A 72,089-nucleotide genomic window follows, 5' to 3' on the forward strand; every position below is an offset into this window, starting at 1 on the left:
AGATGGATATTTGGGGAGGGTAAATCTGCAGGGCTATGGGGGGAGAACAGGGGGGATGGGGGATTGATTTGGATAGCTCTTTCAAAGAGCTGGCATGGGCACGATGGGCCGAATGGTCTCCTTCTGTGCTGTATAAATCCATGATTCTATGATAAGTGTTTGGGTGGGTGGAAATAGGAGCTGGACTGAAACGGTGAGAGTTTGTAGACTAACTCATGCTATATGGATGTCTCTTATACAGGAGAAGGGTCTGGAGAGTTCTCTGCATGCTACCCAGCAGCGTTACAAGCTACAACTCCATGGCCTGGAGTCGGTGATTACAGAACTAGAGACCGAGCTCCAGGAAGTGAGGAGAGACATCGAGCACCAGGTGCAGGAGCACCAGATACTGCTGAATACCAAGATGAAACTGGAGTGGGAAATAGCAACATATCGCAGCCTGCTGGACAGAGAGGAGAGACGGTGAGTGTTCGACACAAACACTGCTCCACTTCATCCTCGGCAACATGAAGAGTTTGAGTGTGACTCGCGCGGTTCATTGATAGATTGGAGTCCTGTAGCGAGAGGACCTGGGTTCGATTCCTGGGCGGGACGAAATGTTGGGCAAGTTTCCTTACTCCGCACCCTCTGTCGACCTAGGAGTAAGTAGGAACCTGGTTGTTAGTTGATTGACCGATCGCTTTTCCGGGGGTATTAATCCCTTCAAAAAAAATAATAATTTAGTCGTTCAATCCACGACTGTCTGCCGCATTTCTTCCACAAAATACACAGTCACTACACTTCACAGTGTACCCTGTGAAGCGCTTTGAGACGTCTCGAAGACGTGATAAGGCGCTGTATCAAATGCAAGGATTGTCATTCCTCTTACCATCCTCGTGGATGATTACACGCGTAGCTTATTTACTGCCCTCATTACAAGCCAACTTCGATTATTCTCTTAAGCGCACCTCATTAATAAATTTATTAGGAAACAAAATATTCTGACCGTAGCCATCGCTGTAGGATACTCCTTTCAAGAAGTAAAAGGCAATTAAGAAAGAGGCAACAAAATGGAAGCAGGAAGTATTAAAGGATATTGCGAAGAAAACCAGGCTCGTGGAGCGTTGGAAACTGAGAATAAAGGCTACGTAGGTCTCTAGCGATGTGGATTGAGAATCATTACCATTGCAGCGAAGGCCATTTGACCAATCAAACCTATTCCGATGCTGTCTTATCCACTGAACTTAACTGCTTCACTGAATCACTGAAGGCCTTGTAATAATGGCATCGCTGTAACCTGCGCTCTCCAGCAGAATAGCACAGTGAGAGGAGAATGCTTTCACACCTGATATTCAAGCGTGAATTGCATCAAAAATACTCACTAATATTCACTAAATTGTCTCGTCTTGACCCTATGCTGCTCTTCGCAAAGAGGAGGGAGTTTCTCCTGGCGCCTTGGCCAACGGTTCCCCCAAATAAAATTGGTTGTTTGTTTCGTGGCTGTTTGTGTGACGTTGCTGTGCATCAAGTGACGGCTGCGTTCCTCCTCAAAATACACAGTCACTCCACTTTACGGTGTATCCCGTGAAGCGCTTTAAGACGTCCTCCACCATGTGAAAGACACCAAAATTTAAGTTATTATTGTTATTATAATGTAATCATTTTCGGTGTGACTGGTGACCCCCTCAACTCCTCCGCCGGAAAGTATACAATCACGAAGGTACTTCTAAGTAGGGATAGGACAGCACGTGCACACGTGAGTGATATTCCAGTGTCTCAGTACTTTTCTGTGTTTCAGACTCTGTGGCAATGGCCCTGAATCATCACTAACCGGTTTTGCTCAGAGAGAAATCGCTGTGTCTTCAGGTGAGGGTTGGTGTGTTTTCTCAACAGGCTTCACACGCCAGTCACCGCGTACAGTAGGAGGGGATTAGCTGGAAAAGTGATCTAATCTCTTATGACTTTGTCATTCTTAATCCACTACCCACCCCACCATTAACAGCTCAGCATCTCTGCCCTCACACTCTGGAACTCTATCCCGCAAATCCCTCCACCTCACCCCCCCCTCCCTCCCTTGGCTCCTTCAAGCCTCGTCCAAACACCTTGCTCTTCGACCATACCTGACCCCCAACTCCCAACCCTCGGTGTTGCAGGTCCTTACCACATCACCACAACGCCAACAAATTACATTTCTACAGCGCCATTTGCGTCAGGAGGATGTCCCAAAGTGCTGGACGATCAAGGGTTTGTACCCAAGCTGGAGGTTGGATACAATAGGCACACGTTCGTGCCCTTCCCGTTACATAGAACCAACCGTTTATTCTTCTGGGGAAATGGGCCAGAAAGTAGCATTGTTCATAAAGTGTAGGTCTAACTATTCCATTCTTGCCATTGTGAGTACAACTTCCAAACATGTACCTTTTCATTAATCTGCTGTGTCCGTTCTGCCTGACTTGTTCCAGAATTCTGCCGCCCGGATTCTTACCTGCACCAAACTCTGCTCCCCGATCGCCCCAGTCCTCCCCAGACTGCACTGCCTGTCCCAGAGAGGATCGACTTCAAGATCCTCACTCTTGTCTTCAAATCCCTACACTCTTCTGCACCCCCCAACCTCTCTGACCCCCTCTCCCCTCACAACAGTGCCCGTTGCCTTCGTTCCACCGGGTCTGACCTTCTCTTTGTCCCCCGAGTCCTCCGCTCCACCCTCGGCGGCCGTGCCTTCAGCCACTACGCCCCAAGGCTCTGGAACTCCCTTCCTCACTCCCTTCGCCTCGCCCTCTCTCTTCCTAAAGACCTTTCTTTTCGACCGCGCCTTTGGTCACCTGCCTCTCCCTCCCCCCCGGCTCGGGCCCAGGATCCGTTACTGTGAAGCGCTCTGAGTTTCGTGATTCATTGCGTAAACGTAAAATGTCATTTTGCATTGTATTGCTTCGTACTGGTATTGCGTCTGCACTAGTTGACCCAATGGCTTGTCCAGCAGCTGCCGTCCTCGAGAATCACCTGGAGCAGAAGATCGAGACGTTGACAACGAGGGAGATTTTAGGTGGGAACGTGGTGAGGCAGAGTGCAGAGGCTCGTGGTAAAATTCAGTAAGTGTCCCCTCTTCTAACTACCGGACGGCACCATCATTCAGCATTCCAAGAACATTCATTGCAAATGGCATCTTGTGGGGATGGGAGGCAACAACAACAACAACAACAAAATTACACTTGCGTGGCACCTTTCACGTCAGGGGGAATGTCCCAAAACGCCGGACAGTCACGGATTCCCCCACCCGAGCTGGTGGCTGGAATCAGGAGGGGTGGAGGGCAGGGGCAGGGCAGGGGTAGGAGGGTGACCGATGGCACGGTCAAAGAGGAGGGTCTTGAGATGGGTTTTGAAGGAGGCAAGGAAAGGGGTCTTTATTGAGTGAGGTAGCACACCATAGAGTGCGCTTACAGCACAGAGGAGCGCACTGGTGTGTGTTAGAGTGGGGTAGACGGTAACAGCGTGGTAGTTTATGGCAGAGGGGAGTGCAGAGAATCACTTCCAAATTCAAGGTAAATTCCTATGAAACGGGGGCGTCAGTGCAGCAGAAATCACCAAAGGTCACGGATGGTTAACGCAAAAGAGGAACAAGGTCACAGGGGATGTTGTTTCCAATCAGCCCATTTATTTAAACCCTCTCGCCCTCCTCTCCCGAAGATTCCATAGCTCAAGCCACGTCAAGAGGAAAAAAATGTAAAGCATTGAGGTGCCGCTTGCGGTAAATGACAACCGTGGAGCCTTGTAGCTCAGTGGTTAGAGCGAGCGAGAGGCTCCCGGGTTCGATTCCCGGGCAGGGCGAAAAGTTGGGCAAGTTTCCTTACTCCCGCACGCCTCTGTTTACCTCACAGTAAGTAGGAACCTGGTCATTAAGTCGATCGCTTTTCCGGGGATAATAATCCCTTCAAAACAAAAATGAATTTCGAGAAATATTAATGATTTGGTATCACTCAATCCACGGCCGTCTGCCGGACGCCGCTGTGCGCCATTAGCTGCCGCGTTTCGCCCGCAAAACATACAGTCAAACTCACTTTACCGTATATCCTGCGAAGCGCTTTGGGGCGTCGCGAAGACGCGATGAGGCGCTGTGTCAAATGCCAGGACCGTTATTACGACTTAATCCGGTTGTTTCAGGACGGAGAAAGTGGACGAGGTGATAAAGGAATGGGAAGGCTCGTTCTTCAAGGATAACCCTCACCTCAGGAAGAAATCTGTGTCCCTGCGATTCGATCTGCACCTAGCGGCAACAGACGAAGGGTGCTCCCAGACCAAACAGGACAGCCTCCCCAACATCGAAGTCCGGCTGGTGATGAGGAAATCCAGCAGCATTCCCTCCCTCAAAGCGTAAACTCACCAAAGCAGAAGACCCGGGAGTCACTTGCCATGTAATATGCAATATACTGTACCATACTCAGTATATGCCTGATGCTCTTGCCTAATACTCGTGTGTGTGCAAGTAAATAGGCTGGAGATGTCGTTTCCATATTTGCAAACATTGACTGCATGAAACACTGTGCAGGGTTGCAGATGCAGAGTTTAGTTTTCTCTCTCGCTCTCGCTGTCGCTCTCTGACTCTCTCTCTTGCTCTCTCTCTCTCTCTCTCTCTTTTTCTCTCTCTCTCTCAAAGCTCCTGCTTCAAATGGGCTTCAAACTCTCTTTTTTTTGGAGGCTGCTGTTTGTTTTGTAGGAAGGAGGGACGAGTGTTATTTTATCGCAAGATCCCGAGTGTCAAGAAGGTGAGACTTTAGTTTTCTTGATCTGAAAACTGAGGGTAATATTTTTAAATAATAATTTGATGCATTTTTGAAGGCGGAGAGGATGTCATTGTGTAAGGTGTGGGAGGGTGTGGGTGTAAGGTGTCTGTGGTGTGCGTATGTGTGGGGGAGGCTGTGTGTGGCGTGTGTGTGTATGTGTGAGGGGGTGGGGGAAGGCTGTGCGTGTGCGTGCGAGCGTGTGCGCGTGTGTGTGTGTGTGTGTGGTGCAAGGTGTGGAAGTCTATGTGTGTGGTCTGGGTTTGGTGTAAGGTGTAGGTCGGAGATTGGGGATTGTGACCAGAACAGAAAGCCTTAGCGATGCCGGGTTTAGCTCAGGAGGTCAGAGTGCAAAGAGTACCGTGCATGCTACAGGGTGCTCGATCCCAGCATCATCATCAGTTTCATTCCTCTTGATTGTTGATTATGAGCAGATTTCAATTTGAGTTGAAATAACTTTCATTTTGTTTCGCGAGTTGTAACGATTAGGTGTAGCCGGCGCATCCGGCACCTTAATCACTGAGGTGCTTTTATTTTCAATGTATCGCAACCGACTGCACATAATCTTCAGACAACCGGCGATCAAATGGATCGACTGTCTTGCTCGTGGGGGGAAATGTCAGCCTTGCTCATTGGCAGGACTTGAAAGACCAGACCAGTCACTTTGGGGAATTGCTCCCATCTAGTTCCTGTTAACCCTGCAAGCCAAAGCCCTAACGGGTAGGGTAGTCCTCGCTGGACAAGCAAAGGGAAAGTTTGCCAGACCGTGGCAAGCTACGTGGTTTTAGCTGGCTAGACTCCAGCAGTTACCCCAACGCACAGTCTGGGGTCCCCAAGCCTTGGCTCTTGCCAACCGAGTATTACCACCTAATACTTTCCGAAATTAGGTAAACAGGATGCGTCCCTCCAGGGAGAGAGTGCACAATCCCTTCCAACAATTTCTCACACAAAGGGGAAGGAGCGGAAATCTGGAAACCTCCCGCCCAAAAAGCTGTGGACTCTGGGCCAATTGGAATCTTCAAGACTGAGGTTGATAGATTTTTGTTCGGTCAGAGTGTCAAAGGGATATGGGGCAAAGGTGGGCAAATGGAGTTGGAAGTACAGATCAGCCACAATCAGCAGAGAGTAGGGCTGAATGGCCTACTCATGTTCCTATGATGTGAGCTGCACTGTCCTCTTGTGCTGGTTCTGACGCTCAGTGCCTGGCATTTGAGAAGGAGAGTGTGCCTGACAGTTACGACCACAAACACAAGAGGCAACCCATAGACAAAACCCATCTGCAGAGAAGACAAACTGGAGGGACGAGTAATGGTAAGTATTAAAGGAAAAAGTGAAAGATTAGAAGGGAGGGATTGAGGAGAGTATGGGGGCAGGGGCGGGGGGAATATTGCGAGGAGGTAGATAGTCAGGCGGACGTTAAAGATCTCATGGTCACTATTCGGAAAGAGAAGGGAGTTTATATGATGTGAACGGTTTTAATAAAACTCAGTTGCAGATGTCACTCAGGTGATTAGGGATAGCTCCCACCACTCACACAATCTCCTCTTTGTTTAGGACGCGAAGACACAGTTTTCAAAGGTGATCACACGTATACGGGGAGAATCTTATGTGCCTAAATTCCCAGTACTGAGTGGGTGGAGGGAGCGTTGGGGTTAACAGAGGCACTGGCATTCAGACCAGACTGGTTAAACCCACGCTCCCCTCTGCTTGTACATGTGGATGTTAAAGATCACCCACTAAGTTAATTGAGGAAGGCACCAGTGTCCTGGCAACATTCCCCGTCATCCAAATTGATGAATAAGATGACATTTTATGATTAATCTCACTGCTGTGTGTGTGGCACGTCGCTGGCATGGATTCGTGGAATTCTCAGCTTGGTTTGGAGCCTCTTAAGCACAGCGATCGGTTTCCTCAGACACTCGGCTGAGAAAAGAAATTGTACGAAAATTGTGAACGGGGCCTCCAAAACCCCACGTGGCAATAATAATAATCAGAATTATCCTTATTTTGATGTAGCGCCGTCTGTGAGACGTCTCAAAGCGCTTCGCAGAATACACTGTCAAGTGAATTGACTGTATATTTTGTGGGCCAAACCTGGCAACCAATCGCACACAGCATTGTCCCATAAATAGTCGTGGATTGAGTGACCCCATTATTGTTTTTTTTGAAGGGATTGCTACCCCCGGAAAGCAATGCACCAATCGACTAACGACCGAGTTCCTACTCACTGCTGGGTAAACAGAGGCGCGTGGAGTAAGGGAACTTACCTAACGTTTTGTCTCTGCCCGGGAATCAAACCCAGGTCCTCCGGCTTGCGAGGCGAGTTCTCTAACCACTGAGCTACAGGACTTCACAGTGTCCTGTGCTGAGGAGGAAAGCAAGTGAGGACTGGAGCACAAGAGATGAATAGGCTACCGAACAAGCTATTGTGAGTTAGGTATAAAACCAAATAGTATAGCGGGCTACTAAATACTGTAGTGGGCCACCAAATGCTATAGTGGCCATCAAATGTTTTTAGTGCGCTATCAAATGGGACAGTGAGCCACCAAATGTTACAGTGTGCTATTACAGATTTTTTACACAAAATCTTATACTGGACTACAAAATGCCAGACTGGCTACCAAAGGCTAGCGAGGGCTACCGAATGCTACATTAGGTGACCAAATGTTCTGATATGCTGTTATTTGCTGTAATGAGTCACTGAATACTTCAAGGGGCTAAAAGTGCTAAAGAGGGCTTCTGAATGTTAGAGTGGGCTACCACTTGCTATAGTGGGCTAAAGAATGTTACAGTAGGGTTACTAAAATGATACAGTGGGCCAACATATGTTACAGTGGGTTATTAAATGCTATTGTGGCCACCAAATATTTTTAGTGGGCCACCAAATGCTATAGTGGGTCAGCATATGTTTTTGTGGCTGTTAAATGCTACAGTCGGGTGGGGGAGACACCAAATATAACAGTGCTCTACCAAATACTATAATGGGCAACGAAAGTCATAATGAATGTTACAGTGGGTAATCGAAATGATATAGTGGGGTATCGGATTGGCAGTTGGGCAACCAAATATTCCAGTGAGCTGCAGAATGTTACAGTGGATCACTGAATGTTATCGTATGCGCTAAAAACAGAAGCCGCTGGGAACATGCAGCAGGTCAGGCAGCATCTATGGAGAGAGGAGAATGAGCTAATGTTTCAGGTCAATGACCTTTCGTCAGAACTGTTTGCCCTCAAAATATACAGTCAATTCACTTTACAGTATATTCTGTGGAGCGCTTTGAGATGTCTCAAAGATGTAATAAGGTGCTCTATCAAATGCAAGGATTATTGTTGTTATTATCTGCAGTATTTTGCCGTTTGGTTACAGTATGGGTTACCTGGTGTTCTAGCAGGACAATCATTGTTAAGGTGGGCTACCAAATGCCACGGTGGGCTACCAAATATTACTGTAGGTGGCTGAGTTGACTATTTCAGGAATAACGTGGGGAGCCTGTCTCCCAGTGCTGTGCTCTGTGTCTTGAGATCAGGCTACTGGTGTCTAGGATTTGTTTCAGGGGGAAATGGAGAAGCTGTAGGTTTCCGGATTCCTTTGGCAGATGACAGAAAAAGCAAATGTCTGATACGGAGGGGAATTGGCTGTTTCTGAGGCACAGGAGCGGTCTTGGGGACAGCACTGACTGTGGTTGGAGGTGTAAGGATCAGTAACTGTAGGTATACCTGAAGCTGTAGGTATGACTGTTGTTGTAACTCTATCTTTGGTGCGGTTAAACCTATACCTGTAGTTGAGGATGGAGGTGTTCCAGACTACGTGCAAAGCTGTTGAAAAAATTAAATTGAGACGTTTTTTCACAATAAAGTCCGCTGCAGATTCTCCTGTGAAGAAATTATTATTTTTTTTCTTATTTGATAAAAGTAGAGGGTATGAGGAAAGGCAGGAAAATTGGGAATGGATAGCTCTTTCAAACGGCGAGAACAGAACACGATGGGCTGAATGGCCTGTGTTGTAAAGTTCCACGGTTGTTTCTTAAACGCAAGTACTGATGTGGACAGTGGCAACGTCACATTGCTGCAGCAAAGGGGTCAGATTGTTTTTGCGATGCAGGAGGAGTTTTACATCGAACGACACAGCACCGAAACAGGCCATTCGGCCCGTCTAGGATCACACTATGATATAAAGTGTCGTGACTGTGTGATTTGTGGGCAAACGTAGTATATTTTCCTGCTGTAGGGTGACCAGAAATTACACAGTACTCCGCATGTGATTTAACCAAACATTTATATCAATTTAATATAATTTCCTTTGTACTTTATTCTTCCGGGCATAAAGCCAATGACAGTTTTTACTCCATGTCCAACCTGGGTTTGCTGGATGGACAGTGTAGAGGGAGCTTTACTTTGTATATAAACCATCTTCACCTTGAAGGATTAACCCCCCATTAAAAATATCAATCAGTATTTATTTGAGTCATTACTGCCTGTCTATCGATCCACAGTGTCAAAAGTCTCCCTTCCTCCCATATTGTGGCCACAGTTCCTTCTGAGTAACTCTTGAACCGAATTGTAAACTGATGTGAAAATACCCGTTGAGTCAGGGCTGAGTTCCAGTATTGCAGCAGTGCAATGCTGTCCGTATATAGGGTAATGTTTCAAACCCATTCTCATCTTTGTCCACCTACTTGCAACAGGAAATCTAATGCAACCCTCACTTATACTCCTGTATATTGCTATCCTGTCTTGTCTGTTACTTCTGCACTGCAATTAATTACAGCTGTTGAGATGTTGAGCCTATATTTACTAATGTAAGAATTATTAAATAAAACTATATTGTTTGTATTGTTTCTTGTTATCGGTTAATACGTGCCAGAGAAAATTAATGCTTTTCTTTGCCTTTAACATTTTGTTTCTTCCACTGAACTTGTTGACTCGTGTCAGTGTACACAGCGACTACAGGGCTGCCTTCTGGCTCCTCACCCAAGTGGTATTATTCCTGTGGCCTTCCGACAGTGATTTCAGCCGCTACGCCCTGAAGCTGTGGAACTCCCTCCCTCAATCCCTCTGCGCTCCGAGACTCAAGTCTGGTGCGAAAGGCGCTTTATAAATACAAGTTGTTTTCTGATGTTGATAGTGGACAGAACTTGTAAAATACAACCCAGAAAAATCACATGGTTATCAGAGGCTGATATGTCTCAGGCAGCAGCCACAACTTGCATTTACTCTGCTCGGACAGAGTCTCGGATCCAAAAGACAACAACAACAGCAGTTTAGCATTTGTACAGTGCCTTTCAGGGGTCTCCAACCGCTATACAGAACCAGCTGGGAGCCTGAGCTGGGGGTGGTGGGAGTTGAGGAAGGTGGAGAAGAAAGGTGACCAAAAGCGCAGTTGATTTAAAAAAAAAAGGTTTTAAGATGGGTATTAAAGGTGGGGTGGGAGGGAGGCAGGTAAGGCGAGGGCAGAGGACAATGGCGTTATAATAACCCTTGCATTCGATATAGGGCCTTATCACACCTTCGAGACCTCTCAAAGCGCTTCACAGAATACACTGTAAAGTGAATTGACTGTATATCTTGTGGACGAAACGCGGCAGCCGATTGCACACAGCAGCGTCCACAAACAGTCGTGGATTGAACGACCCAATTATTATTTTTTTCATAAGGGTTTATTACCCCCAGGAAAGCGATCCGCCAATTGACGAACAACCGGGTTCCTACTTACTGCTGGGTAAACAGAGGTGTGGAGTAAATGAACTCAGGCATCTGAAATCCGTATGTACAGATGCGCTCCAGGTTGGTTCACTGGATGACAACCTGGACTCATTGTTCCTCTCTCTGTTACTCATTGAGTGGCAATGGCAGCAGCAGCTCCTCGGAACCCACAAAAACAGAATCATCCTCGAGACTGAAACATCCCCTAAGTTATATCTGCAACATTCCTCATTTGCAAAACCCACACAATTTCAATTAGCTCAGGATTTAGTGTTTGATGTACTGCAAGCTCCGACGTGCTTGGTTCAGTCTGCGATCCATTGAAAACTTGCGGTGGGTGGAACCCACTCAAATGTCAGCAGCAATTACATTATTGATCCCCACACCCACATAAAAAGTACAGTGCGGGATTCGCTTGACGTTTGACATCTGGAGCAATGCTTCATGTGGACCAAATCCTGTGTTTCTTTCATGTAACTGAGCCTTTCAACCTCATGCAAAGTCCTACAGTTTCTTCTCATTCGATCCGTGCATTTGATACAACGCCTGATCACGTCTTCGAGACGTCTCAAAGCGATTCACAGGATACACTGTAAAGTGAATTGACTGTATATTTTGTGGGCGAAACGCGGCAGCAGATTGCGCACAGCAGCGTCCCACAAACAGTCGTGGATTGAAGCGAACAATTTATTATTTTTTTCTGAAGGAATTATTACTCCCGGAGAAGCAATTCGCCAATCGCCTAATAACCGGGTTTCTGCTTACTGGTAGGTAAACAGAGGCGTGTGGAGTAAGGAAACTTGCCCAGCGTTTAGCCCTGCTGGGAATCAAACCCAGGTCTCTCACTTACGAGGCGAGTGCTCGAACCATTGAGCGACAGGACTCCACGCGGGGGCATACTGACTGATTCCTGGCCACCGATGGTGATGATAGAGGATGCGCAGCTGGACCGGGTTTACCAAGCAGAAAGGTCATGAAGTTAGTCTGCTGGGAGACAGTGGAGAATGGCAAGGATGGGCTTGATGGTCGTGCAAAAGTTTGTGCAACAAGGAGGAACAGAGGGAACAGAACGGTGAAACAGGAGTCAGCAAGTGCTGCAAGAATCAAACCACCATTACCTCTGCCCCTCTATTTCAGTGGGGTTTTATAATAAACTAGGAGTTTTGTGGCCGTTTTACAGATGTTTGTGGCAGCTAGTGGATACCGAGAAAGCAGAGGAGGCAACTAAGATGTTACAAGGAAGCTCAAACGTATGACTAATATCTGAAGTCACTAATTGCTACCATGGTTTGATTCCTGCAGTGTTTGCTGTCTCCTGTTTCGCTCTTCCGTCCCCTCTATTTCTCCCTGTAGCGCAAAGTTTTGCACGTCCATCAACCCCCACCCTTGCCATTCTCCACTGTGTCCCAACCGACCAACGACATGACCCTTCTACTTGGTAAACTAGGGCCGGCTGTGCATCCCCTGTGCCATCATTGGTGGCTGGCCTTCAGTCACTACACCCACACCCAATGGAACTATCTCCCTCAATCCCTCCAGCTCTATTTTCAGAAGCTGACTAAAAAACGATCTCTTCAACGGGGCTCAAACTCATCCATCAGCTCATGGCCTGGATCTGTCTACGTAAAACACTTACGAGACGTGACCCTTCGTGAAGGGCACTGTACAAATGCAAGTTGTTGCTGTTAATGCTACTGCCAGGTCAGGTAAAACACAGGTCAGATACCCAGTGAAGTGCTGAGGCAACCAACCAGGCCAACTATGAATGATTGCTGAACTGCAGGTAAGTCTGGATTGACGACGCTCCTAATTACTGCCTCATTTTATTGCGAGTTTCCTTGAAAGATTAACAACCCAACGTCATGTGGCTTCATTCATTGTTGAATGGGATTCACAAATAGGATGGAAAAATATAGTTCCTGAAAGCAGGAGTGACTCATTGGCAATTAAGTCTTGAATGCTCCTGGAGACAGTACACATAACTTGCCCATGAAAGGCCTCTGACCAAGACATGTCTGCATTGCTGTCTGCCTCTTCCCTTCTACCCTCCCTGCTTCCTGAACCCAACCCCCAGCTCACATCCAAGCCCAACTGTCCAGGGCTTTGGGACATCGTCCAGACATGAAAGGCGCTGAATAAATGTAATTCGTCATTGTTGCTGTTGTTACAAAAACAACAACTTGCATTTACACAGTGCCCTCCACGCCGGGCGGAGTCCCAGAGCGCTTAACAATGGCGGAACCCGATGCCAAGCCAGGGGAAGTGGGAAGGTGACCATAGCCACGGTCGAAGAGTAAGGTCTTCAGGCGCAACTTGAAAATGGGGAAAGATTGGGTGAGGCAAAGGCATTGAGGGAGTTCCACAGCTTCGTAGTAGCTGAAGGCTCAGCTGCCGATGTGGAGCGAAGGATTCGAGGGACAAGGAGGAGGCCGGAGCCAGTAAGAGCGGAGGCAGCGGGTACTGCTGTTAGGAAAGAGGAGGTTGGAGAGATAGGGGGATGCCAAGGCGTGAAGGGATTTAAACACTAGTGAGGATCTTGAAGTTGATCTGCTCTGTGACAGGGAGCCAGTGGAGTTTGGCAAGGACTGGGGTGATCGGGGTATGGAGTTCAGTGCGGGTGAGAATGCGGGCGGTGGAGTTTTGGATGAGTTGAATTTTGTGAATACTGGAGGAGGGGAGACCGACGAGGAGGGCATTAGAGTAGTCCAGCCGAGAGGTGACGAAGGTATGGGCAAGGCTTTCAGCAGCTTGTGGAATGAAGTATTGTCGGAGACGGGCAATATGGTGGAGGTGGAGGAAAGCAGTCCTGGCCAGCGACTGGATGTGGAGGAGTTCTGAACTGCAAGATAGGAGATGTTACCTGATTTGGAGTTTAAAAAAATAGTTAATTCAGCAGAAACCTGAGACTTTCCCCATCTGTATTACTCAGCCCCACATTGAGCAGTGTTGTTGCCAAGTTTGTGTTGAATTAACTAATTACTGTCTCAGCATTAGAGGTGCTACAATTGGCCTCAGAGCTGTGAGCTAAGGTGTGGGTACAAATTAGCCAAGATTTTGCTCTTAATTATTGTCTTGTTATCCTTGCTGGAAAATGTAAGATTAAAATAATCCATGTCTATATGTTAACACTTTCCCAGGCTGCCAAGAAAGGGCAGAACAGGACCAGTCCTGACTGTTACTTTCCTCTTCCCTCCACATGAAAACAGCCTGAAGACACTCACTGTTCTGATTCACATTCACAGAAAGGTCACTTGAAATGAGGTATTAAAGAAATGAGGTATTAAAGGTTAATGTCTGTGGGGCTGAACTACGCCCAAATGAGTTATAAAACTATTTGCTGGGCAACCTGGGGGGGGGGGAGCTGGAGAGATTGGGGAGGAGAAAGATGATGGAAAGCACAGTCAAAGAGATAAGTCTTGAAAGCAGGGAGGGGAAGTTCCAGAGAACGAAAGCTCGCCCACCAACGGTGGGAATGGGCAGAGGATGGGACATGAAGCAGGCCAGTGTTTGCTGAGTTAGCATTTTCAGGAGAAAATCAGCCGGAGAAGCGCTGGAGCTTTAATAAACATTGTCTCTGAACTCGGACTGACTGCCTGCGATGACTCGACCAGGCAGCGTATGGTTAAAAGGCATGATTACCGTAACTGAATCCAGCAGTGCAATGCAAAGGCACAGTTACACTTTAATTACAAAATGCTTTGATTATATTTTAAGAATTCCCATCTTTTCTTCTTATTACTTCAGACTTATAATTTAATAATGATCTTTGCATTTGGTATAGCGCTTTATCACATCTTTGAGACGTCTCAAAGCGCTTCACAGAACATATTGCAAAGTATGTTCCTGCTGTTGCCCCTTATCTACCCCCAACTGGGCTGCAACTCTATCCTTGTGATACATTTTCGTAGGTGAAAGGTGCAAGTTATTGTTTTATTTCCAATCTGTCTGGCACAAGTGAGTTGGGAGATTCACAGACTCCCCCAGATACGTGAGGAACCCAGATCAATAGCATTCCACAATCCCCTGACATTTTAGAGGTATAACCGGATATACCAAGGCAGCAGGCTAAGAGAGCACAGGTTCAGGGCTGTGAAGGGCAATGTTAGAATACAGGAACTTTTTTTTTACACACAAGCGCCTTCCACATCAGGAGGACATCCCAAGATGCTGAACAGTCAGGGTCTTTAGGAAGCATGTCTTCAGATGCAACCTGAAAATGGGGAAAGAGGGAGCAAAGCGAAGGGAATGTGAGATGGAGATCCAGAGGGTGGGAGCAAAGAGGCTGAAGCCCCGACCACCAATGGTCTGGTGGGCTGGGCGGGGGACATGGAGCAGGCTGGAGCCTGCTGAGTGGAGGGAGCGGACAGGTTGATAAGGGGTTAGCAGGTCGGAGAGGTAGAAGGGGGCCGTGGAGGGCCTTGAAGGTGACGACGAGGATTTTTAACTCGCTCCTCTGAAGGATGGGGAGTCAGTGGAGCCGAGCGAGGGTGGGTGTGATGGGGTCTGATGCGGGAGAGGACATGAGCTGTAGACTTCTGGATGATCTGCAGCTTGGAGGGAAGAGTTGGGAAGGCTGACAAGAAGGGAGTTGGCTTAGTCGAGTCTAAATGTAATGAAGGTATGTATGAGGATTTCAGCGGCCTGAGGGGTGAGACAGAGGCAGAGTTGGGCAATATTGCGGAGGTGGGGGAAGGCAGAGCGGATCACAGCACTGATGTGGGGAAGAAAGGACAGTTTACACAGAGGGTAATTCATAGCTGGAATGGGTTTTCAGGACACTGGACTCATTTTGCCCACAAAATGTACAGTCAATTCACTTTACAGTGTATCCTGTGCAATGCTTTGAGGCGTCTGGAAGATGTGATAAGGCGCTATATCAAATGCAAGGATTATTATTATTTTTTACGAAACAGCTTGGTTGTGTAATGGGAACTTGGGTTGGTATTTCTGAAAGGAAACATTGAAATGGCATGACCCTTCTTCATTTTAATATACAATTTAAATATCATTTTACTTTTAAATCTAACTTAAAGTGCGGGGCCGAGGGGGATTGAGAGTGAGTAAAGAGGCACGAGCTCAAGGCAAGCCTGATAATTTGGCCACGACTGTTTGTGGGACACTGCTGCGCGCAATTGGCTGCCCGATTCACTCACCCAACATAGTCAATTCACTTTGCAGTGTATCTCGTGAAGCGCTTTGAGACGTTTCGAAGAGCCGACAAGGCACTATATCCAAAGCAAGCATTATAATTACGCTTTTAAGCGTCTTGCAAAAAGTGTTCAAGTTCTTGTATGTGGATCCGATCTCATTCTCCTTTGTTGGCACAGCATCTGAAGGTTTTGGCACACAGCGAAATAAAAAAAAAATAACAACAAAAGAATTACAACCCGTGAAGCGTAAAGTTTGGGGCAACCGAATCCAGGGAACTTTTTCTGCGATTGCGATAGCTAACACTGACTGAATCGAAACCACGGGGTAGGTCCATCTGGAGAAACGACGGTGGATGACCCCAGAGAGAGGGGGACGAGGAGCTTATCTTGTGATTTGCAGCGCGAGCGAGAGGGAACCGGGGTCCGATTCCCGGGCGGGGGCCACGCAGCGGGCGAGCCTCCTCGCTCCACCCGCGCGCCTCCGTTTGCCGGGCGGCCGGAACCCGGTGGTCGGTCCCCGGGGCCCGATGGCTTTTCTGGGGGTCAAAATCCCTGCGGAGAAAAAAGTAACGACAGCCACGACGGCGGCGACGACGACCACCACGACAATAAATGGGTCATTTTCAACCCACGGCTGTTCGTGGGGTACGTCGCCGGGAGCGATCGGCTGCCGGGATTCGCCCCCTCTCCCCCCCCCCCCCCCAAAAAAACCCCGCACAGTCACTACACTTCGCAGCGTGTCCCGCGGAGCGCTTGGGAGACGTCGGGAGGCACCGGGTCAGAGTCAGGGCTTATTATTACTGTAGTTATGATTATTATCATAAGAATTATTATTATTATTATTATTATTATTATTATTATTATTATTATGTCACCATCAGGAGAGGCTCAAAGCCTCGACCCCCCCCCACCAGCCAATAGTTTACTGTCCTCAGCAACACATTCCCTATAGCCCCCCAAAAAAAATCCCATTTGTCAGATAACCTCTCGATCATCGATTCGGGTCCGTAAATATCGATCGCGAGGGTTGGTGATATTTTTTTCTCTCCCCCCCACCACCCCCCCCCCCCCACAAACCCCCCACTCCCACTCCCCCCCTTTGCTGGAATCCCGTCGAATCTCGCGCTCCGAATCGCAAAACCGCGTTGGCCTCGGCGCGGGCGCGCGGGTTTCCGATCAGCGGCGGCGGATTCGCGGCGACCGTTCCGCGCCGCGCGACAGAAAAAAATACAACGATAGGCGGACCGAGCCGAGTGGGAGGCTGTGCACCGGCGGAGGGTTTTGTTTGGGGAGGGGGTGGGGGGGGAGAGATTTTTATTTTTATTGTTTGGGTGGGGGGGTGGGATTCGATTGAGGGCCGGTGTCGAATGTGCGGAGCGGAGCGGAGCGCGGGTTCGGGGTAGAACAATAGACGGCGCCCGGAGGCCGCGAGGGCCGCTCGAACCGTGAGTCCGACTGACCGTTAGTTCACCTCAGCCCCGACCCCCCCCCCCCCCCCAGGACCCCCCCCCCCGGGACCTCCCGAGCCACCGGCACCGTCACCGCGGGCCCAGCCTCGACAGTCACCGGGAGTCACTTGCAGCCCGAGGCCGGAGGCAACGGTGGGGGAAGACCCCCCCCCTCCCCCCACCCCCCCCCCCCCCCCACACCGCCCCCCCCCCCCCCCCCCCCCCCCCACACACACACCGCCCCCCCCCCCCACACACACACAGCCCCCCCCCCACACACACACCGCCCCCCCCCCACACACACACCGCAACCCCCCCACACACACAGCCCCCCCCCCACACACACACCGCCCCCTCCCCCACACACACACACCGCAACCCCCCCCACACACAGCCCCCCCCCCACACACACACACACCGCAACCCCCCCCACACACCCCCCCCACACACACACCCGCAACCCCCCCCCCCCCCACACACACACAGCTTCCACACACACACACACACCGCCCCCCCCACACACACACACACCGCAACCCCCCCCCCACCCCCCCCACGCACAGCCCCCCCCACACACACACACAGACCCCCCCCACACACACACACACAGCCCCCCCCCACACACACACAGCCCCCCCCCACACACACACACACCGCCCCCCCCACACACACCGCCCCCCCACACACACACCGCCCCCCACACACACACACCGCCCCCCACACACACACACCGCCCCCCCCCCCCCACACACACACTGCCCCCCCACACACACACCGCTCCCCCCCCCCCCCCCCCCTCACCACATTGGGGAGTTTGTGGGGATAATTTCCCTCTCCCCCCCCTCACCCCAACCCCCCCCACCACCACCACCGCAAAATACACAGTTACTACACTTTACAGTATATTCCGTGAAGCGCTCTGAGACGTTCTCACGATGACGTGAGAAGGCGCTGCGTCAAATGCAAGTGTTATTATTTGGGGACCGCGGGTGGGGCACAGACCACGACGACACCAACAAGTTGCACCATCTATCGCGCCCTCCACGCGGGGTAGCGGCTCGGAGCGCCTAACAGTGGCGGAGCCGGACTCCGAGCCGGTGGGGTGTGCGTGAGACCGTAAACGCGGTCGGAAAGGAGGTGTTAAGGCGTGACTTGAAAAGGGGGAACGAGGGGGCAAGGCGGAGGGATTGAGGGGGAGTCCATCCACATTGAGGAGAGTGTCTGTGGAGAGAGGATTCTCTGTTCCTTCCCTCTTCCCCCACATTGGGAATACATCTCTAAATAAATCTACTGTATTTTGACTACTGCCTCTTATCATACAATCGTAGAAATATACAGCACAGGAGGAGGCCATTCTGCCCATCGTGTCCATGCCGGGTCTTTGAAAGAGCTGCCCAAATCAATCCCACTCCCCCGCCTTGCAAATTTGTCCTCCCCGAATATCCGTCCGCTTCTCTCTTGAAAGTTGTGATCGAATCTGCTTTCATCGCCCATTCAGGAAGTGGATTCCAGATCCGAACAACTCGCTGTGTCAAAAAAATGTCTCCTCGTCTGCTTTGTAACAATAATAATCCTTGCATTTGATGCAGCGCCTTATCACGTCTTTGAGACATTTCAGAGCGCTTCACTCTACTGTAAAGTTAATTCACTGTATATTTTGTGGGCAAAACGCAGCGGCTAATTGCGCACAGCAGCGTCCCACAAACAGTCGTGGATTGAAGTGACCAATTTATTATTTTCGATTTTTTTTGAAGGAATTATTACCCCAGAAAAGGATCCATCAATCGATTAGCAACCGGGTTCCTACTTACTGCTAGTTAAACAGAGACTCGTGGAGTAAGAAAACTTGCCCAACATTTCGCCCTGCTGGGAATCGAACCCAGGTCTCTCACTTGCGAGGCGAGTTTTCTAACCACTGAGCTACAGGACTCCACTAATGTGTAAAATTCAGAAGTGTGAATAATATCAGAAGGCAGTCAGATATACTGCTTTTATAATATTAATAATACAGTATTATTACTCTTACCCATCTACTTGTAAGCAGGCAGTATGATGGTAGCTGGAAACGTTTAGGCTGTTATCAGACCTGTGATCAGGATGCAACTGAAAAATTGTATACATGCGCACAAAAATACATGGTATGCGCACACAAACATACTCAGTTCAGATATGTGTAGCAATAGGTGGATACTTGGGAAGTAAGGCTATTGAGGATTTTTGAGAAAATGTATAGCAATTATCCCGTGTCCTCTCCGGCACCAGGCTCCGTTACCAACCTGCCCGCTCCCACCGCTCTGCGCCATAAAATCAGATTATGACCTACTTTTACTTCCTCTGTATGATCACTGCAAACACTCTTCCATTTGCAGAAACTCTCTAAAGGAACACTGAATTTAAGATTCAGGGCAATGCCATTATAACCCCCTCTCCCAATGACTTGATAGACATGATTAAAATCTTGCCTTCTGAGTTATTAGGTTAACACAGACATTACTTCCTGTGGATGCTTAGCCTGCACTATTTTGACTGCCACCTCTTATGTGTAAAATTCAGATGTGAAGGATAATATTACATTATGCTGGTAATAACAATAATACAATATTATTGCTTCTTAAAGTATACTCTAGGCAACAAACTTTGTTTTAAATGTGTATAAGATGTATTAGAGCTGAAGATTAGATAGTCTATTCTATTTCCTAGAGATCTTGTACTGATGTATTTTCCCTTTTATTTCAGATTGTGTGTAGCAGACAGTTGGCCCCATCATGTCAAGTAAGAGAACGATTGTGATTATGAACTTTAGCTAAACAATGAAGAGGAAAATGTTCACTGGTTTCAAAGTCAGAAAGTTCAAGTGTTATGACAGAATTTTGAAGCTTCACTTGTGCATGTTTTTTAAATAATGGGCCTGATTCTCCTCTGGTGTTCAGCCTGTGCCAATGTTTATATGAAACTAAAGCTTAATCCCGTTCAGTTAAAGGATTATTGCACAAAAATATATTAGGATAGGTGTTGATGTTGGGAAACCTGCCGATATTTGCTATCTGAACCAGAACCACTTGGGAGAGGTAGAGGAGAGGAAATGGTATATAGTGACTTGTGGGAGCGGAACAGACAGCATTTCTTTTTACTGATTTTTTGGAGAAAATGTTTTGGAAATTGGTCTTATAGTCCTGATATTAATGCACTTGCACAAAAATAAAATGGTAACTTTCTTTTGTTTTACTACAGAACGACCTTCTTACGCCCCACCTCCTGCCCCCGCTCCCACCACTGTAAGTCTCCGTATTTCTTTTAGTTTTTTTTACNAAAAAAGTATTTCAAGTCTAAAACAATGATCAGTGATTTGTGGGTGCACATTGGAAAAAAGCACATTAAATCTTCAGAAGGAACCCTTGGGGAATTGGTCAATGTATAAGCGGCAGTATGGGGCTTGGTACATTGAGAGTGAAGGCGAACAAACTGCTTTATGATGAATAGGAAGATTTCAGAGGAGAAATGGACTGAGGGGAGGGAAATGTGAGGGAAGGAAAGGATATTAGGATTCTGTAAAGTGTGTGATTTGAGTGGTTGGGCTGTAAATGCTCAGTTGTTCTGTGACATTGTGTTGGAGAACGTAGATTGAAAGATCCATTGACTAATTAATCAGTTGGTTAATCATTGGGTAAACCAAGACTCTGTAAAACGAGACAAGAAAGATGATTCTTTTGTTTTGCTTAATCTTTTAAATACGATAGAATATTTGTACTTCCTGATGCCATGCCCTGCTTTGTATTTGTTAAGATGTAAATAGGTCATTGAATATCTATACCTAAACATTCATAGCCCCAAGTTAAATAAAGGGACTTTGTTCCAACGTCAGTGCAATTACAATTGAGATGTATTGAGTTTCAAATCTTCAATGGTGGAAACCAATATACTGTTTAGATAGCCCATCAACCTCTGCCTAGATAGCCCATCAACCCCATCCTTGATTGGCTCCATTGACTCCCCATCTTACAGTAGATTGATTTCAAAGTCCTGGTTCTCACCTTGAAATCTCTCCACAGCTTTGCCTCACCCGACTTCTACCACATTCCACTCAACCTGGGTTTTTTTTTACAGTTGGGGACACTCTTAAGGATTCATTTCAAAGGAAAAACAGTCTTTGAATCTGGCTTCTGATAATTCCATGGCGGATTTTGTTTGTTAGATTTTCACAGATCTTATGACACTGATTTGTGCCAGGATTCATTGTGGTCTCTTTCAATGAAACAGAAAAGAAGTCTGTGGAAAAGTAATACTCTGACAAGTGCAATATCATAAGATAACGATGGCAAATATCTGAACCGGCGTCAGTTGATTATTCCCCCTCCCCTCTCAAATTTTATAATTAAACTTTATTTAATTGTATTTATTATTCTCCACATTTTGGATTGTTAATAATAATAATCCTTGCATTTGATATAGTGCCTTATCACATCTTCGAGACGTATGAAAGCGCTTCACAGAATATACTAAAAAGTGACTTGACTGTATATTTTGTGGGAGAAAATGCACAAATCACCTGGCAAGGGAATGGCGATGATCATCTCTCGGGTCTTTGCCAGGATTCTGTAAATGACAGACAGATGTGAACATATGGAGGGCCATTTGTACTCGGACATTAACCTCCCTTTGTACAGAGATCTATCTTAATACTGAAACGTGTTTCGTTTGGTGAGAATTGGCCAGGTAGCCCACCCTATCATTGATACCTATACATCCACCAGCAGGGAGACTGGTAAGCTCTACTCCCATCTGAAACTAAACATTTTGTGTGTGAAATCAGTGTTGTGCACCTACCCTCTATTAGTTTGTAAGGTTCGTTAATGGATGATGTATCTTTTGTGAAGACAAAGAGTCTTGTTTCCTTGCCTGAGGTTACATATCAACTTTAACCTGGTTTATTATGTGGAAACTTAGTAAATTTATCAGACAATTTTGATTGTGTGAAGGACAGAAGCAGTTTGAGAAACTATTGTATGTATTGCCTCTATTAAATATGCTTTTAGGTATAAAAATGGAGCATAATACAACTCTAAAATCAAAAAGAGAGAGAGCTGGGAACACTCAGCAGGTCAGGCAGCATCTATGGAGAAAGGAAAGTGAGTCAACGTTTCGGGTCCACAACCCTTCGTCAGAACTTCGTCAGAACTTCATCAGTCCTTTGTCAGTTCTGACGAAGGGTCGTGGACCCGAAACGTTGACTCACTTTCCTTTCTCCATAGATGCTGCCTGACCTGCTGAGCTTTCCCAGCTCTCTCTGTTTTTGTTTCAGATTTCCAGCATCTGCAGTATTTTGTGTTTTGTACAACTCTACAGTCAATGGTTTGCTTTCTTTTTTATTTGAATTGGCAATTGATCTCGTGGGATTATAATTTCTATCAAATGTTGACCAAAAGCAGGTCAAGGTGGCAGATCCTGAAACTGGTCTTGAACGAGGTGAGGGCAGCTTGTATAGGGAAGCGCTGGGGAGTATGATGTAGGTGTCGTCAGCCTAGATATGATAAACTGATGTGATGAGGATCTCGACAACAACAACAACAACAAGATTCCATTTATAAAGCGCCTTTCACGTCAGGAGGACGTCCCAAGGCGCTGCACAGTTGGGTCATGACCCGAGCAGGGGGGAAATGGTCAGGGTGAGGGGAGGGAAGGGAGGGAGCGAGGAGGGGGGAAATGGTCAGGGTGAGGGGAGGGAAGGGAGGGAGAGAGGAGCGGGGAAATGGTCAGGGTGAGGGGAGGGAAGGGAGGGAGCGAGGAGGGGGAAGAGAGTCGAGAGGGGAGCTGAAGGCACGGTCAAAGAGAACAGCCCAAGGGGAGAGATGGTGTCAGGCGTGGGCGAAGTCTCAGAGTTGGAGAAAAGTAAAGTGTGTCAGAGCACGGTGGGGTTTAAATTTGGGAGTCAAACAAGACACATAGGTTCTGCACTGGTTCCACGAGGAGAGTTGGTTGTCAACCGCATACATGTGGAATTGAACCCCATGTCTGCAGATGACATAACCTGGATGGATAGTGAAGAAGAGAGGACTGAGAATCGAGCCCTGAGGAATGTCAAATGTGACTGCAGAGGCAGGGGAATAAATATGCTTCACAAATTCAGCACGCTTTTAATGCTCCAGCTGCCGAAAGGTGAGGAAACTTTGGATTGTGAGGTGTGATTGCCCTGCTTCATGATCGTGTGTCTATATGCTATTGTATTTGCTATTCTCTTTCATCAGTGCTGCTTCCTGCTTTCTTCTGCACCCCTTCCAGATGAGAGTCCCAGGAATGTAAATCCTGTCAATAGTTCTTGTGACTCTCCTCCGGTTCAGTATTGTTGGTATCAACATCAGGAATGTTCATCCAGGAGCAAAAGGATCCTGCTTGCAGGAATTTTCATCAGTGTCAACGCGAAAGTTGGCCATTTTTTAACTTGGAAAAGCCTGATGGCTTTCCGCATGCGTTCGTTGCGTTGATCGTGCCTCATTATAAAGCTGATTGGAATTTTATGGACCCCAACTACTGCCTTATGGCAACTCTGTATCTGCCGAATCACTGCAGCAACTCAACAACCTTGCTTCAACAGCACCTCCCAGTCTTGCCACCTCCACCATCCAGAAGGAGAAGGACTGTATGTGATAGCAACTCCACCACCGCCATGCAATACAATAATGATAATCCTTGCATTTGATATAGCACCTTTTCACGTCTTTGGGATGCCTTAAAGCTGCTTCACAGAGTAAACTGTAAAGTGAATCGACTCTATATTTTTGTGGGCGAAAAGCGGCAGCCAATTGCGCACAAGCAGTTGTGGATTGAGTGACCAAATTATTATTTTAAAAAAAGTGTTTTTGAAGGGATTATTTCTCCCCAGAAAAGCGATTCTCCAATCGAGTAACAACCGGGTTCCTACTTACTGCTAAGTAAACAGGCGTGTGGAGTAAGGAAATCTGCCCAATGTTCCACTCTGTCTGGGAATCAAACCCAGGTCCTCTCGCTTGCGAATGCTCTAACCACTAAGCTACAGGTCTTCACATGTATCCCTGAACCACTTATCGTTCTGACATAGTTGTATATTACTATTCCTTCATTGCCACTGGGTTAAAATCCGGAAACTCCCACTACACCATTGCCAAAAAGTCTGCCGCGGTTGAAAGAGACGTTCTCGGGAACCGGGCTAGGGCAATATGTAGCTGCAATTACCTACAAACTTCCACAGTTGCATATACATCTATTTAGAACTTGAGGATCCATTATTATTAATATTATTTTAAAACTGTGATTCTTAACACTTGCTTGGAACGAAAGGTCTCAAACTAACCCTAGCTTGAATGTGTGTTTTAGGAGCAGTATTATGTGTGATATTGCAGTGTCAAGCTTCAGTAATCCCCCAAAAAATTACATTGGGATACATACGTTAGTTAATAGGAACATAGGTACAATTCGGCCATTCAGCCCGTCGAGCCTGTTCCGCCATTTAATTAGATCTTGGCTGATCTATATATTTTACTAGATTTTTCAAATCTGTAGGAGAATTAAGACTTGCACTTTTAAGATGAATCTAAAGTTTGAATAGAATATATTTGTACACAATGAGTAGAAAAGGATGGAATTGCAAAGCAGTTCGTTCAAAATTTGAAAGGAAAGTTCTGAGGAATGGTCGCGCTTGAAATATTAATCCGCTTTTCTCCTTCACATTGGTCAGCCTGTGGTGGAGTTCCAGCCTTTCGATGTTCTTTTCAGTTTTCCAGTATTTGCAGGTTTTTCGTTTTACCTCCACATGAGTAACTCGGGTTGCGGTGTGATTCAGCGCTTGCTTTCATATTACATATTGCAGAAATCTGAAAAATGATGTAGCCCTTAATCTGCTCCATTATATGTGCCCGCCATTATGTAACCTGAGAATAACAATGATAATGTTGATAGTGGCACGGCAAGGAGATTGGCAGCTGTTGGTAGAATTGCAGCTTCAGATACGTGTAGGATATTGAAGTGTGTCATCACATGAGGGCACTGCAGCGCTAACTATTCTACTTTTGAAAGCGTTTGGAAAATTAACGCAGCTTTGGGGTGAAAAGATTATTGTCAGCTCAGGTTTCCGTTTTCACATAATACACAAAGCAAAGTGAGTAACTGGGTACACAATCTGATGGTCTTTTGCAGGTTTCCTGCTCTTCAGGCCCCAAATGCCTCATGGTTGTAGCCTTAGTCTTATAATTTTGGAATCCCGCAGAAGTTTGGAAAATTTGTAAATCCATTGTTACTTTGGAAGGTGTTAATTAAAAAGGATCAGTTTTCAAATGAGACTGAACTGGAGAATATTCCAAGTACTGCACAAACATAGTTCTGAAGGACTATTGTTACAAGAGTGGTCTAAGCTTAAGAGCATGGTTCAGAAATTGTAAATGAGAGGGCAGGATTGTTTTTTGATTCCCAGTGCAATGGTTTTAATCACAACTGTGGCTTGCTGTTCAATGTTGAAAAACCTGTCAACGTTCACATGTTTGTGCGTGAAGAGTGACTTTCAAAGGAAACGACGGCTAGCTGCCAACTCCAATGGAACTGCACCCTAACAACACACCTCAATAAAGAAAGGGAAGAGAGAAGGGAAAAATAAAATAGCAGATACTGTTTAGCTGTGGGGATTTGGTCTGACTAAGAACTTAATTTGCTTTAAACGTGTGATTTTGTAATCATTTCATAGAATAGGAGGAGGCAGTTTGGCTCATCAAGCTAAGTATGGCAGAATCTAAAAAATTATAGCATAGGAGGAGTCCATATAAATCTTCTGTTATTGTTACCTCCTCCACTTGACCTAAATACTCTTAAATTTAATTGCTCATTTTTTCTTATATCCTGTTTTGTTTCTTTTGAATTTTTTATCCAGTTCCCTTCTAAATTATGTTGTAACCTGACATGTGAGGTAACCATTACTATCTTACTTAGAGTGCCGATATCCCATTGCACATGGTGTTCGGTTGTATGGTTATTCAAAAAACTGCACTTTATAACGATTCAAAACTGAACACAGTTGAGATTAAAACCATTGCCCTGGGAATCTTGTTTTTAATAATTGTTCTGCCTCAAACATTAAAAACTGCTTTATTAATGCATGTCTGCAAAAATCTCAGAGGCTGCATTGCTTAAAACACAAATGATAGGATTATGGATCATTCTAAATGTCTTCTAAACACTTTTGAATGTTCAAACAAAGCTTTAACTTTAAGGAAGGTAACTTTTTTCTCAGGCTGCCAAAGGTCAAAAGGAGTTGCTTCCAGACCCTGTCTTTATTTTGACGTTACCAGTTATAATAAGGTTTACTTTAGAGAGCGTATTTAAGATTGTACCTCAGACCCTAGGCTATTTGCAGAGCTGATAACTAATTCTGTTCTGCTAATGTTGCTGCTTTCGTACTGAGAACTGACATCTGCAGCCACAGCCTAGCTCCCAGCACGTAAGCCAGCAAAGTAAATCTAATCTTACATGTGTGCCTGGAAGAATTAACATATTTTGATGTGTTTGGTCAGTGTAGAAAATGATTGGTTAGGTACAATGATTTGAGTTGTCGCCTAATGTTTCAACTATAAGCTTTTCAGTGAATGTCTTTTGAATCATGGCTTGGCTGCAACTGCTTTTGAAAATGCAATATGTTTTTTTGGTTTTACTTTGTTCAAGTATTGTATTGTGAAAAACGGAAAGTTGGGGTTATCTGAATCAAAAAAAAGTTTTGAAATTACGTCTTCATAAGAAAATGATTTACTGTTTGTAAATCCTTTGGGTAAAACGTTGCTAGCTGCCTGTCTGCTACATCCTCACCCAGTGTGAGCTGAGTGCTTATAACCAGTAATTCTGCACTTTCTAATGACCAGTTTCAAAGATACATTGGTCTAAGCTCAGAAGTGGAATGTGGGGCAAGAGGTGAAGGATAAGTTATTAACCAAAGCCACTCATTTTTGAGATCTGCCGATTGCCAGGTGCCTTTGAAACCGTGAGAATTTGTTTATTACTGAATTCCTGGCAAAGTTATGGTAGGACATCCAAACCTAGTGCTCCCTGGATGACTAAAGAAATTGGGATTAAAATGAAACAGAAAAAGGAGGCTTATGATCAATAACACAAGGGAATCAACTAGAATGCAGAAAAAAGAGAAATAAGAGAGACAAAGAGAGTGTATGAGAAAAGATTATCGGGTAACATAAAAGGGAACACAAAGATCTTTTATAAACATATCAAGAGAAAAAGGATGGTCAGAGGAAGGGTGGGGCTGATTAGGTACCAAAATGGAAAGCTTCTGAATGAGTACTTTGCATTTGTCTTCACAAAAGAGGATGCTGCTGATGTTGTAGTGAAGGAGGAAAGGATAGAGAAATTGTATAAGATAAGAATAGTTAGAGAAGAAGTACTGAAAAGGTTCGCAATGCACAAAGTAGAAAAGTCACCTGATCCGGATGGGATGCATCCTAGATTGCTGAGGGAAGTTAGGGTGGAAATAGTGGAGGCTCTGGCTACAATCTTTCAGTCCTTGTTGGTTATGGAGTGGAGCCAGAGGACTAGAGAAATGTTAGACCCCTGTTCAAAAAGGGGGAGAAGGATAAACCTGGTAACTACAGACCATTCAGCCTAATGGCGGTGGTAGGGAGACTTCTAGAGACCGTACATAATCCGGGACAAAATCAATTTTCACTTGGAAAAACATGGGTTAATAAAGGACAGCCAACATGGATTTGTTAATAGCGGGGGAGGGTTTGGGATGGTTGGGGGATGACGACGACGACTGGCGAGTGTGAGTGGGGAGAGTTAGGAAGGATGGATGAGAGGCGGGGGAGGCGAGCCTTGCAGAGTAGGTAGGCGATGGGGCAGTCGGAGTGGCTGCTCTGGGACAACCATCACCGAGTGCCGTGGTGAGCCTGGCGCAGGATACCCAGGCTGGAGCAGAGGGAGGCTGTGGAAGGGTCCAGGAGAGGGAGAAGCTGGAGAGGACAGTAGGAGAGAGGGACTGAGTGGGAGCAACGAAAGGTGGGGAGTAGGAGAGAAGGCATTTTTGGAGGAGATGGCTCGGGTCAGGAAGGATGGGAATAGTGGACAGGATGGCAAAGGAGAAGGTCAGGGAGGAGGTGAGCAATCGAAATGAAAAGAGAATACTTATCCTGGAAGGTTTGAAAAACAGCATGCGGAAATGACGTCACTCCTCAACTGGAGTATTGTATCCAATTCTGGGCACCAGACTTTAGAAAGGATGTCAGGGCCTTGGAGAACGTGCAGAGAACATTTACAAGAATTATTCCAGAGATGAGGAACTCCATTATGAAGTGGAGACACTAGAGAGGCTGAGATTATACTCCTTAGAGCAGAGAAGATATTTAACAACAACAACTTGCATTTATACAGCGCCCTTCACACAGGTAGTGTCCCGGAGCGCTTGGGATGCTACCCCTTGGTGAAGGGCGCTATTTGAATACCTTTAAATAGAGGTGTTCAAAATTATGAGCTGTTTTGACAGAGTAGATAGGGAGAAACTGTTTCGTCTGGCGGTTGGGTCAGTAGCCGGAGGACAGAGATTTAAGATAATTGGCAAAGGAACCAGAGGGGAAACAAAGAGAAACTTTTACCCAGAGAGTGATTAGTGTCTGTAACACACTGCCTGAAGGGGTGGTGAAAGCAGTTTCGATAACAAAAGAGAAATAGATAGGTACTTAAAAAGGAAGAATTTGCAGGGCTGTTGGGTAAGAGCAGGTGAGTGGCACTAGTTGGTAGCTCTTTCAGAGAGCTGGCACAGGCACGATGGGCCCAATGGCTTTCTTCCTTCTGTGCTGTAAAGTTCAGTGATTGTATGAATTTTGTGTTTGTTATGGTCATTAATTCCCCCTCAACCTGATACGTAACGTACATTGTAAATGCAGCAGAATCGCGCTAAAGCATCTCCTCGCTCTGGACCCACGGGCAGCTTTCCCATGCTAAACATTGGCCAACTTCCCGGTCGCCAGTTCCCTGTTGGCGCTCCGGGACCCTGCCCCTGTCACGGTCACCCCTTTTGTTTCCTATGCCTGTCTGTTGTTCAGATATATTGAATAGTGTTTTAAATACATTATTTTTGCTACTTATGGCGCCATCAAGTCTGACTCTAGCGTCGATTGCAAGAATTTGGTGGGTAACTTACCATTCCAATGAGCAAATGAAGGATTGGAAGTGTACTTGTCCCCTATAGTGGAGCTTCCGATCGGACCATAAAAACAGCACCAATTACATCAAGTAATTGGTGCAACACAATTACCATTGGTTCTCCTAATTTGGGGATGGGCTGAATGCCCATAAAAAAACGAGGCCATGTGCTCCTGTTCGCTATTTTTCTACCTGATGACAACAAAGGTATGTGCTCTGACTATTAATGAGTAGTAGTCAGAGGTTGGATCTTCGTGCACTTTCACATTAACTTCATTACAAGTGGCTGCCAGCACGTGTAGTTTTAAGTGTGATTAATGTTTGTTACCTCATAGTTGTGTTTGTTGATATTTATCGTTTAATGCCGAGGGTTGTGGACTTTGTTGAAGCTACAATAAAATTCTGTTGAGTTAACTTAACCGTCCACAAACTCGAGTTTTCTGTGTAAATCAAAGAAAGAGGGAATACACAAACAGATTCAGCCTAGGTCACAGAGGTGTAAAATAAACCTCTGATTGACTGAAGCTTCCCAATTAGCTTTAATTCAAATAGCAATTGCTAGTACCTGTCGTCATGGAAGAACTCATTAGTCAATCAAGTTACACCAAATTATAGGGATGTGCGTTCATTAGTGAGGATTGAACACAGGCCACCCAGTACACTGCGAGGGAGAGCGAGCCATATCGTGGGTGTAGATGATACGGGTGATAGAACTGCCTCACGGGCTATGAAGGGCGCTAAATAAATGAAAGTTGCCGAGATAGCTTCATGCACAGAAGGCAGCACTGATACCACTTCACAAAGGAAGGAAAGTCTGGGCAATTTTACTACACAGCACAGGAGATTACATAATTGGTACGTCCTGTGCAGTTTGCAAAAAATGACATCAGTTGCAACCTGAAGGCAGCCTTTTTTTTTGCTCTGACTATACCACGATCTCCGAGCTGTTCGGCCCAGGGGCCAGAGTATTTATGAGGTCCCACTGCATCAGTTGTTTCTTATGTGATTTTAATAATTGCTTTTCTTGAATACACAAAGCACAGGTGTGTTAACCCCGGTGTTGCTTCTAAAAGGAACTGCATGGGCTGAGTGGAAGTGTGACTCTTTCATAGTCTTTTTTTTGCTTGGTTTGTCTACATTCTGGCATCTCAGTGGTGTTCCTGTGCTGCTGTGCAAGAACTAGTAATAATGAAACCCAAACCATATTTTGAGTCACTTTCATTCTACACCTGCACCTCAAATGTGAAACAAGCACCTTCCATCTTATTCAGTATTTAAGATCGCCAGCCAGAGAGAGCATTGTGCACATCAATACCTATAGATGGGTAATTATCACCAAGGGATTTTGACACTGTACTTTATACACGTGGCTACAAATTACAGGAGTTTGCTCGAACTGTGCTTCAGACCGAGAGATCCGAGGTGTCATCCACTGCTGACGCTCTGTTAACCTTCCCTGAGATAATGTAATGATCTGAACTGAGCCATTGAACACAGCACTGTGGCTGGCTATAAGGGTACCCAGCCATAAGCGGGAACATGAAGAGGATCTGAAGCTTGAATTTTTTGTGAACCCTTTTGTTTCAATACAGAGTGGATCTTTCTGGAGTTTTGCGGATATCTGCATTACCCTGTCTACTACTCTCAGCGATGGCGGCATAAGCGTCCTGAGAGAGACTGCAGTTTAACTAGGTTTTGTAGACAGTGCAGTTGACAGCATTTCTCCACAGGGCAACAACCATAGCTTGTTTGAATTTTTGCCACTTTTTTGTATGCTGACCATTTCATTTCTATGTTTCTTGTTTGAACTCATTCTCATTCGTGTTTTGTCTCATTTGTTTCCATCAGCAAATGCCCAGCATCCCAGGGTTTGTGGGATACAATCCATACAGCCATCTGGCCTACAACAACTACAGGCTGGGAGGGAACCCGGGCACCAACAGCCGGGTCACGGTAGGAGTATTAACTATTGCACTGCAACAGAAAGCAAAGGTTAGCCGAGGATTTGCTGTTAGTGCTGGATCTGCTGGTCTGGTGTTCATGTACAGCAAGGAGGCGACTGGCAATGGGATCCAGTCGTCACAATGCATTACGTGTTCGACAATGTTGCCCTCAGCAAATGTCAAATTGTGTGGTCTTAATTATTATTATTTCATGGCATCCTAGTGTTTAAAGGCTGCTAGGATGTTACTTTTTTTTAAAGATGGGGAGAAGGGAGGGTGAGGGTGTTCGTCATGGTAAAGTCATCACCTGTCTTAACTCAGTGAGCATGGAATTTCCCTTTAACTTTCCAAACCTGCTTGTTTCTACCATTTAACCTCTGCAGAGTCACTCTGAGAATCTCAAAGCCTTAGTACTGTAAATTAGAAACTAAATGGTTTAGGCTCAGATAATTGTGCTGTTACGGTTTTTATTTCTTCGTATGCTTTCTATCATCATCGCACGGGGGAGTGGGGATGTGCCAGCTTTGGGGAATAAAACGTTCCCATTTGGTCAGTGCCAACATCAAGCACAATCTGGTGCACTGAGATTAGGTAAAGAGAAAACTGTATGCTTTACCCTGTGTCTTAACTCATTCGAGAAAATCTCCTTACTGTATCAGTGTAACATTTTTATTTCACACTCTGCCTAATACCCTTGTGTGCTCTCTCACTGAGACTGACGATTTATATTAAACTATGGGGTGCTTCCTGCTTCGGCATGTCAGGAATGGGGGTTGAAGCTGCACATTCCTGATGGGGTTGGTGAATATTTTGGGGGCTTAGAATTAACACTACAGCACCAGCATAGCTCCTGACTGAAGTCACCAGTCCATCAACTTAATGGTAAAGTAAAGGTATTCTTGCCTTTTCTTTGAAGTTATCTTCAAAGAGAAAGTTTGCAAAAGAAGCTGCTGTGAGTTTTGGAACAGTCACTGGTGTGAGGCTGAAAGTAATGTTCTTGGGTTAACAAGACCTTGCTAATTTAGCTGTCTTAAGTGACCAGTTGTTCTCTCCCAGACCTTAATTTGTTTATCTTCTCCTCCAGTTTGCCGTTAATCTCTAACTTTGCTGTACACCAATTGCTAGGCAGTGTGTATGGATATAATAATAATATTAATAATCCTTGCATTTGATATAGCGCTTTTCACGTCTTCTGGACGTCTCAAAGCGCTTCACAGAATATGCTGTAAAGTGAATTGACCATATATTTGTGGGCGAAATGCGAAATATCCGCACAATATGATTTCTTTTTTTTGTTTGCCTGGTGTTTTCACCTTGCATCTGTTCTGTCTTTTCCCCTTCACGACTTTCTGGTAAAGAAATCAATAAATTATGTTGTTTCTAAACTTTCCTCTCCATGTTTCTTGTTACATACACAAAGTGTTTTTATATGACCTTTTGCCTTGCTCCAGTTTTCTCTTTGAACCAAACCTATCCTTTCACTTCAGTCTGCTGCACAGTTCCCTGATTTCTCATCCACATTCCATTAGTAATGGAAGTTGGTGCAAGGACCAAGGGTCATGTTTATGGACAATGCTCACACACTAAACCAAAGAAGTACAGCCTAAGGAACTTCTAGATACCATGATAGCAATCTCCCCTAGAATTTCAGCAGTTCGTAGTGTTTAAACTCTGCAACCTTCAGTTTAGTTAGATCAACATTTGGTTTCCTTTGAATTGTGAGTTTTTATTTCTGAATCTTATCTTGATTCAGCCAGATTCTGAATTGACTGAGCACATTTGAGGCTATTAACCACAGATAATATCATTACCTGTTGCCTATATCACTGCAACATTTCAAAATATTTTACAGTGAAAATAATATTAATGATAATAATAGTAATCCTTGCATTTGATATATCGCCTTATCACTTCTTCGAGACATCTCAAAGCGTTTCACCGAATATACTGTATATTTTGCGGTCGAAACACAGCAGCCAATTGCACACAGCCGTGTCCCACAAACAGTTGTGGATTGAGTGACTAAATTATTATTGTTTTGGGGAAGAATTATTACCCCCGGAAAGCAATCCGCTAATTGACAAACAAGTGGGTTCCGACTTGCTGCTAGGTCAACTAAGGCATGTGAAGTAAGGAAATTTGCCTAAGTTTTCGCCTCATCCGGGAATCGGACCCAGGTTTTCTTGTTTACGAGGCGAGTGCTCTAACCACTACACTGCAGGACTCGACAGCTATCTTTATGCAACACACCAAAGCCTTATTCCTCCCTGCACCCAGTGATATTCAGAGAGAATGTGAGGGAGAGGGGAGAGAAAACCACAGAGAGGGAGGGAGAGTGTGTGTCTGGGACAGGGAGAGTGTGTCTAGGAGAGATGGGTAGTGAGAGAGACTAACTGAGTGAGTGTGAGAGAGGAGAAGAAGGGGTTGGGGTGATTGGTGGTGGGATGGGGGAGTGTGAGAGGAGAGAGAGGGTGTGAGTGTGCATGAGAGAGGGTAGAGCGAGTGATTGAGAGAGGTGGGGGCTTGGGGGGAGAGAGTGATTGAGAAAGAAAGCATGAAAGGGGGAGAGAGGAACAAAAAGAGAGCATAGAGAAAGAAAGAAGAATTGAGGGCAGCGTTTTATGGTTCACTGTCAGGACAGACGATTGGAGCTTCCCTAGGCTGTCGCGGGTCAGACTGACGACAGACACCAAATGACACACCATGCAGTTCCCTGATAGAAAGCTCCCTCTTTCCCCAGTGAAAAACTTTTCTATATCCATTATTCCAGCTCCTTGCCCTACCTCTGCGACCTCCCTACCGACTATTCCCTTTGAGAGCAAACCCCCGCTTGCTTCATGTCCTCCTGCCCCATTTGCCCCACCATCGCCATTTTGCACCCGCTCTCTGGAGTTCCATTCCTGGACCCTCCTACTCCGTCTCTTTCAAGCCATGTCAAGACTTGACTCTTTGACCATACTTTCAGTCATCTTTTCCCCCTCGCAATCCCACCTCTTTCGGGTGCCACCCCCAGCTGAGATGTACTTCCAACATGAAAAAGGTGCTGTGCAAATGTTGTTATGGTTCTGGAAGGAAACACAAAATTGTGTGGCAAGCGAACCTTTCTCAAATAGGGAATCCACCCCATGGCAGCCAAAAGGTTGGACCACCTTGACCTAGGCCCACAGGCGATCTGCAGAGACCGGTAGTTAGTTTGCTTTAAACATGGTGGAAGATGCCTTCGCCCACAATATACAGTCAATTCACTACAGTCTATTCTGTGAAACGCTTTGAGACGTCTAGAAGATGTGAAAAGCAGCGTATCAAATGCAAGGATTATTATTAATATGTCCTTGTCAAAGTGCTTTCTAGAAATATTTCTCACTGCCGTATTTAGGGTGTGTTATGCCTTTGAGGGATGTTTAATCCTGTTTGTCAATTGTACTTAACAATTATCTTCAAAGTTCTGTTTCTCGCAAATCCCCAAAAGTTATAATGAAAATGTCAGATATTTGATAGATATTTTACTCCTCCCTTTTATGCAGTTCTTAACAACTTTAGTTTCTCAGATTGCGATTGAGCTCAAATGCTCAGCTGTACTGCATGTTGCTGCAGTCTGAAGTAGTCGTGGAGTCCTGTAGCTCAGTGGTTAGAGCACTTGCTTTGCAAGCAAGACACCTGGGTTCAATTCCAGGCAGAGGGCGAAACCTTGGGCAAGTTTCCTTACTCCACACAGAGCCTAATAATAATCCCTCCAAAAAACCCAAAACAATAATAAATTGGTCATTTTCCATCTACGACTGTTTGTGGGACATTGCTGTGCGCAATTGGCTGCCGCGTTCGCCCACAAATATACAGTCAATTCACTTTACAGTATATTCTGTGAAGCGCTTTGGGACGTCCTCCCGACGTGAAAAGCGCTATATCAAATGCAAGGATTATATAGCTTCCATTTGCATGTTTAATGGTAGCTATACCTTTTATAAATTACTGCATGTAAAATCAATCAGACCACTTAATAACTACTAGCTAGGAACAGAACTTCTGTCATAACAGCACTCAGTTGACAAGTTGCCTCTTGGGCAAAAACAGAATATTAGCTTAACTTCAAAGGAGCTTCTTACACATCTTCAAAAACCACCACTATTTCTAGTGCCCGATTCAATTAAAGGACACATGTTATTTTTTTAAAAAAATTCTAGCTTTAATTAAGTCTAATGTTGCTTGACCCGTCCAGATTGGATGGATGGATTTAATAATAATAATACTTTCATTTGATATAGCGCCTTTTCACATCTTCTAGACGTCTCAAAGCGCTTCACAGAAGATACTGTAAAGTGAGTTGACGGTACGATCTTCCAAAATTCCTTGGATTCTGGAACAGTCCCCATGGATTGGAAGATCGCAAATGTCACACCACTATTTAAAAAAGGTGGAAAGGAAAAGATGGGGAACTATAGGCCAGTTAGTCTCACATCAGTGATAGAAAAAAATTAAGAATCGTTGATTAAGGATGTGGTAGTGCGGTATTTACAGGAGCACAATATAATTAGGCCAAGTCAACATGGCTTTACAAAAGGGAAGTCGTGTTTGACATATCTCATAGAGTTTTTTGAGGATATTTCGAGGAAACTAGATAAGGGTGAATCAGTGGATGTGGTCTATTTGGACTTCCAGAAGGCATTCGATAAGGTGCCGCATAAAAGGTTAGTCCAAAAGATAAGGGCCCATGGAATTGGGGGGAGCATATTAACGTGGATTGGGGAATGGTTAACGGGTAGGAAACAAAGAGTAGGGATAAACGGGTCCTTTTCAGATTGGCGGGATGTGACTAGTGGAGTGCCACAAGGATCAGTCCTTGGGCCTCAGCTATTTACCATCTACATCAACGATCTAGATGAGGACATCAAAGTTAATATATCTAAATTCGCGGATGACACAAAACTAGGAGGAAGTGTCAACACAGAGGGCGACATTAAAAAAATGCAACGAGACATAGATAGGTGATTGGGCAGGTAGGTGGCAGATGAAGTATAATGTAGGGAAGTGCGAAGTCATCCACCTAGGTAGCAAAAACAGTAGAGCGGGTTATTTTTTAGAAGGGGAGAGATTGGAATGTGTTAGCGTCCAGAGGGACTTGGGTGTCCTTGTACACCAATCACAGAAAGTTAGTCTGCAGGTGCAGCAGCAATTAGGAAGGCGAACGGTATGTTAGCATTCATTATGAAAGGATTAGAGTATAAGAGTAGGGAAGTCTTGCTGCAACTGTATAGGGCCCTGGTGAGACCACACCTGGAATACTGTGTCCAGTTTTGGTCTCCTTATTTAAGGAAGGATGTACTTGCCTTGGAGGGGGTGCAGCGTAGATTTACTAGGTTAGTACCAGGGATGAAGGGGATGAGTTACGAGGATAGGCTGACCAATTTGGGCCTATATTCTCTAGAATATAGAAGAATTAGAGGGGATCTTATAGAAACCTATAAGATCATCAAAGGGCATGATAGAGTAGATAGTGGGAGATTGTTTCCCCCGGTTGGAGAAACTAAAACCAGGGGTCACAACCTTAAAATCAGAGGCCCGCCCTTTCGCACTGAGTTGAGGAAGAACTTCTTCACTCAAAGGGCAGTGAATGTATGGAACTCACTACCCCAAAGGGCTGTTGACGCTCAGTCCTTGAACATATTCAAGACTGAGATAGATAGATTTCTTATTGCAAAAGGGATTAAGGAATATGGGGATAAGGCAGAGTCAGGTTATTAGCTGGAGTTAGATTAGAAGATCAGCCATGATTGAATGGCGGGGCAGGCTCGAAGGGCTGAATTGCCTACTCCTGCTCCTACATGTTATCTTATATTTGTGGGCGAAATGGGGCAGCCAATTGCACACAGCAGCATCCCACAAACAGTCGTGGATTAAAGTGACCAATTTTATTGCTTTTTTTCTTAAGGGATTATTATTAGGCTCTGTGTGGAGTAAGGAAATTTGCCCAAGGTTTCGCCCTGCCGAGAATTGAACCCAGGTCTCTCACTTGCAAGGCGAGTGCTCTAACCACTGAGCTACAGGACTCCTGTGATGATGCAGCTAAGAGTTTTCCATTTTTTAAAAATATAAACTTAAACAAAGGGAAGCAAAAGAAATAGAGGTCCAGGTGTCTCAACACAACAACAACAACATTCCATTTATACAGCGCCTTTCACGTCGGGAGGACGTCCCAAGGCGCTGGACAGTTGGGTCAGGACCCGAGCAGGGGGGAAATGGTCAGGGTGAGGGGAGGGAAGGGAGGGAAGAGAGGGAGCGAGCAGGTAGAGAGTCGAGAGGGGAGCTGAAGGCTCGGTCAAAGAGAAAGGTCTTGAGACCGGCCTTGAAGGAGGAAAGGGAGGAAGCGGCGAAGGCACTGGGGATGGAGTTCCAGAGCCTCGGGGCTGAGAGGCTGAAGGCCCGGCCACCGATGGTAGGGCGGTTGTGGCGGGGGATGTGGAGCAGACCGGAGCCAGAGGAACGGAGGGTACGGGCAGGTAGGTAGGGGGATAGTAGATCGGAGAGGTAGGAGGGAGCGAGGCCGTGAATGGCCTTGTAGGTGAGGGTGAGGATCTTGAATCCGATCCTCTGGGGGATGGGGAGCCGGTGGAGGCGAGCGAGGGCGAGGGTGGGAGTGAGGGTGAGGGCGAGGGCGAGGGTGGGAGTGATGTGGTCACGAAGTCTGGTGCGGGACAGTACACGAGCTGCAGAGTTCTGAATGACCTGCAGTGTGGAGGGAGGGCCGAGAAGGCCAACGAGGAGAGAGTTCCCATAGTCCAGCCTTGAGGTGACAAAGGCGTGGACCAGAGTTTCAGCAGCGTGAGGGGTGAGGTAGTGCCGTAGTCTGGCGATGTTCCGGAGGTGGTGGAAGGCGGTGCCAGTTGTGGTGCGGATGTGAGGGAGAAAGGACAGCTCAGGGTCGAACAAAACGCCGAGGTTCCTGACTGGCTTTGAGAGGTGGAGAGTGCGGCCTTGGATGCTGATGCTGTCAGCGCCTGAGGTGCGGAGGCGCTGATGTGAGCCAATCAGGAGGGCCTCGGTTTTGCGCACGTTGAGCTGAAGAAAGTTGTCTCTCGTCCAGGACTCGATGTCGGACAGACAGCTGTCAGGACATCGGTGGTCGTGGAGTTGAGAGTAGAGGAGGAAAGGTAGAGTTGGGTGTCATCCGCATACATGTGGAAGTTAACCCCATGTTTGCGGATGATGTCACCACAGGGGGAGCATATAGAGGGTGAAGAGGAGGGGACCGAGGACAGAGCCCTGAGGGACACCGCACGAGACAGGGCGGGGGGTGGAGGAAAAGCCGTTTGTGGAAACAAAGTGAAGATTTTTAGCAATGGGAAGTTTCTCATGACTCCTATGATTGCAAACATGAACTGGACTGTGCAATAATTACTACACATTCAACAACACGAATATCTGGGCTTTGTGGGCAGTAGAGTCATTAAATACAATTAGTCCAGTAATTTAGTTGTCAGCCTATAAATTGACATAGACACGTTCATGCCTGCACTCTGGTGCAGGTGCTAGTTAACTCTATATATATATATATATATATATATTAAGATTCAGTAAAACTCCCAAGCTTCAATTAAAAAGGACTCTATTGTTGGCAAGAAGTGACTTACACGATCAGTGAGAGTCATGTGCAGAAATAATGGGCTTTTTCCAGTTTTATTTGAACTCATGACACTTGATTCCTTCAGTAGTCTCTTGCTGTTGCTGCTCCAAACAGACTGTATTCAATGACAACAACTTGCATTTGTATAGCGACCTTCACGCAGGATAGCACCGCAGAATGTTGCACATTGGTGGGGTTGGACACTGACCAAGTAAGGGGTAGAGAGGGGGGAAGGTGACCATAGGTCAGGTCAAAGTAATAAGTGACATTTAAAGATAGATAAAATGGGGCAGATGATTTGAGGCGGGAGTTCCAGAGTTTGGAGGCTTTGTGGCTGAAGGCAGGTCACCAATGTTGTGTGGAAGGTTTGTAGGACCCTGAGTGAAGGGCGCTATATAAATACAATTTGTTATTGCATATTCCTCCCTAGATGTTGTATTTCTATGCTTGATAATAATTACAATTGCTGACATTCAGACACATCAGTTAGGGTGAGCTTGACTGATTGACTTGCGTTTTGAACTAATTCAGAATTAAAAATTGATAGCTTCTATTTTGTCACAACTGTGGGTTGGAATCCCTAAATAGATAGTCACAATAATAGATCTATGCTTTTAATATTTAACATGCAACAGATGCTCCTTCTACAGTTTGTCTCTAGGGGGTAAGTGATAAAAGATTAAAATGTAAATATTTACATGAAAGATGCAATAAATATTTATAACTATAGGAAGGAAGACTTAATTCCATATGACCTATCTTTTCCCTCCCCCTCAAAAATAACCCCTAGAAATACCAATGAGGAAATAGTGAAGATCTTAACAAAAAATCATGCTTGGCAATCAAAATGACTGTCAGTGTTCAGACCCATATTTCAACTCTCCAGGCATTGGCTTTGTGTTTGATGTATCACCATTGCACACGCACATACACCTCTCTTTCTCGTGTGCAAGTGCACACACAAATCCATTGTTCCTGTTGCTCAAAATCTCAATTCCAAATGCCATCTGTGCACTTCTCCCGATTTGTTACGGGTTGGGACTAGATGTTGTGGGCCAAAACTTCATTTCTGTTTACTAATTCACAAGCCATTCCAAGACGTTTCTTTTAACACTTGCCTTATCAAATCAAGCTTTCTTGTCCTGCTCTCAGAATTTCTGTCTTTTTTAATATAGAAAAGGGCTGCACTCTTCTCCCTTCCCTCTCTACCCTCTTCAGGCTGTTTGTGTCTTGCCCTTAGACTTTGTGTTAAAGGGAAATGAACAGCATCGAGTTTGTGAGAAAAGGTTTACTGGAAAAATGAATCCTCGCAGTTGTAGGAGCACCACACCCCAAGCGTTGGGAAAGGAATGGGAGGAATGAGCTCTACCATTAATGGGATAATAAAACAAAGTACTTATCTTGTATAACATCTTACCTTGCCACACCAAAATACGACCAAACCCTTTACATGTTTACTGTCAAGTGGCTGCTTTGGAGGCAAACAAACAGCAGCAAAGTTAAACAAATAGCAACCATGTAAATGAACAGTTAATCTTTAGATTTCGCCCACAAAATATACAATCAATTCGCTTCACGGTATATTTCTGTGAAGCGTTTTGAGATGTCCTGAAGACGTGATAAGGTGCTATACCAAATGCAAGGATTATTATAATCTGAGACATTGTTGTCCAGGACAGCAGTCAAAACTCCTTTCTTCTGTTCAGTGTTGTCATGTCAACGTCCCCTGTAGCTTGAGTTAAATAAACCCGAGGCTTAAATTTTAAAACTGTAACTACACACCCAAGAAGTAGAAGGAATTCTGGAAATAAACTGCTAACGAACACAACCGTAAATGTGCAGAAATATAGGTTTCCTTTGTGGGTTGGATTCCAGAATTCTCTTAAATTGAATCATCTCCAGGTTACTTATTGTTGTGGAAGAATATTACAATCAAGCTTTCAAATTCACCTTTCAGATGCTCTTCTTTTCTCATTCTTTTAAACCTGAAGATCGAGGTGAGCTCAGAACAATTCTCCTGGAAAATGTCTTGCCTCTCATTCAAATTCACCGAATGGATTTAAATTTGGTCACTTGCTGTATTGCTGAGTTTAGGACATTACTAACACAGATCATTTGCTGGAATTGGACAACATAAAGGTCACTACACTACATATTTGTTGTACGGTGTTTGGCTTGGAAATTTACATTGATCTCTGTTCCAAAACTCATCACAGTGAAATAAACCACCTGCTTCCCCAAAGCGCAAATCTCAAGAGTTTAAATCAAGTGTTCTCCAAATATCTTGAGTGATTGAAGCTGCAGACAAGGACTTGAAAATTCCACTCACTTAACTAGCCGGGGCCAGTATTCTTCACATTTAGTGAGGCTGTGAAAACCACCTATCTGCTTTGAGTGTGTCATCTCTGCAGGTTCAATCCTTTGCTTCTTTCTCTGCTCTCCTGGTGTTTCTGTTTCTGTGGGTCCTGTCACAGCTCTTCCCTTGCTTTACTGACCAGCACCTTGTCTGGAAAAATGAATTGCCCTCTTTTATGATCAGTTTTCTCTTGTTAAACTAAAGTTTGTTAACAGTTTCAAGGAAGAAAATAGACTGGCAAATGGCAAGTTATTTTCCCTATCTCTTAACCAGACTAAAGCTTTTGTTTTTTCAGCAGTGTTGTATTAATTAATATAGCACCGCATGACATGGAAAGGCTGTGTAATATGTTTTGGCTGTTGACCTGGTTCCCAGTTTGATCATCGACTATGAAACCTTATGACCTTTAACTAGCATTGAGACAGTCTATATTCCATCTTAAACATGCGTGCAAGCCTCCGTCCCTCTCACTATGTTGGTCTCTGTGCAGTAGCACATGGTGCTGATCCTGATAAATTAGTCGCTTCAGAGCTCTCTTTCATGTTAATATTTTGACATGCGTATAGAAAGATTTATTTACCGATTTACAAAGTGCCCTTTCACATGAACAGACAATCTGTTAATGTATTAGTGAATGAGACAATCTGTTCATCATTTGACTGCTCAATCAACTATTCAACTTTGGAACTCCCTCCCTCAACCCCTTCGCCTTGCCCCCTCCTTCCCCATCTTCGGGTCTTACCTTCCTCTTCGACCGAGCCTATGGTCGCCTTCCCCCTCCCCCTGGCTTGGCCTCGGGCTCCGCCATTGCTAAGTGCCCTGAGACGCCGCCTGGCGTGGAGGGCGCTATATAAATGCAAGTTGTTATTATTCCAAAGTGCTTGTTAAGAGAGCCACCCGCTGGTGACTCATAGCAACTCAACATTTCCAAATACAATTGGAATTTACAAGGTGAATGGTAATAAAGTTTAATCTCGAAATGAACTGATGCCACGTGTTTCAATTATTATAAGCAAATGGATTTTTCAACATAACTTGATGTTTGATTCTTTTCTATATGACAAAACGCTTGACTTATGATCTGTTTATAAATAGGATTCTTGTGGCCCTGCGGCCCCGTTTCACAACGGAACTCCTCGTTCTTCCAGTATAATCGGGAGAGAGAAGGTAAGTATTGAATTTACAAACCTATAGGATCTCGTAGCAATAGTGAAAGAGCAAATTTAGCAGGTGGCATTCAGAGAGTGTGTCCAAAACGTTAATATTCCACACATCCACTTTTGGCTAGACCTTTCACTCCAATACAGCCAAATAGATGGGTAAAGGGGCTGACTTCTTTTTAACAATAAAGAGATACGTTTTTGACCGTGTCCAAATGTCACTGAGGATGGGTGTTCTTTTATCGGTGGGATGCATTTTGTTTTTGGACACAGCCCCACACTTTCACGCTCACCGACCTATCCAGGCTCGAGTTTGAATGAACATTTCCCATAATTAACCTGTGTTTCTGGCAGCACAGTGAGCTTCGTTCCTATTTTCTGTTTGAACGTGCTGCGTTTTTCTCAGTAACTCTTGGGCATGATCCAATAAAAATGTTAACGCAATGCAAAAGGCATCCTAAATGGTTGGCACTTTGACAAAAACAGTACCTTAATGCTGTTCCACAAATGTCTGCATGGCTGCAAGCAGCTGGTAAGAAATTAAAATGATGTTTTAATCTCAAAATACTGTACTACATCCAATTTAACCACTTTGATAGTAACATTTTGAATCGTGAAAGTCTCCAATTTGATGTTTGATGGCCTGAATCAATTATCTGGAAGGGGTATATAAAACGTCCCTTTGTGTTCACAAGACTTATCCCCAACGCTTGTATGTACTGGGGGAGATGTACAGAATCTTCCCATTGGCACTGGGGTGTCTGTGCTCTATCCCAGCAAGCTCTTTGCACAGTGAGCTAGCTCCCTGTCATTTTCACATGAACATCGCTATACAAATGCAAGGATTATTATTATTATTATCCATCTCAGGTCCATCAAGCTAATTGATGAGAACTGGACTGGCTGAGCTAGTGCTAGATAAATGCTGTGATCTCTTACACTTCAGCTCCTGCTCTGTTCAGGTTACAGTTAGCTCTGACTTGATTTAGTTCTGCTTTTAGTTAGGCAGCCTCATATTCTTTGCGTTTGTACTTCTAGTGTGTGCTTTCAGAGAGCCCATTCTCATTTTATCCTAATTCAAGAGAACTCCAAATTCAGCTTTGGACAAGCTGAATTCTAAGTGCATCTCCCACCTCTACAGTCTTATAAAGATACATTTAGGTACATCCTCTCTCCGATTAAGGCACAGGGTGAATTTTTGATGTGCACCTGAAGCAAGGGTTGGGCACCGTTGGCTCAAGGCCCTCCTCTTCGACCGTTCCTTCAGTCACCATCCTACCCCTCCCCTCCCCGCCATCCACCCCTCCTGATCCCAACCACCGGCTTGGGTACGGTTCCCTGACTTTCCAGTGCCTTGGGACGTCCTCCTGACATGAAAGGCGCTACACAAATGTGATTTGCTGTTGTTGCTGGTGTCGCGACAGATTAACCGCTGACTCAATTAAAAATTGATTAAGTTTACCTGAGCAGACTACATTTCGTACGGAAAATTTGCATTGTACTGGGTCAATTCTCCTCTTAACTCAGTTTAATTCGTAACAAAACGAAAACATCAAAACGGAGAGAACGCACATCAGCATTTTTCCCCTACAGGCACTCTTGTTAGCCAAAAATGTCAATTGAACCCACATAAGAGAAACCTCAAAAAGAAAACAGCAAACAATTCTGCTATTGTGAGGAGGCTTCAAAGTGCTGACTCTCTGAATTTTTTTTTCCAGTTCTGCATCAGAGAACACAATTCCTGGCGGAGTTACAGCAAAGTTCTTGTAAAGCAACAACAAAATTGCATTTGTGTAGCGCCTTTCACGTCGGGAGGACGTCCCAAGGCATAGGAGAGTCAATGTTTCGGGCCCGATCTGGGAGCCGGGATTGGGGAGGATGGAGGGCAGGGGGGAAGGGAGGTGATCGGAAGCATGGTTGAAGAGAGGAGGGTTTTGAGATGGGTCTTGAAGGAGGCAGGGGAGAGGGCGGCGAGGCGGAGGGACTGCAGCCTATGGAGGGAGGAATTGGGGAGCCCGACAAGCAAGGAGTTTGCATGGTCAAGCCTGGATGTTATGAATGCATATATGAGGGTTTCAGCGGCATGCGGTGTGAGACGGTATTGCAGAAGTGGGGGAAGGCAGAGCAGGTCACGGTATGGATGTGGGGTAGAACGGATAGTTGAGGGTCAAACAAGATACCAAGGTTTCGGACTGGCTCAGTGAGGTGGAGTGTGCATCCGTGGATGGCGATACTGTCAGTGCCTGAGTTGTAGAGGCGTTGACGGGAGCCAATCAGGAGGGCCTTGGTCTCCTTGATGTTCAACTGAAGAAAGTCAATGCTGCTATCCTTGTTGGTGGCTTGAGGACCTTGAGGTCCAGATTAGCACAATTTCATAATCTGACCATGACAAAACCTATGACTCCTGGAATATGGACTGCTCTGCGCTTTCTTTCACAGAAAATGCAGAATAGGTAGCAACACAATGCAAATGTAGCTTAATTTTGAGTCTGGCTTCTTACTTTTTATTCTTTTTCTTTGAGAATATGTCCGTCTCTATAAAAGCCCTTCATCACACCCCCCCCCCCACTCCAATGTCTTGCTGCCGAATTTACAGTCGGTTATAAATAAAAGATGCATTGATATCAATTAATAATATTTGCAAATTGCATTGTCTCCTTTGTGCGGGTTGCCATTTTGACATGAGTGATCCACACCTTTTTTATTCCTCTCGTGCTGCAAAGAATTTTGTTGCATCCTGTGACAAGCAGATTTAGGCACTGCAATAGCGATCTGGCAATCTTACGCAGATAACGCTCAGTAAATACAGCTCACCCAAAAAACATTCTTAATTGTAGAATTTTCAGTCCTTGGTTTGTGTCACTTTTTTTGACTCAAAGTTTAATTCTTTATTGTGCAGAATAATTCAAATTTTAAAAGGGAATCCAGGAGTGCGGTTTGGATGGTGTGACATCCCAGTTCTTGTCAAACGCTTCAGGTTCTATTCCTTGCTAACTGTACAGGGCTTTAGAGGTACCTTTCCTCAAAATGCAAAATCACAAGCGCAGCCGTGACATGTTTCTGTTTCCCTGCAGACATCATCTGGTATCACTATTCCAAAGCCACCAAAGCCACCGGACAAGCCTTTGATGCCCTACATGCGTTACAGCAGAAAGGTACACTCTTGGTGGGATTGTGTCTCAGCATATCTTGCAAGACTCATTTGCCCGACTGGTAAAAGCTCAAATGTATAACCAAACCCAAGAAGACTGCTTTGTAATGTGCCACCAACCTTTTAGACTTCCGAGAGGTCATGCAAAAAGCGATCTGAATGACAGCTTGCACTTCGCTCTAAGATGTCCATTATTCTAGAGATGAACCGTGTGAATGGCCCTCTTTGAAATACATTCAGTAATGTGTTGCTGGCTCATTTAAAAGCAGGATTATTCCCATCAGCAGCAGCACTTTTTTAATTAAAAAAAACACATTGTTAAGGAATGTGGTCAACTTTTAAAATCCCCATTTTTCCTGTAAATCAACAAGTGTGTCTTATTAACTAACTGGAACGAGGTGCTGATCCCGGTCAGTGTGATTGCTGAATGAGCAGTCCTGATGCTTGGGCATTAACCTGATTTGACTCAGTAATGATTGATGCAATTCCATTAGGAGTGTCTGTAACTTCAGGTCACTCGCCCTTACTATTAGATACTAACTCCTCCCAGCCTATTTCCACCGATGATATTCCACCTTAGCTGTAGCTTAAGCAAAACAATTCAAAGCACCAAAAATTCACCTCCATTCTTTCTTAACTGTTTGGTTTTTGGAAGAAGCACTAGACGCGAGGCTCCCTCTTTTAATTCACTGACTATAATTCGGTGCATTTGGATGTTGATCATACTGCACCCATATAAGCTGCCTGGTTGACGGTGTGGTAACTTTTATTACTGTACCAGCTCTGTAAACCGTCTCCTTATTGTGTTTTAGGTATGGGACCAGGTTAAGGCCTCCAATCCTGATCTGAAGCTGTGGGAAATAGGGAAAATCATCGGTGGAATGTGGCGGGATCTGACTGATGAGGAAAAGCAGGAATATCTGAATGATTATGAAGCAGAGAAGGTAAAACAGTAGGGGTAGAAAACCCGTTCAGTGAACCGTCAGGGACAAGAATACGAGTGTTCAGTTGTTGGTATCAGAAGCCTTGTTTTATGCTTAAGCAGTTTGCTCATTTCAAGCTTTTTTTGGTAGTTGGTCCCTCTCTGTGCTTTGGAGTCTCCAGTTTCAGGTGCTGAGAATTCACAAAAACAAGACTTTTGTTTTCCAGTTCTGGAGTGTGCTTTCTCTCTGTCTAGAAAGACTAGCTCAATAGATTTCACTACTTGCCTGTGGCCAGAGAACACAACTGCAGGTTGTTGTGAATCCTGAACTATGCATTGGGTTACTGCTGGAATTTAACCAGCTATACTGAAGCCTGTCAGTACAGGAGCATTGGGAAACTACACACTCGGCTTGTCAAACTAGAAATACCAAATCGGAGAATCGTGTGCCCCAGTAAATGCCTATCCTCCCAAGTCCTGTTGATGACCCAGGCCGGCAAATTACTCTTTACAATGCTCTGGAGTTCCACAGAGTCACCTGGCTCAAATATCAGATCACACATTCCACCACAGAGGGCAACGTGCGTTCCCGTCTCCCTCACCAGGCCTGCCATCTCAGTTAGCTTGACTCAGGGAAACCTTGCCTATCTTCCTCAAAGAGCTGCAGATTGGTCATCAATCGGAAGGTAGAGTAAGTTGAGGCAGAGAGTAGCTGAGTGGCATTTTTGACCTTGACATTTTGTTGTGTTCTTCAATCCACTTCTTGCAGATTGAGTACAATGAAGCCATGAAAGCATACCACAACTCACCTGCGTATCTCGCCTACATCAACGCAAAGAGCCGGGCGGAGGCGGCTTTGGAGGAAGAGAGTCGACAGCGGCAGTCACGCATGGAGAAAGGCGAGCCGTACATGAGCATCCAGCCAGCTGAGGACCCTGATGGTGAGCATTGACCTGACTGATTTCAAGTCCAGAGGATATTCTACTCCATAATCCGCCCAAGTTTATGACTTCTTTTGCGATGGGTTGGAGGGTGGGGGGATGTGCTTCTGATACTGTTGACACTTTTGTGAATTGGAGTGAAAGTTGATGTGAATTTTTCTGTGAGGTAAACTTGATCTACCCCTTGAAGGATGGGCTTGGTTGCGTTTTGAGTATACCCAGAGTAAATCTTACTCAATCGTTTCAGAGTTCCAACTACCCAGTATTACTTTTTGCTACCTTGGTTGAAGGGCACTATTATATAAATACAAGTTGTATGTTCTAGTCATTGTGTCTACAAATTCAACCTATCCACATTTCAACAAGCATTTCACCAACTCTGCCAGGTTAAGGTTAATATTTGATTATGCTACTGTAGCTCCTCACTCACCATCTATAAAATGTCAAAATAATTTGCCCACAGTAAAAGAAAGCACAGGAAGAGCTAGAACAAGCCCAGGCAAATATCTTTCACTGAATGAGTTGTTGGGATGTGGAATACACTACCAAGTAAGGTGGTAGAGGCAAGAGTCCATTGTGGGTTTCAAGAGGGAAGCAGACCTGTATATAATAATAATCCTTGCATTTGATATAGCACCTTGTCATGTCTTCGAGGAGTCTCAAAGCGATTCACAGTATACACTGCAAAGTGAATTGACTATATTTTGTGGGCGAAACATGGCAGTAAATTGCGCACAGCAGTGTCCCACAAACAGTCGTGGATTGAGTGACCAATTTATATATTTTCTTGAAGGAATTATTACCCCTGGGAAAACAATCCTCCAGTCGACTAACAACCTGGTTCCTACTTACTGCGAGGCAAACGACATGTGGAGTAAGGAAACTTGCCCAATGTTTCGCTCTGATCGGGAATCGAACCCAGATCTTTTGCTTGCGATGCCTCCAACCGCTGAGCTACAGGTTCCACGAAGGTTGATGAAGGTTAAAGGCTTGAAAGCGTATGGTGATAAGGCAGGGCAGTGGGATTGAATGAATACCTTTTTTCTGTGAGATGGCGCAGATTCGATGGGCCGAATAGTGTCCTCTAAATTTCTACTATTTGCCTCAATGAATTTTATGTGTTGCTGATTGAGTTGAGAGAATAATAGCAATCGAAAAGGCAATTACTGGCAGAGAGCAAATCAAGCCATTTAAGGCAATGTCGACCATCGCCTTCTCATCACACCCACATATCCATTGTGTTTCCTTTTAGCGTTTCATATATCATTCCTTGGCGTTTTGCTGCTTGTACTTAGCATGTTGTTGATAGGTCTGTCTCCGAGCGACAGATTTTTACACAGATTAATACCTGAAAATGTCACTTGATCAGAAAACATTTCTTTACACAAATGCTTGTGAGAATGTGGAATGCAGTGCACCCAGAAAAGCCTGATACTAATCCCTCAAGAGAAAAAATAATAATAAAATTGGTCACTTCAATCCACGACTGTTTGTGGGACACTGCTGTACGCACTTGGCTGCTGCGCTTTGCCCACAAATATATACAGTCAATTCACTTTACAGTATATTCTGTGAAGCGATTTGAGATGTCAAGAAGACGTGAAAAGCGCTATATCAAAAATGCAAGGATTATAGATGCCTAAAGGGAGACTGATAGACGTCAGATATAAGGTTTGGAGAAAAAGTGGGGAAATTATATTTAAAGATTAGCCATGATCTAATAATATTGTGGAACCAGCTCAACAGGCTATATAACCTCCTGCTATTCTTGCTTTTAACCTTCCAAGAGGAAAGTGCCATCTAAAGACGGACAAGAAGGGGGCAAGGTGGAGTGATGGAGGCAGAGAGTTCCAGAGTCTCAGGTGTAATGGCTGAAAGCATGGTCGCAGATAGTGGAGCAAAGCGGACGAAGAACGTGCAGGAGACCGGAGACAGCTGAGAGAAGGAAACTGGGGTAGTGGAGTAGGGAGTAAGCAGGTCGGAGAGATAGGGAGGTGCCAGGGTGTGAAGCGATTTATCAGTGAATATGCAGCAATCCGTAATTACCAACCAGGAATCAACATACATCATACATTTTTCAGTAATTGGTTGTTCCACCCTTCATTTCTGTGGTTAACCAAAGGCCATAAAGTTTATAGAGCAAAGGCCAAAACCCTCATACATGCTTTTGTTACATCGAGGCTCGACTATGCAAACTCATTGCTTGTCGGCCTCCCCAACTCCTCCCTCCGCAGACTGCAGATCATCCAGAAATCTGCAGCCCGTGTCCTCACCCCCACCAGGCTCCGTTACCCTATCAACCCCATCCTCGCCCGACTCCACTGGCTTCCCATCACACAGAGGATACAGTTCAAGATCGTGGTCCTCACCTTCAAAGTCCTCCATCGCCTCGCTCACACCTACCTCCGCAACCTCTTAACCCTCTACCGTCCCGCTCGCTCCCTCCGCTCAGCGGGCTCCAGGCTGCTTCACATTCCCCGCCTTGTCCCACTATTGGCGGGCGAACCTTATGCCACTCTGCCCCCACCCTCTGGAACTCCACCCCACAGTCCCTCTGCCTCGCCCCCTCCCATGCCACCTTCAAGACCCATCTCAAGACCCTCCTCTTCGACCGTGCTTTTGATCTCCCTGCTTCCCCCTGTCCTGCCCTCCCTGAATACTCGTGAGATTGTGGGTTTTCGGGGGGTGGGTGAGGGGCAGTTGGTACCTTTTATATTCAATTTCTTCTGTTCTAAAAATGCGGGTTACCGGTAATATTGCATTTGAGATGCTTAACTCAGTTGTAATTACATTTGATTCAGCTTTATAGGAATCTTGGACTGAATGGTGTTTCCTTGTGATGGTTTTGTGATGGAGAAATGTTAACCGCAGTATTTGCTTAACATTCAGTTGTTTGTGAAAAATGTTATATAACATATATAACTACTTTTAAAAACGCGGTAAACGGGTATTTGAGGAGGACGGGTTTGCAGGGTTATGGGGAAAGGGCTGAGGAGTGGGTTTGACATTATTTGCTCTATTCAAAGACCCGGCACAAACTCGATGGGCCGAATGGCCTCTTTTTGTGCTGTACGATTCTATGATTCTATGAACATGCGCCCATTCCATGGGCCATTCCCTAATCCAGGACTGCAGCCTGGCCCCTGATCTCATCTGTCAGGCAGCACTGGTTCTCAATGTTAACTTGAGAATTGCTAACAAACCCCTCCTCCAAAGTGAGGGAACAGAAGTATGCATTTGCTTTGTCACATTTGTAATTCCCTTCCATGACATAGGGAACATAGGAACAGGAGTAGGCCATTCAGTCCCTCGAATCTGTTCCGCCTCTTCTATTAGATTATGGCTGATCTGTACCTCAACTCCCAATTATTTTAAAAATATGAAATATTGCTGACGTTGGGCAGTAGAGGGTCTGGTGAGCAAAATAGTTCCTGATCATAATAAAGTCCTTGCATTTTGACATAGCGGCTTATAATAATAATACTTGCATTTGATATAGCGCTTTTCATGTCTTTGAGACATCTCAAAGTACTTCACAGAATATACTGTAAGTGAATTGACTGTATATTTTGTGGGCGAAAAGCGGCTGCCAATTGCGCACAGCAGTGTCCCACAAACAGTCGTGGATTGAGTGACCTATTTTATTGTTGTTTTTGTTTTCTTGAGGGATTATTATCAGGCGTGTGGAGTAAGGAAACTTTCCCAAGGTTTCTCCCTGACAGGAATCGAACCCAGGTCTCTCGCTTGTGAGGCGAGTGCTCTAACCACTGAGCCATCGTGAATTTGAGACATCTCAAAGGGAGATGTTTTCAGGAGTTCTCTGGTAGCACTCACTTCAGGTTCCGAGTGATGCCTCTAAACCCTCTGTGTGTCTGATCCCTCTCTTTCTCCCCCCCCCCCCAAAGTTGGATCTTTGATCTTGGGAGTCAAGGCTGACACCTCAGTGCAGGGCTGGGGTGTGCTATACTGTTGGAGGTGCCATCCTTCAGATGAGATGTTAAATCAAGATTATTCAAGTGAACATTAAAATTCCCATGGCACTGGGAGAACAGAGTTGTTGTTCTGGTCAACAGTCCCCCAAATAAAATTAGTTCCTCATATCCTGACTCTTTGGGGGGCACTGTGCTAAAAATAAATTGGCTACTGCTTTTGCCTACAAATGTAGACCTTACACATGACAGAAACCCAGCGATAAACCCGTGAAAGGCTTTTAAGATGTTTCAGCATTATAGTTCGCTGTCTGAAATGCTAGGATTATTATTTGTTTTCCAACAAAACGCAGTCATTCCTCTTTATAGTATATAAACTCTTTGGGTCATCCTGACATGAAAGGAACTATGTCAAATGCAAGGATTATTATTAATATTAATGGAGTTATATTAGTCTACAAATGGTTTTGGGAGGAAATTTGACCTCAGAGAGACATTGGAAAGGGTGCTGCCCCCCCGCCACCCCCCCAACCCCTCATGTCCACCCCACTCATCCTCACAAAATCCTGTGCAGCGCTTTGAGACATCTCTATCAAATGCAAGGATTTTTATTACTGTTGGTTTGCCTTTGTATTTCTGATTGGTTGACTGCAGTAGTTTCAGCGCAGATACTAATTACAATATTGTTGACAAGAGAGTGTTTTATGCTACTGGGCCCACCCTATCTTTGGGCGAAATCCTTTTTATATTGATTACTGAACAAGCATTTTAATTACAGTAGACAAGCTTGCTGACATTTACGAGCTATTTGATGCAATCCATTTCAAGGTGTGGCTTGTGGATGAATTGAGGCAAACGGGTGATACATTTATCTGCAATGAACTGTATGTTGTTTTTGGATCCCATATTGAATGATGTTGTCTTTGAGTTACATATTAAAAGTGTGTTAACAGCATTTTATATTTTGTACAGTTATGAGGGACCCATAGGTGATGTGATGTATCTAAACGCTACAAGATTGTGATGCAAATTTTGATAAAGGAACCTCAATGATTCCATTGAAGAATGACATGAGTATCACACTGGAATGTAATGAATGAATGTGCGAGCATTAATACATGGCTCATGATGTGTGATGTTGTTGATTTTACAATCTGAGATTGTAACCTCTCTTTTTGAAGGATGAAGTCTCTTGAATACTTATGCTCTGGAATGCAAGTTGTTGTTGTTAATAGGAATATTTGCACTGCGCTTACTGGAAGTTTCATAGAAATTTACAGTACAGGAGGCCATTCGGACCATCGAGTTTGTACCAGCACTCAGAACAAGATGGCCATTCAATTCCACTGTCCTGCCATATCCCCATAACTGTTCTCGCCTTTATCTTTCATGAAATAATCAATTGGTATTGCAATGTTCCTCATGTGTAGTGCTTTTTAGTGTCCATTCTGTAAATGTGTACGATTAATTCTTAACTAGTTGCATCTTTTGAGAGGGAAAAGAAAGGTTCACGTGTTCAGATTTATTCTTACAAACTTGATGCAACCTCTTATTTTATTGACTATGGTCTATTGCTCGCACCCCACTTCTAGAGCTCTCTTCCCACACCATTTTGCTCTGATACTCAATCCATATGTTCAAGAACGTATCGCTTTGAACGGGACGCCTGTTTGAATCTCTTTTTGCTTGACGTTTGTAGGCATTATATATCTACTTGTAGACGCTTTTTTACACGTGAGATTCCATATAAATGCAAGTTATTGTACATTTTATCCCAGTAGGTTAATGCAGTGTTCCAGAGTGCCACACACCTGATAACAAGATAGAATTCAAACTTCAGTCTCACCTGCAAAGTTCTCCACAGTCTCACCTCATCTCACCGCTGCAAGCATCTTCAATCCTATTGATCCAGCAGCTCCCTTTGCTCAGTGAACCGACCTGCTTCTTGTCCCCTGCCCTCTATCCGCCCCATCATTGGCGGACAGGCTTTCAATCATTCTGCCCTTGCTCTCTGGAACTCCATCCGAGAGTCTCTCCGGCTCACTCCCTCCCTCCCCTCATTCAAGACCCATCTCGCCAACCTCTTTGTCACTCACCCCCAGTTTGGGTGCCAAGCCGGCACCAATTAATGCTGTGTTTTCTATGTTCCTCAGTTATCTTTTTTTTCCCCATTGCCCCCCCACAGATTATGACGATGGCTTTTCAATGAAGCATATCTCTGCAGCTCGCTTCCAGCGAAACCACCGCTTGATTAGTGAGATCCTGAGCGAGAGTGTGGTGCCAGATGTCCGCTCTGTGGTCACGACAGCCAGAATGCAGGTGCTGAAACGCCAGGTGCAATCACTGATGGTCCACCAGGTGAGTGTGGTCACTAACATGGGCTCTGTGAGAATTGTTCCGTCAATTTGTTTGTATTGTTGAAAATGGTTATTATACACTAATCAGGAATTGGTATCGCACAATCTGAGCGGAGAGTATCAAAACACCAACCGGATGGGGCGAGACCTTATGCAAGTTTCCGTACTCCACATGCCTCTGTTTTCCGAGCATCGTTACTCGATTGGCGGATTACTTTCCGTGGGTAATGTACCCACAAAATCCACGGGATACTGCTGTGCGCAATTGGCTACCGTGTTTTGCTCACAGTGTACACAGTCAGTCCAGTTTCAGTATATTCAGTGCTTTGAGGAGTCTTAACGACTTAAAAATGTGCTGTATCAAACGTAAGCATTATTATTTAACGTCCACTTGAATAGGCAGGCAGGACCTCAGTTTAATGTTTCTTCTGAAGGATGGCACTTCTGACCGTGATATGTGAAGGGTGCTGCAAAAATACAGGTTGCTGTTGAAGCTGTTTGGGGTTGAGTCTTAATCGGTTGATCGCATGGTTCAAAACCAACATAATTATAACCATTAAACTGAAGTGCAGGATCTTCAATGAATTTCTTTCCTGTTTTTGAAGCGCAAATTGGAAGCTGAGCTCCTACAGATTGAGGACCGTCACCAAGAGAAGAAAAGGAAGTTTCTGGAAACAACAGATGTATTTAATAACGAGCTGAAACGGGTAGGAAGGCAATTTTTTTGATGGGGGTAATATTGTAACGACCAGATTGCTGAAACGTAAATTGTTCCGTTTGGTAAAGCACTCACTTAAGGAGTTAATGTCCCACCAACAGCCATGTGGTGAAGTACCAATTTTATTGCGGGATTGATGGCCGGGATACTGGGGGAAATGTCCCATTACAAATAATGCCGATGGATCTTTAATGTCCTCCTGATCCAAAAGACAAATGCCTCCAATGATGCCACACATCACCAACAATATCAGCTTGACTACGCCAGTTCAAACTCCCAAAAGGGGACTTGAACCCACAACTTTCTTGCTGGAGAGAGAGTCAACACGGCTACTGACTGAGACATTTTTTGACCAGATTGTTTGTCGTTCTCTTTTTGATCTTCTTTTCCTCCTTTAGTTGTGCAACCTGAAGGTGGAGGTGGACATGGAGAAGATTGCAGCTGAAATCGCCCAGGCCGAAGAGCAGGCCCGAAAGCGCCAGGAAGAGAGAGAGAAAGAGGCCGAACAAGCAGAACAACAAGCCCAGAGTAACACGCCCGAGGAACCTCCCAGCGGCAGCGAGGCTGACGAGTCCAAAGCAGAGGAAACTCCAATGGAGACAGGTAAAGGTCTGAGGCTTTTGCCCACAAAATATACAGTCAGTTCACTTGACAGAGTATCCTATGAAGCATTTTGAGACGTCTCGAAGATGTGATAAGGCGCTATTTCAAAAGCAAGGATTATTATTATTATTTACTCTGCGTAATATTTCAGAGCGTCATTAAACAAATCAGGGGAATCCTTGCCTAGGACTCCGAGAGAAACTCCCTTTTCTCCCCCCAAATATATTAATAATAATAATTTGGTCACTCAATCCACGATTGCTTGTGGGCCACTCCTGTGTGCAGTTGGCTGCCACATTTCGCCACCCAAAAAATACAGTCAATTCACTTTACAGTATATTCTGTGAAGCGCTTTGAGACGTCTCGAAGACGTGAATAGGCGCTACATTAAATGCCAAGGATTATTGTACGTGGTTATTGCTTGAGACTGGACGAGCTGGCGAGTTACTGCGACAGCAATGTGGTCAACATTGTGTATTGAAATTGGCTTGTTAGAGTAAATAAGAACAGGGTGACCTTTGCTAGTGAGTGTAGGGTGGCACGCCAACACAAAAAATGGCTCCCACCACTGCGTTCTATAGAATAATAATGATCTTTGCACTGGATCGCTGGACGATGCTATAAGTTCAAGTACTGGTGTGGGACGCAGATTGCAACAGTCTGACCCGGTGGTGTGATCTCAAACAGCTAATCCAAACACAAGCCAAGTACCAATTTGAGAGACTCGTGGTGAGTCTTTTAACTCCTGTTTGCTTGTTTCAAAGCCACATCCCAGGAGCAGGAGGTTCCCCTGGGAGCAAGTGAGCCATAGGCCACCTCACCTGGAGCCACTGAACACCACAGGAAGTGCACAACAAGAGAGGATGAATATTCCTTGCATTTGATACAGCGCCTTATCCTGTCGTTCAGACGTCTCTAAGCGCTTTACAGGATATACTGTAAAGTGGTTTGACTGTTATTTTGTGTGTGTGTGTATATGTGGGCGAAATATGGCAGCCAGTTGCACACAGCAATGTCCCATGGTTCTTAACTGACTGATCGAAGTAAACCGAGGCCTTAAAATGGTGATGATAATAATCTGTGCATTTGATACAGCGCCTTATCATGTGTTCCAGACGTCTCAAAGTGCTTCACAGAACATACTGTAAAGTGAATTGACTGTATTTTGTGGGCGAAAGCAGTTGAAATGGTGGGTTATTGAAAGGCCTCTCTGAGCCTCAAGTCTGCTGGTTCATTGCAGGACACCTGACGACAAGTGTGTTTGGTAGGGTGACGCCTGTACACTTAATGTGTCTACAACTTTATCGTTCATCTCTAATTCCTCCTCCTCCCCAAGGTGTAGCTGTGTTTTGTTCTCCGCATTGTTGATGCCATCTTTGGTCACTGAGAAAAGCAAGATTTTCTTGATAGACTGTCTTTGTCAAATGTCTACGTTCCGCTTAGATTTCAGTTCTAAGAAGAAAGGTAATCTTAATCTTGATCCAGTTCTGTGGTTTCATGGTTTATTTTTGAAGTGAGGTGTGAGCTGTTGATGTTCTTCGAAGTGAGGCTAAAATTGTTTGAGCAGCAATATACTGAGTATACTGAACCGAGAGCTCTGTGAAAACAACTGCACACTAGTTTTTTTTACAGCCTATATTCAGCGTTAGAAGAGAGTTTAAAAATAGTTTGCTTTTGAAGTGGATCGTAAGAGTAGAAAAAGATCAGATTCGATGGAAAATAATTTTAACAAATTACAAAAGGCTGAGCCGGAAAAGCAAGTGTCAATAGTGTTTGTAATTTTTGTGTTTATTTCAGCAAGTTATCTTGACAAAGGTTTGTTCATCAGCTTTTCTTCTTCCTTCCTGATGTTCGCTTCCTGGCCAAGTGTGCTTTTCTTCACCTCTGTCACATTGCCTGCCTATCTCAGGCCAAATGTCACCTGTTGTTACCTCCTGTGTACACTTCTCTGATGCACTCCTCACTGTTCCTTTCAGTTCCACCATCCACAAGGATCCAGATAATCCCAAAACTCCGCTGCCCTTGTGTCCTCACCTGCATCAAATTCCATACACTTATCACCCCAGTCCTCCACTGGCTGTCTCAGTACCTGAAGGCTGATGGTGGTGTGGAGAGGGCAGGGTATATGCACTATCCCCGAGTTGGTTGAGTGGAACGGGCGACCAGAGGAGTCAGGTCGGAGAAAATCCCAAAATGGGAGATAGTTAATCAGTCCCTTAAGAGATTGAATAATGGATTTCCACTTAATGGATGTTCCAATGATATAATAGGAACATAGGAATTAGGAGCAGAAGTAGGCCATTTGGGCCCTCGAGCTTGCCCCGCCATTCACTAAGATCATGGCTGATCTTCTAACCTAACTCCATCTGCCTGCCCTATCCCCATCTCCCTTAAACCCTCTATCCTTTAGAAATCTATCAACCTCAGTCTTGAAGATGTTCGAGGACTGAACATCCACAGCCTTCTGGGGTAGAGAATTCCACAAATTCACTATCCTCTGAGTTAAGAAGTGTTTCCTCAACTCTGTTCGAAAAGCCTGACCCTTAATCTTAAGACTGTGACCCCTAGTTTTAGATTCTTCAACCAGGGGAAACAGTCTCACACTGTCTACTCCGTCAAGCCTGATAAGAATCTTATATGTACATATAAATCTTATATATAATAAATCTTACATATAATAATAATAATACTTGCATTCGATGCAGCTCCTTATCACTTCATTGAGATGTCTCAAAACGTTTCACAGAATATATGGTAAATTGGATTGTGTAAGGCTGAGCCTGTTAACTTGAGGGACAGGCTAGGCTGCATGTGGAGGCGTTGTTTGGTATTTTGTTTGTAGACAAGTTGAGATCAGATTTCTGACTCTTCATTCCCACATCCATTTGAGCATAGTTCTCCATAGCCACAAGCTGATTTTAGGCTTACTGCCTCCCAATTAATAAGGATAATTGGCTCTATTTTCTACCAACCTTCTTTCTCTTTTCCCCACATGATCCACTAGATGGGAATGGAAATATGGAAATTCTTGGTTTGATAACTAAAGATTGTCCTATATGCTAAACATCACTGTTGTAATAATAATCCCTTCGAAAAAAATAATAATAATAGATTGGTCACTTCAATCCACGACTGCCTGTGGGACGCTGCTGTGCTCAATTGGCTGCCGCATTTCGCCCACAAATATACAGTCAATTCACTTCACGGTATATCCTGTGAAGCGCTTTGAGATGTCTAGAAGACGTGATGAGGCACTATCAAATGCAAGGATTATTATTGCGAACTGTAGGACCCCCACAGAGATGATTTTGATGCCTCGACTGTACAGCATTTCTGCATGGGTAGGGCCTTGGGGTCTTTTTTATGCTGACGTGGCAGGACACTGATGTGTGTGCGTGTGTGTGTGTGTACTTGTTTGCAGATGAACCGCGCAACGATGAAACGCCAGAACCCCAACAGAGCAGCGAAGAGAGTACAGCCACTCCAGAGGATAAGGAGGGCTGTCCGGATACAACAGACAGCAGCGTGGAGCAGGGAGCGAGTGAGAGCACCTCGGGGACCGAGAGCAACAGCGCTGTGGCAGAAGAATGCTTACCAGAACCCACACCAGAGAGCGAAGAGAAGAAAGAATGATTTCAACAAAAAGAAACTTTTCATTCCAATTAGTCGTATCACTTGATTAGTACTAGCTTTTAATTCTACATGTTCTGTTAGGAGAATTTTTTTTAAAAAACATTTTATAGGGATGTCAGCAGTATAGGTCCCCGAGCTCAAACTGCAGCTGAATCCATTTTGAAATGGATGTCACTATATTGGAGGGAGGGGGAGAGATGCAGTGGCAATAAAGGCCTGTAATGGTTATTAACGCCCTCTCATTTTGGTCCCAACGAAGAGGTTTTTGTCCCCAACTTAATGACCGTCTAATTACGCAGCAGTGATTCCCCTCATGGCATCTATCCGCTCTGTTTGTTTCTGATGTACTTCCAACCGGCTGCACAATGCCTTTTGTTGAACGGTTGGTAACTGTGAAGCCTGTATTCCCAGTGCTGCCCGGTGTCGAGTTTCTAATGACCAGCGTTCTGTTATCAGGACTGCACAAGTCTCGATCCCAGTGCTTCGTGGCATCAGCGTACAAGCTGTGTGTGGCCGGTAAGGGTTATCTTTGCGCGACTAAAACAAAGGGATGGTCACCCGATCTGCGACACCGATGAATAAAATGTGGACAGCTTCAGTACGGAATTTATTTCACTGTAACTCAGGTGGTTATGGTCCGAGAGCTCTTTGTGTAATAAACTTAGTCCCAACCACCCAATGGGCCCAAAGAGTAGAGTTTATTCTCTTCACTTTCACACCAATTCAAGTTGAAATTCCAAAGTGACCCACACTTGACCGTTGTCACAAAATTTATGATTGTTTAAAAGTTTGGAAAAGCTTTTTTTTAAAAAAACCAAGTGTGACGGAGCAGTTTCTTAAATTACGACTGAATTGGAAGACTTCCAGCGTTTGGTCAATCTTACACGGTCTACGTTTGGGTCTTTATGAAGAGGTTTTTTAGTCCCCAACTTAATGACTCGACTGTTACAAAGTGTGTAGCAGTTCGATGCAGCTAAGGTGTTTCAGGGACAAAGTGTGGAAGTGCCAGTTCCTCTGTGAAGGCACCTACCGAGTAACTCTCTTGACCTGGAGCTAACTAACCTGTTGACTAGCGGCATTGTGTGCTCGTGAAAGTGACGTATCTCTATCCTTTCCCGTTTTGCTGACAAGCAAAGCAATTTTGCACCCTCAAAGGGCACATTCAAATAATTTTAGCTACAGAACAGCTAAGCGTTTGTGAGTTCCCAGCCCAGGGACGTTGTTTGAGGATTCAATTTTTATTATGTTATGTTCTGAGCCAACTGCGTATCAGTCAGTCGTGCGGTGTTAGCCAGGTTAGAATGGCGGATGCTGAAGGACTTCTCTGTGGCATTGCTGTGTTTGTCTCGTGCGCTGCATTACTCTTTTTTTTAAATGTTCCTGCCACATTAAAGAGAAACCCCCATCCTACTTTTTGTTATTATTATTATTATTATTATTGTTGTAGGTTCTCGTCTTATGTAATTCCCGGAAATACAACGACAACAACTTGCATTTATACAGAGCCCTCCGTGTAGAGCAGCGACTCAGAGCGCTTAACAGTGGTGGAGTCTGACTCCCAAGCCGGGTGGGGTGGGAAGAGGGAGGGGGGGGGGGGGGAGGGCAGAGGTGGCCGTAAGCACGGTCGAAGAGGAAGGTTTTCAGGTGGGACTTGAAAAAGGAGAGAGGGGGCAAGGCAGAGGGATCGAGGGAGAGTGTTCCAGAGTTTTGGGGGGAAGTGGCTGAAACCGCGATCTCCGATGGTGGGGTGCGAGGGACGAGCAGGAGGCCGGTGGTGGATTGGGAGGTGAGGAGGTCGGAGAGATAGGGAGAGTGTCAGAGGTTCAAGGGATTTACTTAGCGACTGTCCTGAAGGTATAAAGACCAGGAATTAAAGGTGGCATTCTTGAGATGGGACGTTAAACCGACATCCAGTCTACCTGTGCCAACAATCTGCCATATAAACTTGGCCGTTCACTTATTCTGGGTTATTGTTGTAGGCAAATTGGCTGCTGATTTGACTTAACAAATACACAGTCACTACTTTATACAGTATATCCTGTGGAGTACTTTGAAATGTCCTGGGAAAGTTATAAAGATTCTTCTCAGCAAAAACATTGAGAAGATAAGAGACACTTGGCTGGTATCAATCAGTTGGGTAGATTGAATTATCTCGGAGGTATGAAATGGAGATCTTTTTCCGCAGTGACATGATTACCGAGAACTATACCAGTGTTATTCTGCGTACATCGCTGTTTCGGGAAAGATTGCCAGGTTGAGATGAGTTACGTCAAGGTTTGGCTGTCATTCACCGATTGCTCAAGGGAAGAGGCAACACCCAACCAAGAATGAAGAACCGCTCGTCACCCATCCACCCACTCAAACCAACCAACAACAACAACAAATTATATTTGTAAAGCGCCTTTCACGTCGGGAGGACATCCCAAGGCACTGAACAATCATCAGTGCGTGAAATCAACTTCCGCCCCCCCCCCCCCCCCACCATATTCCCCACCCTAGAATTCCTCACCTAAACCTTCAGATCCTGCACTCCTCGGACCCTTTCCCTCTAATCTTTCATCGTATTCCTATCTTCCTGTCTTTACATCCTACATCGAAACTTACCTCTTCAGCTGTGCTTACGGTCACCACTTGCTCTCCCCGCACCCACTCCTCAGTTGCTCAGCATCCAACCTCCTATCTTTGTAAACCGCTGTGAGACATCTACCCCACATGAAGGGCTTTGTCTTCAAACTTGTGGCTGGTTTTTCCCACCAAGTCCCTGAGCACGAGGAACGAGTCCAGTTTGGATCAATACGAATAATCCTTGCATTTGATAATTTCTTCTGGACGTCTTCAAAGCGCTTCACAGAATATATTGTAAAGTGAATGGACGGCCAATTGCGCGAGGCCACTGATGCTGTTTTACCATTTAGTTTGAATGAAGTGGCTCGGATTTTGCGCTCTTGAGGTTTATATTCGGGCTGGAAGAGGGTTAAAAGAGAGTCCCCAGTTGGTTTAGTCATGAGCTACGGGAGCTGTTAACATTTACTTTCTCCGAAGAACAATGAACTAACACTTTTATCATCTCGTCAAACTGAAACGTTTGTGTAATCATTTTACTGTCAAGTGTGACTCATGTAGTAGGGATTATAAGTTTCAAATGCTCCGAGTAATGTCCCATCAGGTACACACGTTGGGCAAGTTTCCTTACTCCACACACCACAGCTTACCATGCAATACGTAGGAACCCGGTTGTCAATCGATTGGCGGATCGCTTTTCCAGGGGTAATGATTCCTTCGAAATAAATGTTAAAAAAAATAATTTGGTCACTTCAATCCACGACTGTCTGTGGGGACGCTGCTGTGCGCAATTGGCTTCCGTGTTTCGCCCACAAAATATACAGTCAATTCGCTTTACAGTCTATTCTGTGAAGCGCTTTGAGACGTCTCGAAGACGTGATAAGGAGCTCTATCAAATGCAAGGATTATTATTATTATTATTGAATCCAGGACTCTAGCCAAACTCTGGGTGTATAGAAACTATAACCAGGGGTCACAGTCTTAAAATTAGGAGTAAGCCCTTTCACACTGAGTTGAGGAAAAACTTCTTCACTCAGAGGGCAGTGAATTCATGGAATTCTCTACCCCAAAGGGCTGTTGACGCTCAGTCCTTGAACATATTCAAGACTGAGATTGATAGATTTCTTGTGGATTAAGGGATATGGGGATAAGGCGGGCGGGTGGAGTTAGAATAGATCAGCCATGATCTTATTGAAGGGCGGGGCAGGCTCGAGGGGCCGAATGGCCTACTCCTGCTCCTAATACGTATGTTCTTATAGTTCTATCAACAGGATTTGCATGTATAACATTTCTTGTCAGCGCAGAGGAATTTCACATGAGATTTTATCAGTTGAGCGTCTGGGGACTTGGCAACAGGTACTTTTCATTACCATTGAGTCTGGGGGAGCTGCGCCCGAGTTGTGTTGACTGCGTTGCAATGGAGCAAAACAGAATCACAAGATCTTACTTGCAATTTTTGGGACATTGATCTCGTTTCAAAAGCAGCTCGATGCTTTGATGGGAGAACACCTGTGAGTGTACTGGAAGAATGTAATCGGATATAATAATAATCCTTGCATTTGATATAGCGCTTTTCACGTCAGGAGGACGTCCCAAAGCGATTCACAGAACACACTGTAAAGTGAATTGACTGTATATTTGTGGGCGAACGCGGCAGCCAATTGCGCACAGCAATGTCCCACAAACAGTCGTAGATTGAAAATGACCAATTTATTATTGTTGTTGGTTTTGGAGGGATTATTATTAGGCTCTGTGTGGAGTAAGGAAACTTGCCCAAGGTTTCGCCCTCTGCCTGGAATTGAACTCAGGTTTCTCACTTGCAAAGCGAGTGCTCTAACCACTGAGCTACAGGACTCCACGGATGGGCCGAAGGGCCTTCTGTGTGTAAATTTCTACGGTTCTGTTTTAAGATGTCATGGCTTTGGAGACTTTAAGACTATAATAATCCTTGCCTTTGCACTTATAACATTGAATTTTCCCTAAAGTGTAGTGACTGTGTATTTGTAGTGAAACGCAGCAGTCAATTTGTGCACAGCAGCGTCCCACAAACAGCCATCAAGTGAACGACTGCCTTGAGGGATTGTTGACCCCCGGAGAAGTGACCCACCAATCGACTAACAACTGGGTTCCTACTTACTGTTAGGTAAACAGAAGCGCGTGCGTGGAGTAAGGAAACTTGCCCAACGTTTCACACTGCCCCGGGAATCGAACCCGGGTCCTCTCGCTTGCGAGGCGAGAGCTCTAACCAATGCGTTATGGGACTCCACCTTTTGACTCTGAGGCGAGAGGGATACTAACCGAGCCAGGCCGATCCTCGATGGAAACCCAAGGCCTTTGGCGCACAAAAGTTGGCAGACGTTCTCCTTTCTGACACGAGGCCAATTTTAGATACCATCCAGTGCCTCCGCCTGAGGTACTCGATGGTATCAGGTGTTCCCACAAAAATCCTGCAAATCACCGCTTCAGAGAATGAGCAAGAATGGACAGTGACAGAGGAATGCTCTGTGCAAAGCATTTTAAAGCCTTTGAAATGTTTGACTGTTGTCGGGATTACTATCCAGGTGTAAGTATCGGATTCTGTACCGTTGGGAGCCGCGGGAGCTTTGCCCCCAGCGATTACTACCCGCAGGAATTCTGCTCCAAAAGCAATCGACGCAAGCAGAACAAGGTGACGGCTCGCGACACCAGGCAGACGATGCGTTCTCCGTCTCGCGGTGACGATTTGACCTCGTGCAGCTACGCGCAGCTCGCTTGTGTCCCTCTCTCCAACCTGCTGACTCCCCACTCCGCCACCCGGCACCTTCGTCCCCGCTGACTCTGGCCTCCTGCAGGTCCCTCGTCCTCTCGACTCCACCAGCAGCGGCCGTGCTTTCAGCCACCTCGCTCCTAAACGATGGCACTCGCTCCACCTCCCACCCCCCCCCCCCACCCACCCACCCCTCCATCCCCGCTTCCTCTTCCACCGTGGTGCCTACTGTCACCTCGTCTTGGCTCGACATCAGGCTCTGCCGTTGTAAAGCGCTGTGAGGCGCTATCCTGCACGAAGAGTACTGTACAAATACATTGTTGTTGACTGCTGGGAGTAGGTAGCAGAGGCACCTGGACATTGGGTCAGTGGTTAGAGCAACTTGGCTCGCAAGCGAGAGGAACTGGGTTCAATTCCCGTCAGGGGCGAAATGCCGGACAACTTTCCTTACTCCACGCGCCTCTGTTTAATCAGCCAAAGCTGCACAGCTCACCATCAAAAGCACTCTCCAGCAATCTGTGCCCGTCCGGGCAATAGCTACCGCTACCAATAATCCTTGCGTTTGATACAGCGCCTTATCACATCTTCGAGACGTCTGAATTCGCAGAATATACTGCAATGTGAATCGACTGTATCTTTTGTGGCCGAAACATGGCAGCCAATTGCGCACAGGGATGTCCCACAAACCGTCGCGGATTGAGTATTATTCATTAATATTGTTTGTTAATATTAAATTAGTATTATTTATTTATACTTTGATTATTAACCCAGGATCAACGTTCCGCCAGTCGACAAACAACCGGGTTCCTGTTTACCCCAACGTTTTGCCGGGAATCAAACCCAGGTCCTCTCGCTTGAGTGACGAGTGCTCTAACCACTAACCTACAGGACTCCACTCCCTGGGACAAGCAGCAGCAAACCTGACAGAGAGTTTCCTCACTCCGCACCCCTCTGTTTACCGGCAGTGAGTAGGAACCCGGTTGTTGGTCGATTGGAGGATCGCTTTTTCGGGGGTAATAACACCTTCAAAAAAAATTGGTCGCTCTGTCCACGACTGTTTGTGGGGACGCCGCTGTGTGCAATCGGCTGCCGCATTTCGCCCACAGAATATACAGTCACTCCACTTTACAGTGTATTCTGTGAAGCGCTTTGAGTCGTCTCGACGATGCGATAAGGCGCTATATCAAATGCAAGGATTATTATTATTATTATTCTTCAACGTCTACCTACTCCCACTTGGTGACATCATCCGCAGACATGGGAAGACATGTATACACATGACATGTAATCGATGAATACAGATGACACCCGACTCTATCTCTCTGCTTCTCCCTCTGTCCCTCTGTATTATATGTGTGTTTTAGGAAAATTAGATGAATTGATTTGATGTATAAAATCCATGTTATACGCTACGTTTAAAACGTGCCAACAGCAAGGATTGAAACGCTAGACTTTTTTTCGTAAAATAAATATGTCAGGGGCAACGTAAAGACGAGTAACTGCAAGTGTATCAGCAGAAAAGTAAGAATATATGTTTGCAAGGCACAGAGCTCGAGATAAAAAGGGAATAGGTGCAGATGGTCGGACCTAGTACAGAAAGCCTCCTTGAAGGGAGTAGACAGTGCTGAGAGATTAGGAGATTATTACAACAATAATAATCCTTGCATCTGATATAGCGCTTTTCCCGTCTTCGAGACGTCTCAAAGCGCTTCACAGAATGCACTGTAAAGTGAATTGACTGTGTATTTGTGGGCGAAACGCGGCAGCCATTGGCGCACAGCAGCGTCCCCGCAAACAGTCGTGGATTGAAGTGACCGACTTTTTATTATTTTTTATGTTTTTTTGTCTCGAGGGATTATTATCAGGCGTGTGGTGGAGCAAGGAAACTTGCCCAAGGTTTCGCCCAGCCCGGGAATCGAACCCAGGTCTCTCGCTTGCGAGTCCTCTTGACCCTCGACTGTCCTTTTCTCTCCCACATCCGTGCCACGACCCGCTCTGCCTTCCCCCCCCCCCCCACCTCCGCAACATCGCCCGACACCTGCCGCTCAAAATCCCTCGAGTGATCTCGTTGGAAATTCCTCAAAGTGTCGTATCAGAGTCATGGTTTTCCGCCGCCGTCTGGGGTTGATGTGGACAGATCGTAAGTCCGTTAAAGTTTGCGGATCATTTGTCGGTCGTGAGGATCGAGTGCCCGCGCAGGTGGCAAGGCCACACCCTCGCTGTCTGTCGTGTGCTTCAGCGGAATCCGCAGACAGCTGTGCTAAGAAAACAACCGATCGCTTGTTATGTTAAAACGTCTATCAGGCGCGTGGAGCAAGGAACCTTGTTTTCACAAGAACTTTTATTTCGAATTATGATGATAATAACGCGCTACGATCGACGATAGTGCCTTTCACGTCAGGATACTCGTCCCACAGAGTGCTGCAGAAAGTGCTGCCCCGTTAAGCGTACGGACTGTGTATTCTGTGGCCGAGTCGCCTGCAGCGATGTCCTTCTCGAAGCGGACGTGAAGCGAGTGGCCGATTCTGTCCGGGGAATTCTTGCCCCGGACGCCGGGAGAAACTCCCTTTTCCCCCCAAATATAATGATAATAACAATTTATTCTCTCGAACAATGCAGCGCGCTCTCCCCACCCACCCCCCTCCCGCCCCACAGCGATGCACGTGGGGTTTGAACCCCCCCCAACATCCTGACTCTCCGAGACCAGACCGAGACTGAGCCAGACTGAGACCCGATGAACGGGGAAGGCCGTTGCCCTTTTTTTTTTGTTCCATCTGCTGCTGATTTGCCCGTTGCCCTCCTCGCCGGGCTGCCGCCTCCCCCAGCTCCAGCTCACCCTGAGCTCCGCCACCCGCAACCTTCTCCGCAGGAGCTTCAACCCAACCTCCAGCTCCCCCCGCACCGCACCGCACCCCCCCCAACCCCCACCCCCCCCACCACCAGGTTAGCTACAGCACAGAGGGTAGAGGGTTCGTCGAGAGAGTTAAAGCTTGTGGAGATTGTGGACCTTGGCCAAAAAATTCCTTCCTTGAACGCTCGCAGACCAGATATTTTTCGCCGTGTGCGTGTGCGCGTGTGCGCGTGCGCGTGTGTGTGTGCACGCGTGTGCGTGTGTGGCACATTGTTGGCAAGGGCTATTAGCCTGACTGGCTTCACCTTCAGAGCGAGTCACGGTGTGAAGCACTCTTGAGGCCGTTTGATGCTCTTTGTTGAATTACCGGTTTATTTCATTCGTTTGTTTTTTTTCTTCTTCGAACGAAACTGTGAATCGCACCCGAATGGTCATGTCCCCACACGACCGCCCTTTTAAGAACGCGTCATCCCGCGCCCCCGGCAGTTTGCCGACTAGTTTTAGCCGAAAGGCGGGAGCGCGGAGAGAGGGTGAGAGAGAAAGAGAGAGAGAGAGAGAGAGAGAGGTGGAGGCTTGAGAGTGGCAGAGCTCCAACCCAAACCTGTCACGGTTTTGTTGTACCGTAGAATAAAATATACCGGAGCAACAGTGGTATATGACCCCCTCCGCCCACTCACTCCTTCACTCCCTCCCGCAGTCCTTCCCTCACTCTCTCCATCCTTCACTCCCTCTCTCTCCCTTCCTCTGTCCCCCCCTTCACTCACTCACTCACTCACTCACTCACTCACCCACCCACCCACTCACTCCTTCACTCACTCACTCCTCCACTCACTCCTCCACTCACTCCTTCACTCACTCCTTCACTCACTCACTCCTTCACTCACTCCTTCACTCCTTCACTCCCTCCCTCACTCACTCACTCACTCACTCAGTTGGTTGCTCTTTGCCCCACTCCCTTGTGCGTCCCTTGTGTATGTCAGAATTTTTCATTCCCAGGGCGAGTGAAAGGTGAAAGGCCATCCCGGTACCCAGCGAACCCTGTCTGAGCGAAACATTGGGGCCATTTTATTGTGTGGCCTCAGGGATTGAGAAAAACCTTCTTCTTTGACCGCGCTCACGGTCACCTGCCCACCCCCAGCCCCCGACTCGGAGTCAGGCTCCGCCCTTGTTAAGCGCTCTGAGGCGCTACCAAAAAATTGGGAGAGGGGGGCAAGGCGGAGGGATTGAGGAACAGGAGGGCTGTTGCGGGGTGACTGGGAGTGAGGAGCAACACACTTGATTTTTTTCAACCTGCCGACTGGGGAAGTGAGGGGGAGCAAGAATCCTCCGCAGAGCGATCGAAAGGGGGACCACGAGGGGAGTGGATGGTCCCTTTATTCACTGGGCTTTGACGGAGATTGGGGTGCTTACTGAGCAAACGCGTTTCTATTTCAAACGCCAACTGAATTAAGACCCCCCCCCCCCACCCCACGAGAGACGGTGGGGGAGAGAGGAGAGAGAGGGGAGAAAAGGGAGGAGGAGAGAAGTTAAAGGAAGAAAAGAAGAGAACGTAGAGTTCGTTCCAAACTCTCCACTTGCTGTCCAACGGGTGCCCGACCCATCCTGGTGGAGGCCGATGTGGGTGCTGCACCCAGTCTACGCAGTCCTGCACTGCCACCTGCCATTGGGTGCCGGTGTGACGGTTCAAGGTGAAGCCCTAAAGGTTAATATTACTATTAATAATAATAGCGTACAATAGAGGCTTGAACTCTGCACCTCCAACTGGTGGAGCCATCGCTCGATGCACAGCCTGAGCTGTGGGCTTTGAAGGCGGTGGAAATGCTCTCACATATTTCATGCTGAAATGTGTTGCCCACCAGGAAGCTCCTGGTGACTACCATCCGCCTGGTGAGGGCTCAAACCCACGCGTGTTGGATGTCGAACGACCAACTAGTGACCATCCTCCTTGGGGGTGGAGGTAAGCGGGGTCTCCATGGAGCTGAACTGGCTCCAAGGTGACGGGCTTGACAACGGAGGGTCGGAATGGAGTCAGCCCTCTGTGACCATCTCTAGCCCGGGTTCCTGAGCCAACCGGGTCTGCAGTATTCCAGGGCACTGCTGATGACAGCACGGTCAGCCTGGGCTCATCGGCAGGACCTGGAAAGGGCAGGGAATCCTCCCGCTCGGCTCCCGTTAACCCCGCAAACCAGAGCCCCCACCGGGTAGGGCGGTCCTTGCTGGACGAGCAGCGCGCAAAAACTCGACAGACTGCGACATCAATGGCGGTAGCCAGGGTTAGACTCCAGCAGCCTATGTACTCTCTGGGGTCCCCAAGCCTTCGTTTGAGACTCTACCCCGCGCGGAGGGTGCTACGAAAGTGCAAGTTGTTGCAGTTCCTGCCAACCTGCGCCTATTACTTTCCGGAATGAAGTATCAGCAGGACGCTTCCCTTTCACGTCGGGAGGCGAAAGAAGGACCACCTAGTTCGCCTCCCACCATCCTGGCGGTCGCTGGACATGTCGTGTCCCAAACTGTACACTGCATCCGGAGATATTCGTTTCCGGCCCGAAATCTATCCGATTTGCTCTTGAAACAAATGACATTTTCTGCTTCCGCCGCCCGTCTCCCTGAGGGAGCCCGTTCCATCCGTTTCCTGCTCGCTCACGAAAGTCGGGTCTCCCCAGATTTGTGCTGAATTTCCCCCCCTGCCCCCCCCCCCCCCCAACCAACCACCGCCCGCTCCCCCGCCCCCCGATCAAAAAGAATCGTTGTCAGGTGTCGACACTCTATCAGCAGATTGCTCTGGACAGTATGACGTTTGCCGAATGGTAACTGGAAGAGGCTTTGCAATAGGAATGGGTGGGGGCGGGGGCCGGGGCCGGGGGCCGGGGGGGAGCCTGAGCGCAAACCGCGCCGCACAGCACAAGGCAATCCACGATTGTACTAGTTCTGAGGTGCCGTCGGAAAAGGTTATCTCCTTTGAGTGCGTTCGATTCTGCGAATGTGAGAGCGAGTGTGTGTGTGTGTGTGTGTGTGTGTGAGGCTACAGGATGCGGTGCAGGCATCAGGTGAGAGATACAAACTGCATACCCAGGTAAGGCAGAGGTTAACCACTTCCTGTTTTCATAAATAGAGTCAGAGTCAAATAGAGAGTCTTATCTATCGCAAGTGCGTCCTCCGAGCCTCCCGGCGCAGCCCGCAGATCCCGACAGCTCACAGGCTTACATTTCGGGCTACTTCAGCCTTTCTTAATTGTTTTTTTTTTCTCTCTCCCGCTTGCTTGCCTGCTCGACGGGGTGAGATCTGTGGCATTTGCGATTCGCCTGTGATAACCGACGCAGGGAAGAAGCCGCGGGGAATTGGCGACTTGGCCTATTTTGTTCGGCTGCTCGGTTTTAAACCCTTACGCTTTCAAAAGGTTTGCTGCGGCTGTCCTGGTGACCTGCCAAGAGGGAGTGAACCCCGACAGTGACATGTTGGAGGTGGTGGTGGTGGTGGTGGTGGGGGGGGGGGGGGGGCTGAAACTCAACAGCCACACACGATGGAGAGAACCCAAACATTCACGCACGTGGGGGAGTGATCCCCCGACATTCACACACGAGAGGTGTGGAACCCCGGAGATTCCTGATAGGAGGGACTGGGAACGTCAGACACAGATAGGAAGAGAGAAATCCACTGTTAATCCACCGCTCCCCGTTTTGCTATGACTGGTGATAGTTGAGGTTGACATCTACCAGTGAGATCTCAACAACTCACGTGTATGTAGAGAACAGCCGTAACCACAGTCGCTGGAGACGGCTGAGAAATGGACTGCAATCCAAAGGCTTACCGCATAAAAACCGCAAAGAGAGTGAGATTGATTAGAGCAAGTCGTAACACTCAATAGAGCAGGCAATCATTCTTTGCGTGCACAGAAAGACCATAAAACCCCACGTTCAGCTCACAGTTGCTGCTCCAGTGCGGTGCTGGAGGAGTGTTGCATTGTCAGAAGGCGCCATCATTCAGGTGGGATCAAACCGAGGTCCCAACTACCTGTTCAGGTGGACGTTAAAGATCCCGTAGCTCCATTCGAAAAGAGAGGGGGGGTCTTCTTGCCAACAATCCCTCAAATACAATAGGTCATTCAATCCACGACTGTTTGTGGGGACGCTGCTGTGCGCAATTGGCTGCCGTGTTTCGCCCACAAAATATACAGTCACTTCACTTTACAGTATATTCTGTGAAGCGCTTTGAGACGACTAGAAGACGTGATAAGGGGCTGTATCAAATGCAAGGATTATTATTCTTATTATTGTTGCTCATGGCTGTTTGTGAGGGTCAGTTCTGTGTCGAATTGGCTGCCGCGTTCGTCTATAAATAAACAGTCTACGCTCTTCACAGTAAATCTATGAAGTGCTTTGAGACGGCGCTACAACATGATGAGGCGCTATATCGAATGCAAGGATTATTACGTGGATGAGTTGGGAGAGTTACAATCCAAAGGAAAATAAGGGTCTGAAAATTACACAACAGGGAAAGGAAGAAAAAAACGGACGTGATTATGAGAAGCGTAGGAAAGAGCTTAAAGACGATTGGGACGGCAAAGAGGAATTCTGAGCAAAAATGATCACAAAACATTAAAGCAAAGAGTAAAGTGTTTCTATCGCATTTTGCCCATAAAATACACAGTCAATCCACTTATATATATCCTGTGAGGATGTCTTGAGGACGTGATAAGGTACTGTACCAAATGCAAGGAGTATTATAATTAGTTAGTAGTATTAATACAGGAAGAGAGATGGGCGAATGCCAGAGGCTCACGAGAGTTGCCAAAGAAATACTAAATAAATACATGGACTCGTTTTCACAAAAGAGATCGGCAAAGAAAATGTAGGCATCGTAGAGAGATGGCGCAGGGACTGAATTCACAGCGGTTAAGATAGGGAGGAAGGGAGATACAACAACTCAAACTCACACGTGCTTTTTGCGAATGGGTAGGGTCTCGGAGCGCTGGAATACTAAATAAATTACACAGGACAAAGCACCAGGCGCAGACGGGGTTGCTCTCAAGACCTTCAAAGAATAAAGGAGGGGGAGGCTTTGCTGAGACACAAATTGGACCACACTGTAAATTTAGATCCCGACTGAAGATGCTCAGTTGTGGATCTGGTCAGCTCCCCTCTCGCCACTCCTCCCCCAACCCCCAGCTCAGGGTCAGCCTCTGGCCGTCGAGCTCTCCGAGACCTTGGCCCGTCGTGCTGGGCGCTAGCGAATCTCAAGTTGTTACTGTAATTTTGATCTCTGAGGGCTTAACCTGCATTGCACTCGAGCTGATAGTCGCTCACTCAGAACGCCCAGAGATTTTCTGCTGCTCCCTTTGTGATCTAAGCCACAGAGAGAGATACTTGCACACCTAACTGCACAG

The 72,089-nt window shown here is 45.9% G+C and overlaps 2 protein-coding genes and 1 non-coding gene across 3 annotated transcripts in view; 2 read left to right on the forward strand and 1 right to left on the reverse strand.

Moving 5' to 3' along the window:
• The window catches only part of krt222 (keratin 222), a 6,933-nt gene extending 2,564 nt beyond the window's left edge, over nt 1-4,369 (forward strand). Inside the window, exons 3-6 of the mRNA XM_007909416.2 lie at nt 242-462; nt 1,778-1,845; nt 2,960-3,068; nt 4,138-4,369. Coding sequence (XP_007907607.1) covers nt 242-462; nt 1,778-1,845; nt 2,960-3,068; nt 4,138-4,351 — 612 coding nt within the window. The 3' untranslated portion in view covers nt 4,352-4,369. The remainder of the gene's footprint in view (nt 1-241; nt 463-1,777; nt 1,846-2,959; nt 3,069-4,137) is intronic.
• A 6,899-nt stretch (nt 4,370-11,268) lies between these two features.
• Nucleotides 11,269-11,340, reverse strand: trnat-cgu. The gene has a single exon. It is a non-coding gene; the product is annotated as a tRNA-Thr (tRNA).
• A 5,631-nt stretch (nt 11,341-16,971) lies between these two features.
• On the forward strand, nt 16,972-59,957 carry smarce1 (SWI/SNF related, matrix associated, actin dependent regulator of chromatin, subfamily e, member 1). The gene is made up of 12 exons (XM_042343180.1): nt 16,972-17,051; nt 19,791-19,826; nt 20,286-20,329; nt 31,065-31,169; nt 42,229-42,300; nt 45,368-45,448; nt 46,257-46,388; nt 47,136-47,307; nt 53,422-53,594; nt 54,199-54,300; nt 54,710-54,914; nt 58,336-59,957. The coding sequence occupies exons 2-12, from the start codon at nt 19,820-19,822 to the stop codon at nt 58,545-58,547; spliced, it is 1,305 nt and encodes a 434-aa protein (XP_042199114.1). The 5' UTR covers nt 16,972-17,051; nt 19,791-19,819; the 3' UTR covers nt 58,548-59,957.
• Nucleotides 59,958-72,089: the final 12,132 nt, after the last annotated feature.

This window comes from Callorhinchus milii, unplaced genomic scaffold, assembly GCF_018977255.1.
Source record: "Callorhinchus milii isolate IMCB2004 unplaced genomic scaffold, IMCB_Cmil_1.0 Scaffold23, whole genome shotgun sequence".
Lineage (NCBI taxonomy): Eukaryota > Metazoa > Chordata > Chondrichthyes > Chimaeriformes > Callorhinchidae > Callorhinchus > Callorhinchus milii.

Excerpts from the sequence above, each read along its gene's own strand:
- smarce1 (XM_042343180.1), top strand. Across the intron at positions 46,389-47,135 it reads ATGATTATGAAGCAGAGAAG|ATTGAGTACAATGAAGCCAT; the intron begins GTAAAACAGTAG and ends CACTTCTTGCAG. Across the intron at positions 54,301-54,709 it reads TTAATAACGAGCTGAAACGG|TTGTGCAACCTGAAGGTGGA; the intron begins GTAGGAAGGCAA and ends TTCCTCCTTTAG.